The 72,089-nt window shown below is 32.9% G+C and overlaps 6 protein-coding genes across 13 annotated transcripts in view; 2 read left to right on the forward strand and 4 right to left on the reverse strand.

The window, feature by feature from the left end:
• The window catches only part of LOC109810450 (uncharacterized), a 4,014-nt gene extending 3,669 nt beyond the window's left edge, over positions 1–345 (forward strand). Inside the window, exon 3 of the mRNA XM_020373912.3 lies at positions 1–345. This exon is cut by the window's left edge and continues 498 nt beyond it. Within this exon, the coding sequence (XP_020229501.1) occupies positions 1–153 (153 nt within the window). The 3' untranslated portion in view covers positions 154–345.
• Positions 346–8,522: 8,177 nt separating this feature from the next.
• Positions 8,523–14,218, reverse strand: LOC109810452 (protein VERNALIZATION 3). Of its 3 annotated transcripts, none has more exons than XR_014433459.1 (4): positions 13,875–14,218; positions 13,735–13,796; positions 10,491–10,801; positions 8,523–8,964 (listed from the first exon to the last, which is right to left on the reverse strand). XR_014433459.1 is itself a non-coding variant. In XM_020373914.3 (4 exons), exons 1-4 carry the CDS (start codon positions 14,070–14,072, stop codon positions 10,731–10,733), a joined length of 372 nt encoding a protein of 123 aa, XP_020229503.2. In that variant the 5' UTR covers positions 14,073–14,218; the 3' UTR covers positions 10,300–10,730. The 3 variants fall into 3 exon arrangements, 2 of the variants coding, with proteins under 2 accessions (XP_020229503.2, XP_029129644.1); XM_020373914.3 differs by lacking the exon at positions 8,523–8,964 and adding an exon at positions 13,473–13,513 and having other exon boundaries at positions 10,300–10,801; XM_029273811.2 differs by lacking the exon at positions 8,523–8,964 and having other exon boundaries at positions 10,300–10,801.
• Positions 14,219–26,439: 12,221 nt separating this feature from the next.
• Positions 26,440–36,827, reverse strand: LOC145956701 (uncharacterized). Of its 5 annotated transcripts, XM_083072231.1 has the most exons (11): positions 36,676–36,827; positions 34,083–34,334; positions 33,879–33,954; positions 33,494–33,602; positions 31,205–32,232; positions 30,842–31,083; positions 30,388–30,757; positions 30,200–30,301; positions 29,907–30,119; positions 29,172–29,314; positions 26,440–29,088 (listed from the first exon to the last, which is right to left on the reverse strand). In XM_083072231.1, exons 7-11 carry the CDS (start codon positions 30,415–30,417, stop codon positions 28,986–28,988), a joined length of 591 nt encoding a protein of 196 aa, XP_082928357.1. In that variant the 5' UTR covers positions 30,418–30,757; positions 30,842–31,083; positions 31,205–32,232; positions 33,494–33,602; positions 33,879–33,954; positions 34,083–34,334; positions 36,676–36,827; the 3' UTR covers positions 26,440–28,985. The 5 variants fall into 5 exon arrangements, with proteins under 5 accessions (XP_082928357.1, XP_082928358.1, XP_082928356.1 ...); XM_083072232.1 differs by having other exon boundaries at positions 33,879–34,334; XM_083072230.1 differs by having other exon boundaries at positions 30,388–31,083; positions 33,494–34,334.
• A 6,954-nt stretch (positions 36,828–43,781) lies between these two features.
• Positions 43,782–44,216, forward strand: LOC145957157 (uncharacterized). Its single transcript, XM_083073373.1, has one exon. The coding sequence runs from the start codon at positions 43,782–43,784 to the stop codon at positions 44,214–44,216; it is 435 nt and encodes a 144-aa protein (XP_082929499.1).
• A 7,959-nt stretch (positions 44,217–52,175) lies between these two features.
• On the reverse strand, positions 52,176–55,776 carry LOC145956702 (uncharacterized). 2 transcript variants are annotated; one of them, XM_083072234.1, is made up of 3 exons: positions 55,467–55,776; positions 53,714–55,273; positions 52,176–53,014 (listed from the first exon to the last, which is right to left on the reverse strand). In XM_083072234.1, exons 2-3 carry the CDS (start codon positions 55,266–55,268, stop codon positions 52,824–52,826), a joined length of 1,746 nt encoding a protein of 581 aa, XP_082928360.1. In that variant the 5' UTR covers positions 55,269–55,273; positions 55,467–55,776; the 3' UTR covers positions 52,176–52,823. The 2 variants fall into 2 exon arrangements, with proteins under 2 accessions (XP_082928360.1, XP_082928359.1); XM_083072233.1 differs by having other exon boundaries at positions 52,176–55,273.
• A 9-nt stretch (positions 55,777–55,785) lies between these two features.
• LOC109794913 (protein VERNALIZATION 3) lies at positions 55,786–59,523 on the reverse strand. The gene is made up of 4 exons (XM_083072235.1): positions 59,271–59,523; positions 59,130–59,191; positions 58,878–58,918; positions 55,786–56,144 (listed from the first exon to the last, which is right to left on the reverse strand). The coding sequence occupies exons 1-4, from the start codon at positions 59,469–59,471 to the stop codon at positions 55,840–55,842; spliced, it is 609 nt and encodes a 202-aa protein (XP_082928361.1). The 5' UTR covers positions 59,472–59,523; the 3' UTR covers positions 55,786–55,839.
• Positions 59,524–72,089: the final 12,566 nt, after the last annotated feature.

The raw sequence follows: 72,089 nt of genomic DNA on the forward strand, positions 1-72,089 counted from the left end.
CAGGGTAATGACCCCACTGATTGTTCCATGGCATTCCTATACTTCTTGTGTTCCATTAGCATCAGAACAAATTTGCAGAAGTTCTTGGGCTTTGCACCGCCAAGAGGTGCAAGTGCTGGCCTCTTTCCCATGCCTGATCCAAAGACCAGTTGATTGGGGTTAACAATATCTGAACTTTTTATTTCAGTTGTTTGTAGGTTGAAGAGAATATGGAAGTGCATAACTTCAGTCATTTATATTTGATTTGGTTCTCTTAGGGAGTCCAACATGATTTTAATTGGTATAACTGTTACTTGTTAAACAGTAAACTTCAGTTTTGCAATGGTAATTTTCTTGTTAAGTGTTGATTAAAGTGCAATAAAGACTCCCAATCTATGGTACTATATATATATATACATATATATAGTGTAACACCAAGGCCAAAGAAAAAGATATCTACTAAAAATAACTGTCGACAAATCGACTAAAAGATGAGACACAAGAAATTCAAGGGAGTATCAAAGAACTTAACACTTGTCTCTATCGACATTGACATACCCCATTTACACAATGTATCAGTAGCCGCATCTGTCTCTCTAAAATCATGATGAAGGCTATACTTTTGAAAGGAAGACATATGAGCAAGGGTGTTCATAACAATAGCATTGCACAAGTGGTGTTTGAGGGCCTTTTTGCAACATCTTGATTGCAAACTAGGAGTCCAATTCCACCTCCACAGCCTGGAATCCTCTAGTACTGGCGAGGTGGAGAGCATGACCAATATAGTCAACAATTTTGCCTTGATAACAAAACATCTTCCAAGATTGCAAGCCATGGCAACTATGAAGTTTCCAATTTTGTTTTTGACAAGACCATTTTTTGCAACATAACATAATTGGGGAGAGAAAGTCCCATCACAATTAGGTTTAACACCCTGACATTGGGGAGGATCCCAACTAAAGGACTTGAACAATTTAGGGAACAAATGAGCATGATTTTGTTTTTGTTCCATATTGAGCATCAATAGACCTTTCACCACGTGGTTTGCTTTAACAAACAATTCCAAGTCCTGTTGGAATTTATCATTGAAAATGCTCCATCCTATCTTTGTATTGTTATTGTGAGAGATATTTGTCATAAGCCGCTACAGAAGATTATGGTTCCAAAAGGAATGATTATCATGGTGATGTTTAGATACACCAAGAGACCACAAAGAAGAGGATGAAGGGCAGTCCCTCATGGAATGCATAATATACTCTTTATGGCAATGACACATGGGGCATTTGTTGTCTTTAACCACCACTTTCTGAAAATGCAGCTGATTATTAGGTAGAGTATTATGGACAATTTTCCACAAGAAGCTTTGTGTACGTTCGGGTCCCCGACCAAGCCCAGATGCATCTATAGATAGGAGTATTATGGGCCGGGATTGTGATCATAGCATTGGCGTAAGTAGAGGCAAGATTAAAATTTTCACCAGGAGCATGTTTTCAAGTAATAGTGTCAGTTCTTTTGAGAGAAGAAGGAGTTGACATAGTTAGAATGTTTTGGTAGACATGTTGGGTAATATTTCATGAAGATAACGCCTATCCCATTCTCCAGTCCGGGAAAGAACCTAAACCACTATTTTCATCAATTTGACTGATGAAGGGGCTTTATAGCAAAGTCCTGAAGCCTCCCTATATTTTCAACTCAAACGTCAATCTCGAAAAAGATAAGAGTTCTATCCCCCTCCCCCTATTTGATCAAATTCATGTAAATATAGAATCCAATCTTTTAAAATTAATTATAGGGATGATTTGATCACCATATCGATATTTGTCACGGACAACCTTGACTCAAAGCTTATCCCTTTCACAACAAAGTTCCTAGGCCAACTTCATCAAATAGGCATCGTTAACGTGCCACATACTTCTAATACCCAAACCATCCATACCCTTGGGTAGGCAAATAAAGTGTTAGTTAACTGTATTAATTTTCCTTGCTCCCAATAGATCACCTCAAAGAAAACCACAATTGGTCTTATCTAAATTGTCACAGACTAACCTAGGCAATCTCTTAGATTGTATAACATGAGAAGGGATAATAGAGAAAACAAATTTGATCAAACTTGTACAACCAAGGAAAAAGACCATTTGAGTTTTCCTAGCTAACATTTTAGAAGCCATTTTATCAAGAATATGCTTGAAGGTGTTTTTGTTATCTCTTTTATGATGTATTCTAACCCTAAGATATTTTCCTAAGACACTTGTTCTACCAAAACCAAGTTTGGAGCTCACCTCATTACTCACTCACAAATTGACAATTTTGGAGAAGAAAATATTTGTTTTCTCACTACTAATATTTTGACTAGAAGCTTGACAGAAGTGGGTAAGACAATCTTGGAAAATAGTTTCTTATATAACATCCAAAAATTTACTAATTAGAATATGGTAAATAATAGTTATTTAAATAGAAACAACCCTTAACGAGTCTAAACACAAAGACATTGAATAATAAGAACCTAGACTAAAATAAATAGGATTTTCAATCCTTGATTAAGTTAATATAAATTAATTGAACTAGTATACATTAATGAAGAGTCTAAGAAGCTACGTAGAAGTTGTTTATGACTTAACACTTAGTAACGACCAAAATCAAGGTATATAATTGATAAATTAATTAATCATGAAGTGTTAAAATTAATGAATTAGTAATCTAGCTAATTGAATCAAGTCAAGCTCTAGATTAATACAAAGAGATTAACTAGTAACGCTTAGTAAAAACCAATTAGTATAAATAAGGGTTAAATTAATTATAAAAAGAAACTTGAACTAATCTTTAATTTAATTTATTTAGTAGTCTAGAAGCAAGGTCAAAATTATATTAGGAAGTCAACAAGTGTCAAAGGAAGAGATTTAGTTAACTCATTAATGACATACAAGTAAATTTTAAAAACTATGTTAAGTAAGCTTAAAATTAGATTAAGAGTACTTGGAACATGATTAATATTTATGAGACTTAATTAATACTTAAATTAAGTTAATTAAATATATGATTTAACTAATCTTTGTTCTACTATGTGTTTCTTTGCCTCACATTGAGAAGGAAATTCTTGTGTAGATAGGCTAGCTAGTTGTGAGATTCATCATAAGTTAGTGTATAGGTGGTGGGATTCTTTCCTTAGATTTTATAGTGATGATTTTTTCATAATCATTGTGGTTTTGCATTTTTTAGGTTTTGCTAATTCTTGTTTATGGGTTTTTGGCCTAGTCTCCCTATATTATTTTTCGTTTGTTTTTTTTTCCTTTATATATATATATATTTTGATATGATACAAATAATTGTTAGATTTTGGAGTGTCAATATTGTTGAGATGTCATTATTATTTAGTAATGCAAACTATACCTTAATTTTTATTTAAAAATTATAGATTTAACTCATTAAAGATTAATTTTAAAGTGAAGTTACTCTAGAATTAATGCTTAAAGTGCTTAAAACTAGACTAAACCTAAAATTAATTAAGAAACCTAATTAAGTGTGCGAGTTGCCCTAGCTATAAATATACTAGTAAAGAAAAGAGGCACTTTGTGCTTCTTAATTTTGAAAAATTATAAAAAATAAAAAAATAAATTAAATGAGTGGTTAATGGTAGTTACTTCAAAATATCAGTGATTAATTCATTTATTTATTTTTTAATAAATAAGGGATAAAATAATCTACTAAAAGTGGAAGTCAAAAATGGTTATTCACCCCATATCTCATTTATAATAGGTATAGATAATAAAGTCCTTCCACTTTCATTTCTAGTGCAGCCATCAACCGTAAGAGAGAGGACCTCTCATTTTCTCTAATCTCTCCCCAAATCCTCAAACTTCTCTCTAAAACCTAGATCACTTAGAGACCTTTTTTCTTGCTATAGTTGAAGTATGTTGATTAGGAGCTTGTAAGCTTCAAGAAGACATCACTTATGTAGCATTTGGAAAACTTTGATCCTTGCTCTAAAAGGTATAAATGAGTTCTCTTTTATCACTTTCACGTCTTAAGTGGTTGAGAAGTTATTCTCATTATATTATTACTGTAATTTAATTTTGTTGGAATTTTTGTGGCTTCTTCCTTGTGAAATGAGACCATATGCATGTGTAATCACACCTTTGGAATCATTGAAAAAAGTTTCAAAAATTTTTGACCACATTTACTACTTTTAATGTGTATTTATTATTTTTTTCTTGAATTTTCCTTGGTGATATTTTTATTCAATTAAACTACTTAAATATGATATTAGAGTGAAAATTGGTGAAATAGAAACCTTCTACATGTCATTGATGATGTATATGAATTTTCTTACAAATTTACAAGCCTTAGAAGTATTTAATTTTATTTTTTTATTGGAATTTTAGAAATTTGTCTCGTTAAGTTTTTATTGGATGAAAAATAACTTATGTATAAAAAAATGCTGGGAAATATGTATGATGTGTGAAAATATGTATGATGCATGCATACATATTAGGAATACCCTGAAAGTTTCTTATAATATTCTAAATTTATTTGATATTAATTTTTTTGAATTTATTGTGTAAGCTCTATTTTCTATCAATGGTGATAAATAATTGTAAAAATGGTATTTGTGGTTTACTATAAATCATAAGAAAATTACATGTGTACATAATGATGTTGGGTATGACATCTATGAAATATCTCGATATTTAAAGTTTAATTATTTAAAAAAAATATCAATCTTTGTTTATCAAAGATAGTCCAACAAAGATATTTAATTCAAATATAATACTTAAGAGTTGAATTTAGGGTATTTATATGGTGTGATATATGTTGTTTTAAGTATCCTTGAAAATTTTTATGTGTTTTAAAGTTGATTTTGTATGTCTAATATTTTTTATGCATGTAATTCGATATATGTATAATTATGAAATTTGATTGAATTGGAGATTGGGAGAATGTGATCCTCGGACAATTTGTGTCCTTGGAACTCGATAATGTATGAATGAGTAGTGAAAATAATTTGGGTTTAAGAGATCATAAGATACTTATATGTTAGTGTAACTAAGAGAACTATGATATAAAACTTATGAATTAAGAGAAATTTAACAAAAGAAATTGTAAGTGAAAGTTAAAGTTGAGAGTGTGAAGACTTCATCAAAAGTAATAAAATATTGTAAGTTAAATGGTTGGAAGGGTGCTTCATGATGGAGACCCTCAATGACTTGTTGATGTGCATTAGTGAAAATATGTGATTTATTGTCATGAATTGTTATGCAACACCATGGATGCGATGACATTGAGAGAAAAGAATGGAAAATATCATTCACCTTTATTCGAAAAGTATGATGGATAGTGTAATTTGTTCGTGTTGCACTTAATGTGCTATTTTGGAAAAGAAATAAACGACATTTCAAGCGTATGCAGACCCATGTGCGAGACAAGAATTATGGGTGGGGTTGAGAGACATGTATGTTATAGTCGTAGATTGAAATTATGTACTTTGATTTATTGATTTTGGGAGATGAAGTTGCGAATTTATGCTCATGTTTGCATGACCTCTAGTTGACCCCGTGTACCTTTGGATAATGCAACATTGTGTGAGTCTTGAAAGAATATCATGTGTGACGATGTCCTCGAAAGGAGGATATGGATGACCATAAAAGGTACCTGAGGTATGATTGCTGGCTTTGGGTCCTTGGGGATAATAAGACTCTAAGTTGTGGAGACTTAGTGTGGTTGGAGAATTCAAGTATGCTGACTTGACAAATCTCGACAAATGTGAGGCATATCCATGATTGGTGAGATCGTTTATGTTAGACAAGTAGCTTCATATAACTTAAGAGGGGGGGGGGAGGTGAATTAAGTTTTTCCAAGTTTTCCTCTTTTAAAAGTTTTTTGAATTACTTTCTTATAAATTCAATTTCTTAAATAAATTTATATGTAAAGAATGAAGATGCACACTACTTAAACACAATCAAAGGAATAAATAAAAGAGTAAGGTGAAAGATTTGCAAACTTGATTTTATACTGATTCGGCCAATCCTGCCTACGTCCAGTCCTCAAGTCTCACATGCACTTAAGATTTTACTATCCTTGTAATCCTTACAAGACTTGAATCCTCCAAATTTCCTTGCCTTTTGTTGAGATCCACAAAGACCCAAGAGAAAACACTTTCTCCTTTACAGATTGAATGATAGAATAATTTTGACAAATGTCTCTCTTGAAGAGTAGATATTACAAGATGAAGATCCTTAAAGAATTCTTAAAGAATTTGCAAGTGATTATGGCCAAGAAGTTTTTGTAATAGTTTTTCACATTTGAGTTCCTAACCTTTTAAAAGAAAAATCACCCATATTTATAGATAAAAATTCCATGGTTGTATTCTTTCATGAAAAAGGTGTAACTTTTTGTGTTCTTTTGAAAAGATACACTAGTAATCAATTACAAGGGTTTAGTAATCGATTACAACGGTTATAAATTTCAAAATAATTGAAACGCTGTATCTTATTATTCAAATTTTGAAGGTCTCTCTTCTTGTAATCGATTACCAAAACATATTGTTGCATTATTTCAAAAACTTTTATGTAAAAAATTTCATATCAATAATTTCTTTCACAAATCTCTTTTAAGAAATGATCTTAACTATTTTTTTTAAAGCTTTTGTTAAGTTGTTTTGAAAATATTTTTACTTACTTTCAAAATATTCAAAAGTTTGAGTGGTAACAAACTCTTGAATACCTTAAAAAGTTAGTCGACTACAATCCATTGCCCTTTGAAAAATAAATTTATGGAGTGAGCTTTTTCTATCCTTAACAATGTCACACATAAAACAAACTTGAAAGTTCCATAACAATCTCATATACCACCACATTGTGGTTTTCTAGCCTTGTTAATTAAGAGAACTAATGTTCATTCTAATGTGTGTAGTAGAGACCTCACCAATTAGGCTCTCCATGCCACTAAAACCTAGTGGTCCTATAAGTTTCTTTATGGATGACGATTGGGAGCACACGTTCTACCCTCGTACTTGGTGTAAACACTCTCACCAGTCATGACTATGCCTCACATTTTTCAAGATTTTCCAAGTTGACAAACGTGAATTCTCTAACTGCACAAAGTCTCCATAATCTGGTGTCTTAATTACTATCCTCGAGGACCTGAAGCCAATGAGCATATCTTAATTAGGTACCTTTTGTGGTCATCACATCATCCTTTCTAAGACATCATCACACATGATATTCTTTTAAGATTCATGAAGCTATATTCTCCAAATGTACATGGGGAAATTATAGGTAACGAAACACGAGCATAAGCCCACAATTTCATCTCCCAAAATCAATAAATCAAAGTACATAACTTCAATATGCAACTATAACATACATGTCACTCAAACCCACCAATAATTCTTGTCTCCTCCATGGGGTTTGCATATGAATATGCTTATGCAATCACTTTTTTTTTTTTCCACAAAAGCATGTCAAATGCAACATGAATAAACTACACTGTCCATCGTACTTTTCGAATAAAGGTTAATGATATTTTCCATTTTTTTCTCAACATCATCGCATTCACAATGTTGCATAACAATTCATGACAATCAATCACATATTTGTACTGATACACATTAACAATTCATCACGGGTCATCATGGAGCACCCATCCAACCATTTGACTTACAATGTCTTACTATTTTTTTTATAAAGTCCTCACTCTCTTAACTTTCACTAACAATTTCTTTGATTAAATTTCTCTAAATTCATAAGTTTTATACCATAGTTCCCTTAGTTACCTAACTCATAAATATCTTATGAAATCCTAAACCCAAATTATTTTCGCACTCTTCACACACTTTTAAGTTTCCAACACACAAATTGCTTAAGGATCACATTCCTCCCAATCTCCAATTCATTCTACAACAAATTAAGGTTCAAACTTGCTAATCAAATGAAATTAAATCATGAAAATTGAAAATTTTATTATAATATCCATAGGTCTCCCTCTAGGGTATAATAAATCAATCATGTGCTCCAAATAATCAAATAATGCTCTAAAGAATTAATCCAATCAAATTTCATAATTTTACATATACTAATTTACATGCATAAAAATTATTAGACATACTAATTAATCAACTTTAAAACATATAACAATTTTCAAGGATACTTCGAACAACATATATTGTATCATATAAATTCAAATACCCAAAATTCAACCCTTAAATATTATTTTTGAATTAAATATATTTGTTGAACTATCTTTGTAAAACAATGATTGATATTTTTTAAAATAGTAAAACTTCTTTAAATTTTGAGATATTTCATAGAAGTCATATCCAACATCATTGTGTAAACATATAATTTTCTCACGATTTATGATAAACCACAAATACAATGTTTTTAATTATTTATCACCATATCAACTTATAATATTATAAGAACATTCTAGGGTATTTCTAATATGTCTTCACACATCATATATATTTCTCATAATTTATCTCACAAAAATTATTTTTCATTCAATAAAAACTTGATAAGATAGATTTATAAAATTCTAATCAAAAATCAAAATTAAATACTTCTAGGACTTGTAAATTCATAAGAAAATTCAAAAACATGTAGAAGGCTTATATGGCACTAGTTTTCACTAATACCATATTCAAGAAGTTTAATTGAATAAAAATAACATCAAGGCAGATTTAAGAAAATAGATAAATACACCTATTAAAAATAGTGAACATGTTAAAAAAATTTTGAATTTCTTTTCAATGATTCCAAAGGGATGATTACACATCATCATGGTCTCACTTCACCAAGAAGAAGCCATGTGAATTGCAACAAAAATTAAATTACAATAATAATACAATGAGAATACCTTTTTAATCACTAAAGACATGCAAGAGATAACAGAGAACTTCTCCATACCTTTTAGAGCAAGGATCAAAGTTCTCCATATGCTACAAAAATTATGTCTTCTTGAAACCCATAAGTTCCTTGCAACATACTTGAACTATATATAACAAAAAAGAAGGCCTCTAAGTGGTCTAAGTTTTAGAGAAAAAGGAGAGAGAAAGAGGAAAAACTAAAAAAAACAACCCAAGTCCCTTATCTCCCTATGTTAGACGTTTGCACAAAATGAGAAGGGAGGGGGTTTCATTATCTATTTATACTTAGGGCAACACATACAACACACTTAATCAGGTCTCTTAATTAAGGTTAGGCTTAGTCTAATTTTAGACACTAGTTATAGTGTAACATTAGATTTTCAATTAATCTTTAATGAGTTAAATCTATAACTAGTTTAATCTTATATTTAATTAAATTAATTTATGTTAATTAAGTCCTATAAATATCAATCATGTCCTAAGTACTCTTAATCTACTTTTAAGCTTACTTAACAAAACTCTTAAAATTTACCAATATGTCATTAATGAGTTGACTAAATCTCTTCCTTTGAATCTTATTGACTTCTAATATAATTTTGATCTTGTTTCTCGATTATTAAATAAATCAATTAGAGATTAGTTAAGTTTCTTTTCATATAAAGTTAATCCTTATTTATACTAATTGATTTTTACTAGCCTTACTAGTTAACCTCTTTATATTTATCTAGTGCTTGATTTAATTCAATTAGCTAGATTACTCATTAATTAGTTCTAAGACTTTATTACTAATTAATTTTCCACTTTTGTCCCTCAATTTAGATATCTACTAAGTGCTAAGTTTTAAACAACTTCTACTTAAGGCTCTTCGTTAATGTACATTGTTTCAATTAATCTATATTAACTTAATCAAGGAATGAAAATCCTATTTACTTTAGTATAGAATGTTATATTATTCAATTCTTTTGTGTTTAGACGTAAAGAGTTGATTTCTATTTAAATAACTTACTTAATATATTTTAATCCGTAAATTTTGGAATGTTACGATGAAGGCTAAAAATGTCAAGAATAAATTATTATATAGACTTAATATTATCAACTACATTTTTAATTCTTGTAAATGTGGTAAAAAAAAATCTGATATAGAGAAATGGAGACAATATTTAAGTTAGGTAATCCCAAAATTATTAAAAATCATTCTAAACAATTCTTCAAATACTAAAAAACCATTCAAATTGATCTCTAGACTTTATCTTAATAAAGTCAAATTAAAGATTAAAGTGGTAGGTTTTTTATACTTCAGGAATTATTTAAATAGTTTTATCACTTTAGGGACTATTTAAAAGAAAAAGTAATATTTCAATAACGGTTTATTCTTTTCTAAATCTATTCAATTGAGATTAATTGGACAAAACTCTTTTCTTGGAAATTTCATCTAATATAATAGAAATTGTTGACAGCAAAATCACTTTAAAGCTTATGCATAATGTGTAAACAAGAATTAACTTACATCAACACCCTCTTAACCAATTGTAGAGAATCTCCAGCAAACAAGGGCAAAGAGCATACATACTGAGAGAACATGTCAAGAAGAAAACAACTACTCCAAACCAAATAAATGCAACATAGATATAGAATCAATAAAGAAACATACGTTATGAATGTCTTCACAGTAGAACCACCCGATTCAAACTTCAAAGCCTTCAATATATCAACATCCATGTCAACCTTCAATACAAACAAACAAAAGTTACAAAAATCAGTAAAATCAAAGCTAAAGCATGCACACCATTACAACCATCAACAACTCGCTTGAAAGCTTGAACTAATTATGTGGCAGTTACGTTAAGAATTAAGGAAAAGGGTTGTGGGAAGACTTTTGACTTTCCTTTCTTTAATTGATGTTGACTTTTGCCGCATTGGATGCTTTGGACACGTGGAGCCTTCGTCTCAAGTTCTTTGAACCTACAAAGTATAATTGTATATGATAATGAGTCTGTTAGACATATTGATTATAATTGTATGGAAAAAAATGTTATTAGAAGAGACGGAATTAATTCATTTTGATACTTTCTAAATTTTGGATGGATTAATTTGTAACTAATTGAAGAATACTATTGATTAATTCAACGAAGAAAAAAAAAAATAATCACCCACCCACACAGTGAGCACAATGTTTCTAGGCATTAGTTTTTGATTGAGAATGTTCTAATCGACTAATATGATGACTTATATAAAAGTAAAAGACAACCTTCTTTCTACATGAACTAACTTTTAGGAATTATCCCTAAATTTAAACTTTAAAAATGATATTAAAATTTTTCTCAATTATAATTATGATTGGGTCTATATATCATGCTACTTATTAAATCACTGATAGAAGTTCAGTTCTACCAACACTACTTGAAATATTAAGCCTTCAACATATAATAAAAAGGCATGTTAAAAATTCACTACAAAAAATGTTACATATAATAACATACAAAAAATGTCATTATAAGTATTATATATGTAGGTATATGTCTATTTGACATATAGTTATACATAATTTTAGTGTTAATTTTGAATGAGATTTAACAATATATTTTGTGTGTCACTATAGTTTATATTCACACTTTTTAATAATATACCAACATATATTATAATTATTGTATCAATAATTTTTAATAACATGTATAATGTCACTATAGGGTGTGTGTCACTATATAATTTTGTTATAGTGATGACACATTAATTTTTTTGATACATACAATTTAAATAGTATATATAAGTATTATATAATCTTCACGATAATTTTTGGAGTTGAATTAAACCTAAACATAAATGAAAATTAGAAAAGAAAAACTCTGTATGTGTTAAGCTGGACCCTTAGTAATATAGTAATGAAAGAAATGTATAAATATTTAAAAAACTGGTAGGTTTCAAATATATTTGTTAAACAATATGCAAACTAAATAATGGTCATGACTTTAACCATTTTCACATTTTTAAACATTTCAGCTAAATCATAGATTCAATATACAAATATGGCATTGGCACTTTGGCAAGTTATAGAGAGAACATTTCTAATTTGTTTAAAAATCATATGTAGCAATTACTTTCTTTTTGTTAATTATTATGGTGTCAGCTATTATATAACATAGAAGGAAAATTCATAATGGTACGAATAAATAGCGCATCAATCTGACCAAATCAGTATACGATAACTTACCCACATGATTTCTGTCAAATTTACTTTTATTTTATATTTGTATTTAAACTCATCCAATAAAATATCGACACATCTATTCGTCCGTAGCTCGTCCTTATTATCTTCGTACTAGTTAGCAGTACTCAAGTCTATATGGAAATGTACTATAGCATGACAATGGTTTATCTGGCCTACGAAAAAATAAAAAAATAAAAAAAATCCACATACAGTTGCAAAATAATTATAGTACACTTACAAGAAATATAATACTTTTATTGGCAGAAAATCGCATATTTAAGTCCCTCACTACTGATATCCTTATCCTTATTTTAATCTACCAAAACATACGGATTCATCCAATCTACTTCCATTAATTAGTTAGCTCTTCAGTAATTAAAATTTGCCTCAAATTCATCTCACGAGGATTAATTAAAGATATATTTGAATAAATAACTTAATCATGTATTTATATAATATAAATTTAAACATCAAACTTAAAATTATATAAGTTATAATCAATTTTTATCAACTTAAATGAATTTCCTTTTAAATTATTCCAAATAATATATTCTAAAATATATCTCCATATATAGACTTAGATCAACGAGGAATTAAATTATAAAGTTTAGGTATGGGATTGAATTTGAAAAGATAACATAATAAGGGTTTTGTTATAGAGTTTAAGAATAAAGTGAGTCTCACATCAATTAACGTTGAATATGTTGAATAATATATAAATGAGAAAAATTTACTTAATACTTTAAGGGTTTATAGTTATATTATTGTATCAAATTCACTTATGTGATTTACTTACTATTCAATAGTTTAATTAAGTAACAAATGATCGGCTCAAATAAGTATTAATCAATAGAACTAATCTTGGATGGATACTTGATGGTTCAATCAAGTAACCAATGACCGTTTCAAACAAATATTTTGGATGGATACCCAATGGTTCAATCAATTGACCAATGACTAATTCAAACAAGTATTTTGGATGAACATCCAATGGTTCAATCAAGTAACCAATGACTAGTTCAAACAAGTATTTTGGATATGGATGTCCAATGGTTCAATCAAGTGATCAATGACTAGTTCAAACAAGTATTAACCAATAGAATTAATCTTAGATGGATACCCGATGGTTCGATCAAGTGACCATTGACTAATCAATTGAATTGACCTTGGATGGATACTCGATGGTTCGATTAAGTGACCAATAACTGATTCAAACAAGTGTTAATTTGGTATGGATCCAAGAGTAGAATCCAGAATAATAGAATTGGAATGAGCTCTATGAGTGTCATCATAAGTTTAGTAAATATTACCCTTACTCATCATTTAATCCACACACACAACAGTTAAATTAATTTCAAATTGATAGCTACATCAGTATACGTGCAACACAACTTAATATACAGTCATGGACATGGAATTCTTACTTACCAAAGCCAGCATTTGTGGCAGTTGGAATATCAATTACCATCCTACCATTTGTCAAAGAGAGAAAATTAATAACAAACGAATTTATATTTATTTATTTTATTTTTTTAATAAAATTTGAGCATGCACATATATTTCAACGTAAATTTGTGTACATGTATGCAATTAATTTTAGGCGTTATTGTATAGTATAAACCTAAGATATAATCATTCCTAATGAATTTTGGAATTTCATCTATGCTTGTACTAAAGACAGATAACTCACCAGTGCAGATATTCCCTCAAGGTAGGGTTAATAGGGCTAGGTGCATCTGCATCCACAATAACCTGAAACTCAAACAAATTTTTTTATGTAGAACGAAAAAACAAGCAAATGTCAGGTGTTAACAACTTAGTCATACTTACCAGTGTGTAGAAGGTCCTTAGGTCCTCACCACCAACAATAACCCTTGGTTGGTTAACAACATGAGAGGGCCTCAGTTCCAAACCATTGCTAATGGCTTTGTTATTGAAGAAAATAGTGAGAGAAATCGAGCTTGTGAAAGGATTCAAAACATCCTCAATCACACCCCCAACCACATGAGGGTCCCCATCTCGTGCCATGATTAAGAGAGTTTAACTGCACTTGTTTGGTTTTTGCTCAATAATGCATACATGACACATCCCTATATATGTTTTCCTCCTTAGCATCTGCTTTTGTCCCATCAATATATTTTTCATTTTTTTCCCTATTGTCTTCGGTGTGGTTGCTTTATCTCGTACGATGAATATTGTTTTCTCCATATACTCAATGGGTAGTCTACTCTTTTCTTTCCCTTTCAACAAGCCAAGTTATATATTCTGATATGGTCGGAAATTTAAGAGAGGAAATGGAAAACATTTACAAATATATTACAAACATATACGAATATTATTTTTTCCCTTTCTTACGTATTTTTTAAATATATATTTTTAGGCTAAATTAATTTGCAAGTTCCTAATATAGTTTTATTAAATTTTTAATTAAGTACTAATAATAAAAAAAATATTTTTAAAAAGTGCTTATAATTTTAAAATTTTGTAATTAATTAAATTTCGAATTACTAACATCGTTAGATACTTTCGTTAGCCTATGCTGATTGTATACCAAGACATTACAATGATTTTTTTTATTTATTATGCTTGATATGTAAATTTAATATAATAATTAACCTTTTATTTTCATTTTTTAGTGTTTTTAGGGGTTTTTAATTCCTAATAACTCAAAAGTTGAGGGAACATACTTTTTGATCCAAAAAATAATTTCAATTTTCTGTCATATTGCAATGACACTTGTGTGAGGTTTATTCTGAGGAAGCTATTTTTCAAGTATCATGAACATAACTTTTTGAAAAGAACTTTTTAAAGCTCCACTGTAATATTCCAAATTTTCTAAAATTTATAAAAGAGTTTTAAGTTAAGTGGATTTTGAAAATAATTAAAGACTTTTACGTAATTAGAAGTGTTTTTAATTAATTAAAGATTGAGAATTTTTTTGCATAATGATTATTAAAGAAGTGTTTTATGTTATAGATCATGTAAGTTATTATTTTGTTTAAATGTGAGAGAAGGATTTTGTAACTAGAGTTAAAAGAGTTAACCATAAGAGTTATAGTGAGGTCAACGGTTATCCTTTTAAAAAGAATCTGAAGTTACAATTGGGATTTATGCTTATGCTTCTTATCCTTCTCACCCTTTGAAATTGAAGAACGCAAAGATGTGTGAACAAATTTTCATCCTTAAACAAGTGTTCACATAGGTAAGAGGGAGTGAGGATTTTTGGGAGTCAATTAATTTGTTGAATTGGAGATTTAAGGCTCTTTTTTTGCCTATGAAAACCCTTATTTATAGTGTTAATAAAGCAATATAAAGATGAGTGATAACAAAGGATTTTGAGAAATTGAGGTGTAAATTGAGTATGTAATGACATGACAAGTGATAAGGGACCTTAAATTAATGACTTTGTCGATTAATATGAGAATTAAGGAACTTGTAATGGTGGTGCGAAATTCACAAGTTCTATAGTCGTCATGAACTGATGTGATGCTGTGCACGAATAAGGGCACTAGACGTGAGTGCGATTGAGAGCACAAATTGCTCTTTGTGGCTAGGACGTTGGGGATGGAAGCTCCAGGGAAGTCTTTGTGGTTAATTTGTTGGGTGTGAACTGGGTGACATCGAATGTAGTCCTTCTAGAGAGAAATGTGTGTTCTCTATGAGGATGGCGTTGGGTGTAGTACAAGCACTGTCAGGCATGACACTAAGGACAATGAAGTGTAATATGAGATGTTTCCATGCAATGTGAGTGATACGAAATTTTTATGCATAACATGACAAATTTATACGTGATATATATGATTATACATGATATGATATGAGATGGTTATGTGTAATGTAATGGGATGTTAATGTTGACTTGAGAAATTTGTTGTAACATTTGAAACATTGGTGAATGATCAGATGTGAGATGATTTTAATGCGTGATATAAGAATGAAATGATGTTAATGTGTATGTATAAGATTTACATGATGATAATGTGTATGCACGAGATTTATCAAATGATAATGTGTATGCATGAGATTGGTATTAAGGTGATGTGTTAAGCGAATGGGATGAGCATATGAGTTGAGTCCTTGAGATAAAGTGTTGCACAAAGTCTATTACATGAAGGATGCATGATGATAGTTTTTGCACTATAATTGTTAATTAGTGCGGTGTGTATAATAAAGTGTGATGAAGAATGTGAATGGATTGATATTACGACATGTATAATGGGATGACATAATTGATTAGGAATTTATATGGTATGAAATGTGAGTAACAATTGAGTATGATATAGGTATTATGAGTATGAAGTATGTATCGTAAGTATAGTACACATGTAATGATTAAGTATGATATAGGTCTTATGAGTATGATACTACTATAGGATAGATATTCCATGATGTGTGTTTCAAATATTCTATGTTGACTCAGGATGCGACATAAATTATGATGATATAAAATGTCGGGTTAACATTCCATGATGGGTGTTTCAGATGTGAGTATGATACTACAATAGGATAGACATTCCATGATGGGTGTTTCGGATATTCTATGACAGGTTAACATGCGACATAAAAAGTTCACATTCTATGTCGGGTGGTCACCCACATTCAGGGTGTGATGTTACTCGTCATAGAATGTGCATATTCTATGAAGGGTGTGGAGTTACCTATCACAGAATGCACACATTCTATGAAGGGTGTGGTCACAACTGTCAAAAAATATGTACATTCTATGATGGATAACGACAAACCTACCATAGAATATGAATTTTTTTAATATACTACTCAATTTTTGATTTCTAAACTTGCATAACATATATATATATATCCAAGTAGTTTAATTTAGCATATTGTTGTCTAGTTCAATACTAATCTATACAATATATATAATATATCATTTAAATTAAAATAATGTATAAATTAACTTTCATAGCTATTAATCATAAATTTAATAATAATTGTCATTAATTAATAACAATGTATAAAATAAAACTAAAACAATGTACACAAATATATATGTACCAAAAGGATAAAATGAATCAATCCTGAGTAACCTAAAAAAAAAAAGATGTCCATTTGGTACAGATATCTTCTATGTCATCATAAAAAAAATGAATGTGAATTTTTGAATACTTACACAATTAATTCAAAATAAAGATAAATTAAACATTAGTCGATCATTACATTGTTATATAATCATTTAAAGCAATAAGTTGGAATTAAAAATGTATTACTTCTCTCTCCAAGTCCTTAATGTTGCTGGTAATGATGGTGAGCATATGCTTCATCACATAAAAATCATAGTCATGATTACTAGCGTGATGTAGGTACTATAATATAAAACATAAATAAATCATACTTAAAATATATTTTAATTGAACTCTAACTACTATTTAGTTAATAATTGACTTACTTTGGGGACAATATACTAAAACTTGTTAATTGGTTTTGAGTCTGAATATTCTCCCACAATCTTTCATCATGGTTATCATATGTAGCATGTACAATGTCATTGTCGTTGTCCATATTCAACTTAGGCATATGTGTGGAGAAAGAAAGAGTCTCACAAATGTCAAGTATTGAATCTTCATAGTCATCAATACCATGCATCTTTTTCTTTGTAGAACAATTGACCAAATTTTGTTAGCAAGATCAGTAACATAAAACACTTGTTTTGCTTAGTTTGCCATGATGAATGACTCGTCTTTTAAACCTTCCTTCTCTAGGTTAACTAAGGTAAAACCTAGATCATCGATTTTAAATCTAGTGTTATTCTCAACTCATTTACACTTAATAACTAGCGCGCTAAAACTTGTGTAATCGACCAACCATATGTCTTAAATGACTCCAAAGTAACATAAAGAGGTTGTAATAGGGTTAAGGTCTTTAGAAGTTGAGAAATATTATGACTCAACAACCACCTTAACCCCCTTGTTTTGCATGGTACTTTTTAGATCTTATTTTAGGGTAAAGAACATGTATTTAATGATATCGTACCCAACCCCAACATACAAATTGCATTAAATAAGAAACACAATCTAGTGATGGCATGTCTAACATTCTTAGGTAATATGCGTTTTCTAATTGCTTCATTTTCTAACTCATCAAGTTTTTAGGATCAACCACTTTACTACAAATTGCATTAAAGAAGAAACATAATCTAGTAATGGCATGTCTAAAATTCTTCGGTAATATGTCCTGAATGGCCACATGGAGCAACTGTTGTATCAATACGTGACAATCGTGAGACTTTAAACCTAATAATTTAAGATCTTTGATGAGACACGCCTCTTAACATTGAAAGTATAACCACTTGCAACCTTCACACCCTATAAACACTCATAAAAACTTTTCTTTTCTTTTTAAGAAAACATATGACATGTTGGGGGTGTCACAACCTGAAAATTTCCGATCTCGCGACCTATGGTTTAGACATCCTTTTAAAGATCTCATCAATTAGGGAATGCCCGGACACCAGACTAATCCCTAATTAATGGTTTTGAAAATAGGTTCATGGAGTCGCCACCAATGTTTTACTCAAAACATTGAAAAAAAAAAGGTTTTTTTAAAAGTCCAATAATGGCCTTGATAACCAGAATTGGGTTCAGGGGTTGGTTACGTGTAGGGAAGGTATTAAGAACCCCTACAACGCCCTTAATCGGTACCCTATGATGAAGTTAGCATTATAAACAATAATAATATAAATATTAAATCCCCTTTTATTAATGATTATTTACATGCTTGAAATTTAAATTATACAATTGACCCTAAAATGTCTACATGATTGCTTTTATTATAACAATGTTTATCAAATATAAGAAATAAAAGGGAGAGAAGAAGATTGACTGAAATACCTCTTGAACGAGCTCTATTGAATCTTCAAATATGGAGATTTTAGGTGCTTTGTGGCAACCTTTCACACTACAATAAGCCTCACAAAACTCAAGAAATACAATAGGAGAGAGAGAGAGAGAAATTTCGAGCTCTAAGAAGTTTTGGATGAAATTTGGGAGCCCTAGGAACTGTGCCCGAGATTTCTATTTATAGGCATCATATGTGGGTCGGAACGGCCCATTCTGGATTCGGAACGGCTCGTTCTAGATCCGAACGTTATGTGTTAATTTTGCACCCTAGAACGACTCGTTTTAAAATCAGAAGGTCCATTCAGGAAACCAGAAGGACTCATTTTGAAATGAGAACGGCCTGTTCCGGGGTACAAATTAACACTAAATTCCCTTCCCAGAATGGCCCATTCCAAACTAGGTTTGTTAGGTCTTTTAACCTTTTGGAACGACCCATTTTGGTTTAGGAATGGCCCATTCCAGACCAAGTTTTTTAGGCCCTTTGATTGGTTTGGAACGTCCCGTTCTGGTCTGGAATGGCCCGTTCCAACCTACAATTGTTAGGCCTTTTAGGAGTCTCGAAACGGCCCGTTCCAATTCAAGAACAACCCGTTTTGATTTTGGAACGGCCCGTTCTGGGCCACTAAAAATAGTTGATTTGGGCTTTTGGGCCCTCTGATATCCTATCTTGTTGTTTGTATGCTCCCGGACAAAATTGGGTGTCCACAGCTGCCCCTCTTTACTTGTCCTTTGGAATAGCTGTGTTGCTTTTCCAAAGGCAAGTAAAGACGTAGACATTTCGTCCGAGTCTTCTTTTTGTCTCTGTGTTGATGCTTCTACGTTGCTTCCCTTGGACATGTGTATTTGCTCGTATCCTTACCCTTTAGAGCAGTTGAGCATTGGTTGCGTACTCTATTGGGTAACAAGGTTGACAAACTATACACCTGATTTTCAGTCTTCGAGTAGAAGCTCCATTGTTTCTCTTGTAATAGTGAGGTGAAAACTCAGATCTTCACTCTTGTTTTGAAAATAGATACCTTCACGTTGTTTCCTTCGGGTAGACGGTATTCCCTATATCCTTGCCCCTTGGAGCAACTGAGTGTTGGGTTGTATGTTCTGTTGGGTGTCAAGGATGGTAAACCGAAACATCTAGGCTTCAAGATCCATGTGAATGCCCCATGTCGCTTGCTATGTCTGAATCTTTTCCTTTACTTCAATAGTGTAAATGCCCCCTACATCATTTCCTTCGAGTAGATGGTGCTTTCCTATATCCTTGCCCTTTGAAGCAACTGAGTGTTGGGTTATGCTTTGTTGGGTGTTCAAGGATGGTAAACTGAAACATCTAGGCTTCTGGTCTTGATGTAGATGCTTCCTACTACTTTTGCTTGTCTCATGGTAGTGTGTTTATTTATTTGTAGCTTGTTAAAGAGGGAATATATTCTGAGCTCAGCCTCTCCAGGCTGGACTGATATTTAGGGCTTCAGCCGACCCAATGCTAGTTTTAGGGTCTAGCAACCCTTACTGATCTTGTACTAATTTTGGGGATCTAGCAACCCTTACCGATCTTGTACTAGTTTTAGGGATCTAGCAACCCTTACCAATCTTGTACTAGTTTTGGGGATCTAGCAACCCTTACCGATCTTGTACTAGTTTTAGGGATCTAGCAACCCTTACTGATCTAAGATCTTGTACTAGTTTTGGGAATCTAGAAACCCTTATCGATCTTGCACTAGTTTTAGGGATCTAGCAATCCTTTCTAATCTTGCACTACTTTTAGGGATCTAACAACCCTTTCTGATCTTGTACTAGTTTTGAGGATCTAGCAACCCTTACCGATCTTGTACTAGTTTTAGGGATCTAGCAACCCTTACCGATCTTGTACTAGTTTTGGGGATCTAGCAAACCTTACCCCGATCTTGTACTAGTTTTGGGGATCTAGCTTGTACTAGTTATAGGGATCTAGCAACCCTTACCGATCTTGGACTAGTTTTGGGGGTCTAGCAACCCTTACCGATCTTGTACTAGTTTTGGAGATCTAGCAACCCTTACCGATCTTGTACTAGTTTTAGGGATCTAGCAACCCTTACCGATCTTGTACTAGTTTTGGGGGTCTAGCAACCCTTACCGATCTTGTACTTGATGTCTTCTCGTTGGTGTTGTTGGATGGAAAATTGCCCTAAGGAGGATGGGCAGGAGACGCTTGATGTGCCCTTGTATTGGTGGGAAAAAATAGATGGATGACAAGGATTTTGGTGTTATCCCTGCCATGTGAGTATTGTAATGCCTCTCCAGGCGCCTGCTTGTAATAGGATTTTTTTAAAATTTTGTTTTCTTAGCTTCAACTTTTTTAACATGTACAAAGCTTGCCTTTTTTTTTTCTGTTTTATTTTTCTAAAGGCTTCGACTTTTTCATCATGCACGAAGCTTGCCTTTTTTTCTGTTTTATTTTTCTAAATGCTTCGGCTTTTTCAACATGTACGAAGCTTGCCTTTTTTGATTTTATATTTTGTTTTCATCATTGGTGGAGGGATCACATCCCATGATGATGTTATTTGCTGAATCTTTATTGATGAGTATTATTTTGGAAGCCACTCCTGGCTTTGGTTAGGAAGTCATTCCTGATCTTGACATTTTCTTGGATCATCCTTCATTTAGTTGAGGAGTAGGGCACAATGGCCTCTTCATGCGTATGGTTTTGCTTATTCGGTCGATTTCATTCTATTCCACTATTGATATGTCTTTGCTTAGTGGGCACATAAAATCACTTGGGGTTGCCATTTGACACCGCTTTGACTCATGCTTGGCTATTGAGATTTTACGAGTGCTTTGTTCTGATGACTTCTTCTGACCCATAGCAAGTAGCATGCATGGATGCATGGATGCAATGAAAATGCAAGACAAGAATGATTCTTTTATTTATTCCATTTTTTTTGTATAACGCCCTTCCATATGCCCCTACCTCATATGTATGCGATGCAATTTATGCTCATGTGTTTAGTCCTAAACATGCAATTCAATTTTTTTTTATTTTAATGTCGGGAAATTAACCTGTGTGCGTTAAGGTTAATGTTGATGATTCCTTTTTATCCATGCCGTTTGTGATTATTGTTGGGATATGTTCTTTTGAACTCAAGGTTTCAGTGGCTCCTTGATTATCTAGTCGATGTATAGTCAAGCGTCTTCAAACTCCTTTTGGGGACATCTCTGTCTTCTCTTTGTGAGTGTCCACTGTGCATTTTTCGTGTATCCTTTTGGTACCATTTTAATGCCATAAGGGTCAAGAGAAAAGAAGGAAGGAATGTTATTATTATTATTTTGTTTTTTTTCAAAAGGGTTGTTAGAAGGGATTTTTCAAAAAGGGTTTTTTTAGAAGAAGGGCTGGCCAAGGTAGGCTTTGGTGTTTAGGGTTATTAAACAAAACATATTTGCTGCAAGGAAGCTATCATTGTGTTTTAGCCTTTTTGGAAAGTGGAGTGATGACTTGGGGTTGTGCTTTGTTTAGATGATCCCCTGAGCCGCCTTTCGATTTTCAACTCAGGTCGCTGCTTTGATTTCCTAACTTTTGCCTAGGTTACTTGAGATGTGTTCCTTAGCGGACATTTTCTTTTGATCCTTACTTTTGCCTAGGTTACCCTTTTTGATTGTGGGTTGCCTAGTAGATCTTGCCCTAACTTTTGCGCAGCTCCCTTGGTGGGTTTCTACCGGGCTTTCATTTTTGCAGCGTTTGTATGGGATGCCCTATTTTTATTAAACCCAGTCATGTTTGGATTCCTGATTGTTCCTTTGTTATCCTTTCCATGCTATTATTGAGTAACATCTTTGTCGCAAATACATCTTGTTTATTAAGGGTTAATGGATGAGGCTTAGAGTGAATATTTAAAGGGAGAAGAGAAATGAAAGAATGTTATGGCATTTAAAACAGTACTTCCAATTTACACGTGCCCCTTTAGCAAAGCTTGGAGGCCCGGGCATGCCCTGAGTTCATGATTCGTACACAGAGAGATTAACCGAGGTTGCCCCCTAGAGAGGATGGTTGACGATTGGTTGAACTATGTTAGGAATGCATTCCCACTTGCTTAAATGTGAGTGTTTCGACTTCGGTGTCAAACCTTTATAAATTCTTGCTTTCTAAAGGGAATACTCAAGCCGCCTTTACCCTAATTTTTTCCTAGGACCCCCCTTTACGGGTTTTCGTCCTAGCGAATTTTTGTCATGCAATGCCTTTATTTTTCAATTGGATTTTGTCTTGTAATTCCCTAGAAGCAAGGATTCGTCCATTCTTGATCATTCCTCCTATCCCGGAGGGCAATTGTCATTTTCGCATGGGAAAGTCTCGGTGTTTGAATCGTCGATTTGGGCGTGTTATGCACCCCAATCTTCTTGCGTAATTACTGGTTTCTTAAGTGCTTCCAATTGATGTATCGAGTTTGCACTTGATTACCAGTGATCTCATTATTTGATTAACACGCACATGTTAGGTTTCCCTTTTTATTCTTATTTATTATTTACAAGGAAGACATATTATCTATATGAAGTGCAAAATAGGATGCAAAGGTGATTGAGAAATTCAACAAATATCATTCTCATTGATTTGTTTGTTTAGAGAACACTCTTTGTACAAATCTTTCGGTGCACTTTGACGATGTTGTAACAGGCTACAAAAGCTAATGCTTGAATAAGTCCCTATAGACATGCTTGCTCGTTCGTTGATTTGCAATTAGTTCTTATTTCTTCTCAGATTCTCTTCTTTCTATTCCCATCAGAAGTAACCGTCAATAGGATCTTCGGGTTTACCACTATTTTGGTGATTGCCAAAATTTTCATCTTTATTGACGAGGTTGATGAGTCAGAGAAGAAAGAAGCAGTTTGTAGTGATTTGATAACGAATTGGAGGTGTAAGGGAGCTTATCATCAATTTTTTTTAAACTCCCTAGGTTCATGATTTCTCTTTCATCAGGGGAGTTTTCTTTAGCTTTCCAAACTATGTTCTTTTGAAGCAAATTCCTTTTTTTTTTGTTTCAATTTACTTTTTTGTGTGCCTCCTTTTCGAAATTTCAAATAATATCCTATTTGAATTGAGGAATGACATCTTTCTAGATTGGAAGAAGTCTGAGAAGATGTAGACTTTGCCTTCTGTTGAAAGGATGTCAAGAGTCCAAAGTCTAGTAGGCCTCCTTAGTATAAGAGCACACGATTCTTGTACTTTAGAATGTTCTCCTTTCTCAAAAATCTTTGCATACTATGTGCCTTCCATTTTCTAATGAATGCTAAACTAAAAGATGCATGATATTTGTTTTCTGCCTAAATTTTATCATTTTTTTACTAAGGTTATGATGCATGATTTTTGCTATATATATATTTATTTGTTTTTTTTTTTTGAAATAAACTATCCTATATGATGTTTTGAGGTTTAGGTATATAGAAGGGAGTTAAATTTTTTTTTCATATTTTTTTTATTAATATCTATTTGTTTGTAATTCTTATCCATTTGAAATAAATAAACATAAACAAATGCAACACACATATGCTCAAACAAATGTACACCCGCGAACAGTCACGTTTAAATCCTTGGTCTGTGGTCCCTACAAGAAAAGTGCATTGTATAGGACAGTTCTAATCTCACTGGTCTTAAGGCCCCCAAGGTGCCCCCATTATAGGGACCCAGTATCTCTGTCACCGTCACCTGGAAAACTCTAAGGTTTGTCGTAGTATTTTGGGCTAGAGTAACCGGTTATCACCTTGAGTGTGATTTTCGACAAGGCTCGCAGGCTCCAAGGCCAAACTTGGGCCAGTCGTACGTCAACCACTCCCTATGCTTATTACCCTCATGCCCCCGGGTGTAGGGGGAACTGTTGTGTGCAAAGGATTGTGTATAATTTTATTCAAACAGGTGCAGAATTTAAACAAGCAAACAAATATTAAAGCCAAACAAATAAAACAAATAAAATAAAGGGGAAAATATTTAAATTATTATTTTTATTTTATTAACTTCATCAATTAAATGGGCCTGACCCTCTTTAAACGTCCCTAGTGGAGTCGCCATCTGTCGCAATTCGAAAATTTTTGATCTCGCGACCTATGGTTTAGACATCCTTTTAAAGATCTCATCAATTAGGGAATGCCCGGACACCAGACTAATCCCTAATTAATGGTTTTGAAAATAGGTTCATGGAGTCTCCACCAATGTTTTACTCAAAATATTGGAAAAAGAAAAGGTTTTTTTAAAAGTTCAATAATGACCTTGATAACCAGAATTGGGTTCGGGGGTCGGTTACGTGTAGGGAAGATATTAAGCACCCCTACAACGCCCTTAATCGGTACCCTATGATGAAGTTAGCATTATAAACAATAATAATATAAATATTAAATTCCCTTTTATTAATGACTATTTACATGCTTGAAATTTAAATTATACAATTGACCCTAAAATGTCTACATGATTGCTTTTATTATAATAATGTTTATCAAATATAAGAAATAAAAGGGAGAGAAGAAGATTGACTGAAATACCTCTTGAATGAGCTCTATTGAATCTTCAAATATGGAGATTTTAGGTGCTTTGTGGCAACCTTTCACACTACAATAAGCCTCACAAAACTCAAGAAATACAATAAGAGAGAGAGAGAGAAATTTCGAGCTCTAAAGAGTTTTGGACGAAATTTGAGATCTTTGAGAACTGTACCCGAGATTTCTATCTATAGGCATCATATGTGGGCCGGAATGGCCCGTTCTGAATTCAGAACGGCCCGTTCTGGATCCGAACGTTATGTCTTAATTTTGCACCCTAGAATGACCCATTTTGAAATCAGAACGGTCCATTCAGGAAACCAGAACGGTCCGTTCTGAAATGAGAATGGCCCGTTCCGGGTACAAATTAACACTAAACTCCCTTCCTAGAATGGCCCGTTCCAAACTAGGTTTGTTAGGTCTTTTAACCTTTTGGAACGGCCCGTTCTAGTTTAGGAATGGCCCATTTCAGACCAAGTTTTTAGGCCCTTTGATTGGTTTGGAACATCCCGTTCTGGTCTGGAACGGCCCGTTCCAACCTACAATTGTTAGGCCTTTTAGGAGTCTCGGAAAGGCCCGTTTCAATTCAAGAACGGCCCATTCCGGACTTGGGAACGACCCGTTCTGATTTTGGAACGGCCCGTTCCAGGTCACTAAAAATAGTTGATTAGGACTTTTGGGCCCTCTGATGTCTTATCTTGTTGTTTGTATGCCCCCGAACGAAATTAGGTGTCTACAGGGGGCAAAAATGTCTGCTTACCATGAATTTGCTAAGCTAATTGTTCTCTTATACCTATGTCAACTATATCTAAATGAGCATTTACACCATCCTTTGTCTTCCCATGAATTTTTAGAAGTGCTTCAATAACATTATCACAAACATTTTCCCCCAGGTATGAAATATATACAATGTCTAACATCTATACAATGTTTGACATCAAGTATCTTCCAATATGGTAGATAAAAAAGTAACAACATTTTCTTCCATATGTATTTATCAATTGGTTGTTTTTCATTCTTCCCAATCACCACAATTAAATTCTTCACCCATTCATAAACTTGGTTACCAGTTGAGGGTGTTGGAGCTACTTCATTTTTCTAAAGACCATTAAATGCTTTCTTTAATCCGTGTCAATGATGATTACAACTAAGAAATCTTTGATGTCTTAGGTAAACTAGTTTTCTTTTATAATACAATTGATGGTGACATGTGCCATTTTCACATATAGGGCAAGCTTTGTGTACCTTAACATTGTAATCATTTAAGTTGTCATAAGTAGGAAAGTCATTGATTGTGCAAAACAACATGACACACAGCTTAAAAGTTTTGCCAAAAAAACCATCAAACACATCAACTGCTTCCTCCCACAACATCCTCAAATTCTCAACCAAGGGTCTTAGATAAACACGACTATCATTTTCTAGTTGTCTTGTACTCAAAATCATCATACATACCATCACATATTTACACTTCATGCACAACCATGAAGGTAAGTTGTAAATAACTACCAATATAGGCCATGAACCATGTTTACTGCTTAGGTTACCATATGAATTCATCCCATTTGTAGCAAGTCTAAGCCTAAGGTTTTTTGGATTTATCTCATCATTTCCTGGTTGTCTTGGACCTAAAATTATCATAAATAACATCATATATTTAATCTTCATGCACAACCATGGAGGTAAATTGTGAATCACTATCAATATAGGCCATGAACTATGTTTATTATTTAGGTTTCCATATGGATTTATCCCATTTGTAGCAAATTCAAGCCTAAGGTTTTTTGGATCATTGCCGAAATATGGAAACATCTAATCTGTTTTTTTTCATTGCAAAGAATTAATTAGATGCTTCAGTTGTCCATTTTTCTTTCATCCATTTGCATGTCACCTAATGTTTTTGGTATCATGGACATTAGCAAATAAATGCTTCAACCTTGGAAAAATAGGAAGATACCATAATATCTTCGTAGAAGGACCTTTGCTCACCCCACTTTTAGAGTCACTTTCCTTTAGTTTGTATCGTATCGTGATACCCCACACTGTAGACACTCATGTAAGCTATCAAACTATTTTTTGTACAAAGTGCAATTGTTGGGACATGAATGAATTTTTTTTTACACTCCATACCCATCAGACATTATCTTTTTTTGCATTATAAGTATGTGTTGGCAACGTGTTACCTTCGGGAAGCATGTTACTCAACAACTCAAGTAATTATGTGAAATTTTTATCAATCTATCCTTTTTTATTTTAAGATTGATCAATATTAACATGATAGACAATCGTGAAAAACTAGCACAATCTGGATACAATGGTTTCTTAGCATTAGTGCACAAACTATCATGCAAATGTGTGTGTTTGAAAGAATCAGGCCCAACATCACAAATCATGTTCTCTAATCGATCATCGATCTTTAAATAGACTTGTTCTTTTGTGTTTGATGAGCTTCTATGCATGGCATGTCTAATAATTCACCACACCATGTTTATACTATGTAGTTTTTTAGAAACCCATCATACAAAACATGTATAATGTCTATTGGTTGACTTTGCAAATTGAAACAATTTACACAAGGACAGTATAACCTTCCATTACTATCTATAATATTCCTTTGTGCAAACTAAAGAAACTTTTCCACTCCATTCTCATATTCAACACTTATGCGTAAACATTTCATCCAGAAAGATAATTATTTATACTTGATTAATACCTAAAGGTAAAGTCTTATAAATTAAATTTGACAAAGTTTTGATAGTATTTTGCATTGGTCTCTAAGTACACAAAATGAAATTGATGACATCAATTTCACCACAATTAAGCATGTACCCTGAGAACAACAAGAAATATAGTCAATTGAAATCTTATCAAATTTAAAATGAGACTTAACCTCTCTCTCTCTCTCTCTCTCTCTATCTCTCTCTCTCTCTCTTTCTATATATATATCACTACAAGAAAAAATAGAGTTAACGTGGGTTATTTTTGGCATTACCCGCGGTTAAAACCTCCGGAAAATGCATTTCCTGCAGTTGTGATTTTCGCCGGGAAAGCATCCGTGGCAAGCGATTTACCAGCGGTTTTTAACAACCCCCGGAAATGCATAGAATACCCGCGGTTTTGAAACCCTCGTTAACGACATAGTCTACCAGGGGTTGTAAACCCCCGTTAACACCATCATCAATTTTGACTGTTAATTTACTACGGGCTTTAAACCCCCGTTAATGTTGGCACATAACCTGCTGTTTATATAATTCCATAATTTATCAGGGGTTGTGAACCCTCGTTAATGCCACACTATATTTTTAATATCTTGTTTGTATTTGTAATTTTTAAATCCCTGTAGCTTATAAATGGTTTTTAACCATGTATAATATTTCAATCTATATATAAATTTTGAAATGCACAAGTTATATAAATATTAAAAAATAAAATGAACAAACAATCCACAAATTTAATATATTAATAAGCAAATGTACATAAACAAGTCATCCAAAAAAATTCCTAACAAGCAACATCCATAGTTTAGTAACATTCAAAATGACTTTTTAAGAAGTAATAAAAACATATCCAACAAAATATTGATTTTCCTAAAACAAAAAGGTCAACATCTTTCCCTAACAAATATATCCCTATTTTCTATCTTGAGAATTTGTTGGAGAATGATTAGGGACATTAATTGGTTGTGCACTTCCTTGGTCAGATACCTATAATTAAATATAAAACTTAGTTAGAAATATAAAGTATATTTTAAAATATTTATAAAATTAATTCAAATTTAAAATATTACCGGTGAAGATTGAAATACAGGCAAGTCAGGAAGCCTTTGCCTTGATAATTCTGTGCAAAAAAATTCATCATTGTCTCAAATCTTTTATTTTGTTCCTCTATTTTCTGATTTTGTTCAGCCATTTGTGATTTCAATTCAATAACCTGTTTCAAAAGAAAAATCAACACAAATAAAAACATAAGTAGAAATGAAAATCATACCAATATTAAACGTGACATTTTATTTGTTTTCTTCAAAACTTTAAACCACAATAATGTTTTAATTATACAGATAGTTGACAACATGAAAAAAAGTCTCATAAATTCCAACAAGATCACCAAAGTATACCTAAAATATTACAAACTTTGTTAAAATTGACTTCAAATTAGATCTACAATGAAAAATTCTTATTATACAAATATTACCTTTTTAGGAATCAAAAGAAGCTAAAGCACAACTTGGGAACAATAAATTAGGTGATTATCAAGGAGCACAACACAATCAATGATGTTTATCTAGATATTATTTCAAGAAGAAAGACAAATATGAAATTAGAAAGCAAGAATTATAGAATGGGACATAAAACTAATCTTTATTTTAATGAATAACATCTAATTAGTTAATGATAAATGATTTATGCAAGTAGGTACCATTCAATATTCTAATTTTTTGAGATCCAAAGAAGCTAAAACAACAATTTAAAGGAGTTAAAACCTAACATTGAAATTCTAAAGGAAATTGTAGCATACTACTAACCTCATTTTGTAACTCTCTACAAGAAGGAGAAAATGAGGATATCCCACTATATGAGCGTACAGTGTGTCCAAACACACGGGATGGGCAAGGTCCTAATCCTAATCCTCGAACACGTCCACAATGTTCTTGACTTCCTAAAGTTTGAGCTAAGGAATCTTGACTTGATATGTCTTTTGAAATGCTTCCACTCAATTCATATGATTCAATTTTTTCCTACATAAAACACAAAGAAACATGTTAAGTTAACCTCAAAAAATATTGAGCATTTTTAGCATTAATATAGTTGAACTTACTCCAATTTCTTTGGCTTCATCATTCACGAATTCCCCATTAGCATGTTTATGTGTTGCTATCCATATTTCTCCCCTACTAACTTTGCGGCCACACTCTAATTCCTACAAAATCCAAAAAAAAACAAGAATTATATTTAAAAAAGAGAAAGTATTATTTCATTATTAAAAATTAAGAAGCATATGCTTACCATCTTTTGCTTCTTGCGTGCAATGCTCATGGAACCACCTGTGTGGGGAATTGTTTGCTTTTTTCTATTCTCTTTATTTTTTTGGGCTTTTTCCTAATATTTGACATAAAAACAATTTGTAAATACAAGTAAAAATCAAACATAAATTAAAATTTAATTTTACCTTAGTTTTTGAATCTAAACGATAGTCTACAAAAGATGCCCATTGATCTTTATTTAATCCTTCTGGGACCATTGCAATCAATTGATCTCTATTATGAGTTCCATCATCCCTTTGTTGCCACAATTCTTAACGATGCTCTCTCTATTTTATGTTAAGTGATTTGAAGATATAAGCCACGTGAAGATCATGCTCAACTTCAAACTTAGCCTTCAAAGTATGCGACGATCAAAGTTAGAGACAATTTGTAGCACAATTGAATATATAATGTAAGTAAAATGCATAACCACTTACTTGAATGATGTCCTTAAGTACATTTTGCTTGTAGTCTTTAGGAATCTTCTTCCAACTAGTATAACTGATAGGGAATACATCAGAGTCTCTTGCAAGGTGACCTAAGAACCTATTTAACAATGCTCCACTATCTGCAATTGCTTGGTCTTCATCATTCCATTCTACAACAACCCTTTCATTAGAAGGCAACGACCAAACATCATTCACCGTAAGTGACTTTGTGTTCTTTGTGCCTTGGTCATCTAACAAATTATCAAATATGTTAAAAAAAATTAATTTAATGGTATATTTTTATTTATTGACCCAATTGATTGAATAAATGTTGCTAAACTAGGTCATACAATAATCTTGTAAAATGCTTACCAATCACATCAACTGTCTAGGCTCTCTTACGAGCTATAGGTTGCGATTTTTGAATTTCAATGTTTTCATTTGCTTCCACTTCACTATCAAAGTCAGACTCTGGTTCATTACTAAGTATAGGCTGAGAACCAAATGGTGATGCAAGTGAAGGTTGAGAATCAGGCTTAGAAGCATGTGTCGGTTGACTATGAGATTGAGGTGGATGTGTAGGATGAGAATCAAATTGAGATTCAGGTGGAGGTGGCAGATTTAGTTGAGGTGCAGAGTTAGTTTTGTTGGTGGAAAATAACCTCAACTTTAAGGTTCCTGTAAAGCCATGAGAATAATAAAAGTTAAGAATCATATCACATGCAATTAATGTAACTGAATATTGAAAACTAAATTAAAATGTGACGTGAGATATCTTACGAGGTTGACATGTCGGGGAAGGTAATGTTCTACATTGATGTACAAGTGGGGGTGGAGGTTCAATACTAGGTTGTGGATGATGTGCATGCAACAAAGGTGTTGAGTTATTTTTTTTTCAATGTGTTAGGCTTCTTTAAGGTTCCTAACAACCAATAAATATTATAAATAAAATATTAAGGTGTTGTATTTAAATGGAAGTTTTTAAAATATTAATAATTAGTAAGGAAACCTACTTGTGTGAAGTGTGGAGGAAGGGACTGATCATGTAACGGATAAATCCAAAGTTAACCAGCATGGTGATCCAGCTATGTTCCGTCAAAAGAAAAGGCAGCTGGCTGGTGAAGCAGCTACTGATTCAGCCACTAAACTGGCGCAGTTTGGTACAGTAGGAGGCTTGGATGATGTGCATGCACAGCATGTTGGTGCAGCAGGAGCTGGACTGTCTCCACTGAATGGAACAGCTCATACTGCACATGCACTGTTTAAAGGGACTTCTAATTCCAATGCTGGACAGCAAGGGCGTGAACTAGCTAGTTGGTGCTTCTCCAGCTCAATCATGCGATGATGCCACAAGTAACCAAGCTGCTGATGTAGCTGTTGTTGCAACCTCAAAGAACGTCCTGGTCAAGGCTAATCAATTAAACATATTATCTCTTTCAAATCAATTATCTTTCCATTCATTTTTCTTTCCGAGTTTACTACTTTTCTTTAACTTTTTTAATTGCTTTCTTTTTTTACCTATCCTTAAATTTTTTTTTTCAATTTCACCTACCAATCAAATGCTTTCTATGAGTAATTGGAGGACCCACGATTAGTTAAAAGGCATATTTCCCTTTTTGACAGTTGGATCACATGATCTAATGCTTAAAATTTAGAATTGTGTTGGAGAATTTAGACTAGTTTAGTAGCTAGGAGCCAAGAGAAAATATTCTGAGAGGACAATATGCAGCATCACCATGTTTTAGTGAAAACAGAATTGAAAATGACAAGCTTAACAATATTGGTAACAAACACTGTATCAAAAGTGTTTACAACAGCTCACACACTTTGCTCAACCAACCAAGCTAGACCCCTTAGATTTCAATTGCTCATTTAAGTTTTAATGAGAAAAATGGTGAACACAAAAAAAAAGTATATATTTCTTCAATTTATATTGACCTATCAATAATGGAGAGAATTGTTTAACACGTTTTATAAATGAATAATTTGCTAACTTCCAAGGCAAGATAAATGAATAATTAACTCATAATTTTAATAAAAGCTTAAAGTTGTGCCTTGAGATTGGGGACTCTACTGTATTTTTTTATCTCCCACTCTCTCTCTCACTACTGTTGAAAGGTTTTGGGGTTCTGAGTTTTTTTCGGTTCCTTCTCTTTCTCACGTTTGTGAATGCTGATAGGTTCACCAATTTCTGAGTTTCGAACAACAAGTGCAAAACCATCTCCTGAGAAACACAGGTTCAAAACTCACTGTCCAATTTCAGCAACCCGGTGCACAAAGGTACTACAAACTGATACTAGCGAATTGGCTTGCAGTTCCCTGATGAAATGTGTGAACTCTGTTTCTATGCACACAATACGTGTTTAACCGATCCAAATGGATCAACATCGTGTGATCCATGTGGCCTACCCCATCTAGTGTGATAAGGCCTTTTGTTGTTTGTATTGTCACTACCCACAATTATATATCAAACTCTTAAGAAAGCGAGTTTGAGCATAACTCAAAACCGGTTTCTAAATTGAGGATTACCCTTACAAACCAACGTATACATATAACTAACCAACAAATCGAGAACGCTGAAAAGAACAACATCTAAGCAACACATATATCATACTCAAAAAAGTAAAAACTAAAGCATAGGGTTTGCTGATGAAGTAATACCTGCTGCACTAATAATGCAAAACACTTTCACATTCCACTCTCACAAAGTTTGGCAATTAACAGTATTGTCACATCCCCCTGTTTCTTCCTTGTACATGAATGTGCTCCCCTGTTTGAATACCAAACAAGTATAACAGGGCTAAAATATAAATTAAAACTTGGAGACTTTGGTTTCTTTTTATAAAATTAGTAAAAAAAAAAAGATACATATATTATTGCCACCCAACTTCACACACTAAGTTTGAAACCATATTGGTAAAGAATCTCTTAGCTAAAAATATAGATTCTTTTTGTTTTCGCATTTTAATGACATTAAAATATTTGAGTATGTCTAAAAAAGAATGATGTACGTAAAAATGGAGCAACAAAGGGCACCAACTATTACCTTCTATGTTGCATCTCCAGCAAAGCAAACAAAGGTACTCTCGTTTGTTGTACCGTGAATTAGGATCGTTCACCAGCTAGGTCAAAATGGAGCAACAAAAGATTATGAAACTGAAAGTGAAAATAATCCGAAAAAACCCCAAATGAACAACGATCAGGGAATTTTTCCAATATTAAATCTCAAGAGTGTGAGTGGAAAACATACCTTGTTCGGTGCTATAGAAATCGCAGGCAGTCGGAGAACGTCGAAGAGCGTCGGAGAGGGAGGCTAGGTCATTTGCATTTTTCTGATGAAGGAGTGTTCTTAGTTACAAAGCCTTACGGTCTTCAAATGATAAAAGATGAGCGGAAAACATACCTTGTTCGGTGCTATAGAAATCACAGGCAGTTGGAGAGCGTCGAGGGAGGCTAGGTCATTTGCATTTTTCTGATGAAGGAGTGTTCTTAGTTACAAAGCCTTACGTTTTCGTGAGAGAGGGAAACCAAAAGATAAGTGAGAGGGAAATGAAAAAAAAAATTTATCATTACAAAAATAAAAAAATTAAAAAAACAATATATTATTAAAATATACCAACGGTTTTAAATTTTAACCCCTGTAACTTAATAATACTTAACAAGGGTTATTGAAACCCCAGTTAATTACTTATGTTCCCGAGGGTTAGCATAACCCTCATTAAAAAACCCAGTTAAATACATATTTTTTGGTAGTGTATATATATATATATATATTAATCAACTATAAAAATGTATATCTTTCCATACTGTCCAAACGAACAATTCAAAATTCAATACAATGATTATATATTAATTATATTCAATCTCAAAATTCAACACATTGTATCACAAGGCTTGAGTACCAAAGCACAAGAACAAACTTGAGAGCAAGACAATGGTTCAACATTTTTGCTCGTGTTGGCTATTGGACGCGAATAAGAGTGTTCGTCTTAGTCATGGTGGTCACTAGAACCATCAAAAGTGTCAATTGAAGGAAACGTTAGAACAATAAATAGTAAGAACGTGTACAAGTTCATCAGAGAGAAAGAAGAAGAGTAAATAGTGAGAATACGAATGGGTCCATGCCCTCTTGTGTCCTAATAACAAAACATTTTATGGTGGGTGACGATTTATCCGTCATAGAATGTCAACTTTCTATGATGGATAAGTCAACACTCGTCATAGAATGATTGGAATTGTGACACCAATTCTACCCAGACAAATAATGTAATTAAATGAGGACGAAATTCAATTAAAAACTTGCAGGTAAAATAGGTTCACATATAATCTGCCGCTAAACCTCCAATCAAATTAAAACAAAATTATGAAACATAAGATTTGCAATTGTATCTAAACAAGAAGGAAAAATTAAATGAAAATGAATTATAAATTCCTACACTAATCCCATTGCCCCGATGTCATATTATCAGAGCAAACCCATCACTTCAACTCTCAGACCCCATTACGTACACAATTACTTAAAACAAACATAAAGTACACGGGTGAGAAAAAGAAACATTCACATGTACGATACAAGGAAAGAACTCAACTCAAACATAGAACCAACCCTTATGAAATTCATAGTAGAAACCAATCACAATAATATTATCATTTCACATATCCATCAACTAGTATCATCATACAACTCATGCGTAATGCTCATGTTCATGTCAATGCATATGCAATGCAATCTTCTAAGAAGCATCAACTTAAAATGGCACACAATGGACAAACTTTGTCAATCGATCTCCTCAGGTACCGCCACACATGGCCACACTATTTACACCACTTATGATTGGTGTCACAAAGTTAATCACCAGTTATGGTTAGTGTATAAATATTGCATCCCACACTGTTTACATCACTTATGACTGGTGTTACACTGTTAATCACCACTTATGACTAGTGTATAAGGATACATCCCCTTTGAATCACTATACTTATGGCTAGGGTAAATGTGTATGCAACGTACACCAATGCTCATGCCATGTCACCTCATACTTTCATCCTTTCTATCAATGCCAATGCGCACAATTGATAATAATAAGCCACATTCAGCCACACTCGTACATCAATTCATCCAAACACACACCATCCATACTTAATCGTACCATAGCCATCTATGAACACCACACAACTCACAATCATCATCAAACACATCAATACACATAGCACATATATAAATTGTGTCGGGCTTCACCAAGTTGTGCCCGACTTTAAGCCAATATAGAGGGTACATATATAGTTTTACACCTGGAGAAATTATAATTTTGCCCGACGCTAAGAAGCCACAAAGAGAACTAGGTCTCTCTCCTACCCGGCACCAGGAATTCACACCCGGCACTAAGGAGCCACAAAAGCACCACCACATTATCATGCCCGACGTGATTCTATCTGGGCTTCGTATTCATCAATATGAATGTAAGCCTGACACTAACGCATTTTCCAGAAAATGCAGTACGAACAGAACATCCCCAAGAGATCATAATCAAACATGGATGCATCCTTTTTCAATCCAATTGGTTAGAAACATTTATTTTTACACAAAAACACATTATGTAACATCAATTCATGGATTCACATATTGATTAACAAGATCCTAATTATTTAAGAACCTAACCCATCGAGACATTCCAGTGAATTCAATTAACTGTCAAATCTTCAATTTTACCATTTCATATAATAAACATGTTCACAAGTTAATATAGAACCTAATTAAATTGTCAATTTCAACTTTAGGGATTTCTCCCACTGCCCATTCTCTCTTATAATCCCACATATGAAATACTCATTTTCCCTCGTACCTTATTATGTTGATCTAAAACAATTGATGCAGTTTTGGGATGATTTGAATACTTCTCCTTAGAGTTCCTTCCTTCTCCTCCTTCTCTCTCTCTTAATTCTTCCAGAATGCCAAAATGAGACAGATTTCTACTCTGCCTAATCCTTTCTCATAAATTCACTGAACCAGGTCAACCTGCCCCATTTTCCCTTCTCTCATTAAACTAAATAAATAAATATAATAAATAATTTTCCATGTATAAAAATAAGAATAATAATTCTCAACGTAGAAAATAACACTTTAATAATAATATTATTAAAAAATAGGACGTTATAGGAATAAAAGACTAATTAACACATTATTCTATGATGATTATTGACTTATCTACCATAAAAAGAAATTTTTATGAAAAGTAAATTAACACCTTTCATATAATATTTTAACATATGTACAAATATGTCATCACACTACTTTCTATGTCGTGTGGATAACACTTGACATTGAAAGTTTATCAAGAAATATATATTTTTCACTAGAGTGAGATATGTCACGAGTATGCGACATGTCACTATAAAAAATTCATAAAATAAAGACTGGTATAGGGTTTACATTTATTAGAACACTATAGTATCTAATTTTAAAACTCCTTTAGAGATTGAATATTTTTGTTCCTAATTTTGTCTGTATAGTCATTGAAAAATACGAATCTAATTAAAGGCTACATTATCGGTGGCTAATGAACTAAAAAAATATTTATTTATTTGGATACAAGTTTTTCAGTCTATGACTAAAATGCTATTAGAGGCATAGTTTTCGGTAACCATTTGCAAACTTAAGACACATATTTTAGTCTCAAGATGCAATAAAATTAGAGACAAAGTTTTTAGATTCTAACTTCTTGCAACAAGAGACTAATTTTTGAGCATTGTTAACTTGCTTTGTATAGCATGCTTTTAATGTCTAATTGCACACATTAGAGATCAGTTTATCAGTCTCAAATAGAAATATTAAAGACTAACTTTTAGTCACTATTAATTTATTAGGTACCAAAAAAATTGGTCTCTAATTGGAATAGTCTAGAGACAAAATTCTAGTATTAACGGAATTTAGAGATTAAAAATTGAAAATAATTTTAAAGAATAGTTCAATGATCTCTAATTAATATATAGTTGTAAATTATTAAAATAATATTATAAATACTTTATAAATAACTAGTATTTCTTTAAAATTATTATTCTATTAAATTATATAAAAAATAATATTAAAAATATTTTATAAATAACTAGTGTTTTTTTAAAGAATTATTATTCCTATTTTACGTCCACTAGTTTTTATCATTATTTTATCTTTATTTTATGAATCAACTCTATATATTAAATACAAATCTTTATGTTGTGTAAGAGATTTTTTTAATATTTTTCTTTGATAAGAAGAGTTTTTAGAGACTTTTTAACTTCTTATCTAATTTAGTATTTATTTATCATAATTATTTATAAATTAAATTTTAATATTTTAAAATAAATTATCAATAAATAAAATAATATTATACTATAATATAATTTATTTATCATAAATTTAAAATATAATTTATATTTAAAAACATCTATTTATATAAATTTTAAATATAATTTATATATTTAAATATAATGTTCATTCACATATATAATTTATTATAAATTTTAGTTATATATAATAAATATTTAATTTATATATTGCACATATTAAAATAGTAGTATACTTTATCACCAAAAGTTATTTATACTTCATTATTCATGTGGACCCGTGAGTTCAATCTGAAAGTTATATCTACTTTCAGTATTCTTCTAAATCCACCCATTATTATTATTATTATTATTATTATTATTATTTAATATATTAAATTAAAATTATAATAATTATCTTGAATCAGAACATATAAGGTGTCGTTCTTCAATAAAAATTTATTAAATTTTATAATTTATAATTTTTATTTAGTTTTTAAATTAAATTTATCCCAAAATATAAAATATAATTTATATGTTTAAAATATCTATTTGTATAAATTTTAAATATGTTAAAATATCACATATATTTATATACATAATTTATTATAAATTTTAATTATATATAATAAATATTTAGATTGTGTATTGAACATAATAAAAATACTAGTATTTAAAAAATAAGTTATTCAGAAATAATAATTATTTCTTTTACCATAATATAATTTGTATGCCTGATGATTACTTTTAGTATTTATAATATTAGTAGCATAACCTAGTAATATATAAAATTTAAAATACTAACATTAAAAACAATAAATAAAATTTAAATATATTAACGTCTTAGTTAACCCGCAAAATATGAGTAACACTTTGAGAGTCAAATACACTCTAGTTAAATATGACAACTAAATTCGAACCCGCAAGTATTTTTTCAACCTTAACTTGATTTTGATGGAAAAAATTCACTTTTATCATGTACGAATTTTCTTCGACTTTAAAAATCTAAATTCCAAGTCCTAAACACACATATATAATACAATATACAATACACACATAAAAATATAAGATATAAATTAATTATTTTAATAATTAAATAATTTGAAATTATTGTAATAATTAAGTAACAAACTTCAAATTATACATTTAATTAAATTTTATACTTCAGGAATTATTTAAATAGTTTTTTATCACTTTAGAGACTATTTAAAAGAAAAAGTAATATTTTCAATAACGGTTTATTCTTTTCTAAATCTATTCAATTGAGAAATTGGGCAAAATTCTTCTCTTGGAAATTCCATCTAATATAATAGAAATTGTTGATAGCAAAACACTTTAAAGCTTATGCATAATCTATAACAAATAGGTCAGACCAAGAATTAGCTTACGTCAACACCCTCTTAACCAATTACAGTAGAAACTCTTTAAATTAATAATGTCAGGACTGGAGAAATTTATTAATTTAGAGAGTTATTAATTTATTGATAAATTAATAATTATTAATTTAAAGAGGATGACAACGAAGATGATACAACGAAGATGATACAGTGTCTTTAGAGTCTGTTACGCGAAAGGAAGCACTTAAGGCGTCGAACACTTTTCACAACTTTATGATACAATACAAAAATACAACACCTGAGCTATTGGATGCAATAAGAAAAGTTAGAGATGAGCTCCAAATAACTTGAACTTTAAAGAAAAACAGATAACTATTGAATCATATTTCAATAGAGTGTAATATATTTTTTTTCAGTTTCTATGAATTATTAATTTATGATTTTCTTGGGACCGAAAATTATAAAAGGATCTCCCGAAAAATTATTATCTTATTATTTTATCGAGTTTTTCAATTTTTTACATTGGCCCAAGTCGAGACCGGACAAATTTATTATTTTAGAGAGTTTATTAATTTACCGAGTATTAATTTAAAGTGTGACACCCTTACTACCCCAACCCCAACACATATATTGTAATAATATAAACTAAGAAAATCAAATTTTCAAAATAGGTAAAAGGGTTCACATGAAACCTTTAGAAACATTCTTCAATATCCAAAATATTCTGAAAGTGAAACTTGGAAAATAAAACGTAAGAGGTTACAAAATATTTTCAAAATAATAGGTTCAACTCCGTATTCAAATACAATTCATGTACTAGAAATTCACTGCCCCGATGTCACAATATCAGAGCATACCCATAAATCAACTGTTGACATTCTAGATGCCACTCATAGCCAGATCTTCCTCACATAAAATATCCACAAATTGTACGGTGAGAAAAGAAAATATCTATATGTAAAACACATAAGGAAAACATAACATAATCTCATCATTATTCATTACTTAATGAAATATTCACAAGCATTTATGTATATCATAATTAACAATCCTTTATCATCTTCACATCTCAATCCACAATTTCATCAATCCATCACAATCCACACAATCTTACACTTCACACTATGTCAAGGTCACGCTACCCATTTAACAATCTCAGGCCATGCTCGCCCCTGATATAACACTGTGCCAAGGTCACGTTATCCCTATCCCAGGGCCGTGCTCACCCCTGACATGTTAACCAAGGTCACGATATCCACGTAACAATTCAGAGTCGTGCTCACCCCTGATATAACACTGTGCCAAGGTCACGTTACCCCTAACCTAGGGCCGTGCTCACCCCTGACATGTTAACCAAGGTCACGATACTCATGTAACAATCTCGGGCCGTGCTCACCCCTGATATAACACTGTGCCAAGGTCACGTTACCCCTAACTCAGGGCCGTGCTCACCCCTGACATGTTAACCAAGGTCACGATACCCATGTAACAATCCCGGGCCGTGCTCACCCCTGGTCATAGGTGTGAAGAACCACAATCACATTTCATTCACATTCCACACAACATCTCACAGTTCAATTCCATACCACATACATAACAGGCAAGTCCAACAAAATAAGGGTTTACACACCTTTCGAGCAATTTACATCTAGATCATCAATTCTTATCAAATAATATACCAATAACATTCATAAATTAATATTATAAATAATGGAATTATCAATTTAATATAACTTTAACATAAACAATAAAACCCTCAATTCTTTCAAAACTTACTCACAGGCACTTTTCTACAGTTTCGTTCTCCCTCTCAGATCATCATTCTTATAAATTAAATATATATTTCTAATCCTCAACACATACAAAATCTAATGGTATCATTAATTCCTCAAACAGAAATATTTCAATTTTTCCAAAGCCTAGCCTACAGGCACTTTTCTATAATTTCGTTCTCTCTCCTAGAGCATCATTTTTACAAATAAATCATATATTCATAATCCTAAATTCATACAGAATCAAATAAGACCAGTAATTCTCCAAATAGAAATAATTATAAAATTGCTCATAATCCTAATGGATTCTTCCTCTACCCAATTCTCTCATGTAACTCTACATATAAATAATTCCCTTTTTCTCCCGTACCTGGATAAGCAGCAGTTGAAACTACAACAGGGATCTCTTGGTCTCCTCCTCTAAGTGCCCCATGGTCTTCAGAGAAGAAGAGGGGAAGAAGAAAGAGCAGAAGAGAATAGGAAGAGAGAATGAGAGATGTGTGAAAATGAGAGGTGAGGGGCGCTATTTATAGGATTTTAGGCTCACCTACCGGAACGGCCCGTTCCAAAAGTGGAACAACCGTTCTGGACCCTTCAAATCTACGCAAATTTTTGAACTGGAACGGCCCGTTCCAAAACCAGAACGGCCCGTTCCCAATCCCAGCAGAACGGCCCGTTCTCCCTCCGGAACAACCCGTTCTCCAAACCAGAACGGCCCGTTCTCCCTCTGAAACGGCCTGTTCTCAAAATCGGAACGACCCGTTCTCCCTCCAGAACGGCCCGTTCTGCTTCTCAAATTTTGGGCCTTTAACTTATTCCAGAACGGCCCGTTTCACTTTTGAAACGGCCCATTCTGGGCAATGAATTGGGCCTACGGCCCATTGAAAATTGGGCTGTTACATAAAGAGTTTCTACTGTATAGAGAATCTCCAACAAACAAGGGCAAAAAGCATACATACTGAGCGAACATGTAAAAAAAAAACTGCTACAAACCAAATAAATGCAACATAGATATAGAATCAATAAAGAAACATACATTATGAATGTCTTCACAGTAGAACCACCCGATTCAAACTTCAAAGCCTTCAATATATTAACATCCATGTTAACAACTTTCAATACCAAACAAACAAAAGTTACAAAAATCAGCAAAATCAAAGCTAAAGTCTGCACAACATTACAACCATCATCAACTCGCTTGAAAGCTTGAACTAATTATGTGGCAGTTACATTAAGAGTTAAGGACAAGGGTTATGGGAAGACTTTTTTCTTTCCTTTCATTAATTGATGTTGACTTTTGCCGTATTGGATGCTTTGGACACGTGGACCCTTGGTCTCAAATTCTTTGAACTAGTTGATAAGAATATCATATCCTTAATTGATGAACGTGCCTATATGTTGGGGACATATATTCTTAAAGGCACTTAAGAGTATTTATATATACCAAGGTTATTTATTTGAAATAAAAAACCTAGAGCAACAAAATTTAGAAGTGTTTTCAAGGATACTACTACTAGTCTTAAAGTGTGTTTGACAAAGAGAAAAGAAGTATATGAGAAATAGAATGAAAAAATAAAGAAAATAAAAATAGATAAATAAAAATAAGTTAAAAATAAGGTAATTACTACTGTTGAGTAATTGGACATATGATTCACTTGAGCTATAGTGAATACCAAATATCTCTAGTAAAATTAATTTTATCGGTTAAATTATTTTTTAATAAAATATGTTAAATTATTCACCTCGAACACGGAGATCGAGCTCGATATCCAAACACTACATGATATCGGTTAACACGCATGCCCACGGTCCATTGGACCACAAGCAATCATAGGCCCAGATCAACCCTATTCTCGTTTAGGGAGAAAACCCTAATTCACACCAAGGTACGTGTATTATATAAGAGACCCACACATCTACAAAGACTAACTTTAGCATCGTAGTCTCTTTTGCAAGTACCACCCCCATCTCGGCATGACCGACGCACCCAGTAGGAGAGGCTCATCAATCTCATCGGAGTGGTCGCCCCTTGACCAATCTCAGGTGAGAACATCTGGCTCCCACCGTGGGGCAGATCAAGAATTCTCTTTTCGGCCAATCTTATAGTTTTCACTCGAAGCCATAACAGAAGAGTGACAGACGAGGAAGATCTGGACGTATCAAGAATGGAAGGAGAAGCGACGCTAGTTGTGACAATTAATCAAGCAGGTCGACCAACTGCAACAACAACACACCGCGGACCTGGAGAACATGCACACCCAACATGAAGCCAGGTGGCGCTACGGGAAGAGAACGAGCACATCCGCGCTCAGCTCCATAAATGACCTCCAAACCCACCTCCTCAGCCAAGCAACCACCATGAGGAGGAGCACCAGTCGGTTTCCCCACCACTGACAGCGCACATGACAACCACTCATCGGTCAACGACGCATCGGTCACGCGTGCTAACACAAAGATCAGACCACGAAGTCAGCAACACGCTGCCAGGCTCTAGCACATCAGACAAGCGTCCTTCGTCATCCCTTCGTTGATGGCATTATGGAAACACCCCTTCGGATGGAAGCCCCTGAATATCGCTTGTATGATGACACCACTAACCCAGACGAGCACGTCGATATCTACGTCACACAGCTGAACCTATACACTAATGACGATGCTATCCTGTGTCGGGTCTTTCCGACCTCATTGAAAGGCCCGACACTTGCTTGGTATACCCAGTTGCCAACAGGATCGATCAACAATTTCGATACCTTGGTAAGACGATTTACGGCACAGTACGCAACAAGCCAGCCTCACCACATTACATCCGCTGCCTTAGCCAACCTCAGACAGGGCGATGACAAGCTGCTACAGAAATTCATGGAACGATTCGACAATGTCTCCATTCAGATCCGTAACTTGAATCCCGAAGTCACCCTACACGCCATGCTCATGGCACTGAAGCCGGGCCCCTTTGTTGACAACCTCTGCTAGCGACCTCCTTCTGACATGGATGAGTTATGCGCTCGGGTCACTGGATACATCCAGATGGAAGAACATACTAAGTTTTACAACCAAGTCTGTGGAATGTCGTAGGGGAAACAAGACCAAGTTCACAAGGATAAGTTGAGAATCTCCAACGACAACCAATTTAAAAAAGTGCGACAAAACAAGGGCGAGAATTACGACTTCTACACTCCCCTAAACACACCTCGGGTGCATATACTGGAAGAAGCCAATAATGTCGACCTGATCAGCCTACCACCACCCGGGCATAGTCCCAATAGTGTTGACAAGATAAAGCATTGTCGCTACCACAGAAATTACGGCCACACCATCGAGGAGTCCTAAACACTCAGGGACCGCATCGAAGAACTTGTCCAAGGGGGACACCTCGGGCAGTACGTCCAGCGGTCCCAGTCTTAGAGAAGCAGCTACTAGGGGCAGGGTAGAGGACGAGGGCGAGACTCCAACTCCATAGTGGACCAACCTTCTAGATCCCGGAAAAACATCGGCAGGATAGTACAGGCTGAGGTAAGTCATGACACAGAAACCCCTCCCTTACGAGGAGTAATTAATACAATCATAGGTGGATTCGCTAAAGGAGGCCCAAGCAACTCGGCATGCAAATGACACCTACGGAGTATCAACATCGTTCACCTTGACACCTCAACTCTGTAGCGCAACACATTGCCTGTTACCTTCACAGATGATGATTACACCAACATTTGTGCAAACCAGGACAATCCCATGGTCATCGCGGTTGAAGTAGCCAACTAGGAGGTCCACAAGGCATTGATTGACCAAGGAAGCTCGGCTGACGTCTTATATTGGCCAACATTTCTGAGGTTAGACATCCCCCATACTCTTATCTAACCTCATACCGAACCCCTAGTCAGTTTTGTAGGCGAACGAGTCGACACTCGTGGCTACATAGAGTTGTTGACAACCTTTGGAGCACCCCCCAACTCCAAAAGAAGAATGGTCATATACCTCCTCGTCGACGCCAACACATCATACAACATCATCATAGGCAGGATGACGTTGAATCAACTCGAAGCTGTAGTGTCCACCCCACATTTGGCGATGAAGTTCCCGAGGACCAACAGACAGATAATCTCCATTAAGGCAAATCAAAGAACAGCTCAGCAGTGCTACGCCGAAAGTTTGAAAACGTCGCCACCAACTAAGGAGCGGCGCAAAGGTGACACCCCCATCGTGGTTCACATAGCTTAGGCTAAAGTCACCAACCTCGATCCAAGGTCAGAATCCAATGAGAACTGCTTAAATCCTATTGACGATTTAGTCGATTTTCTAATCGGCAAACTACTAGAGCAATGCACAAAGATAAGCCAACGGCTAAACCCAAAGCTGCAAAAACAACTTATGGCTGAGATCTCTAAAAATGCTGACCTCTTCGTATGGTCAAGCACCGACATGCCAAGCATAGATCCTAGTCTTATCTGTCACAGGTTGGCGATCCATAAAGAAGATAAGCTAGTGGGTCAGAGAAAAAGAAAAGTTGGAGGAGAAAGATGAGAGGCTATCACGACCGAGACATAGAAACTGATGAACGCAGGCTTCATTCGAGAAGTCAGATACACCATATGGCTAGCCATTGTAGTACTCGTCAAGAAGAGCTCAGGGAAGTGGCGTATGTGCGTCGACTACACCTACTTGAATAAAGCCTGCCCGAAAGACGCGTACCCCCTACCAAGCATTGATCGGTTGGTTGATGGAGCCTTCGACCATGCTCTTCTCAGTTTCTTGGACGTGTACTTGAGGTACAATCAGATCATGATGTATCCACCAGACAAGGAAAACACAGCTTTCATCACCGACCAGGCCAACTTCTGCTACCGCGTGATGCTATTTGGCCTCAAGAACGTAAGAGCCACTTACCAGAGGTTGATGGAAAAGGTCTTCGATCAACAAATTGGGAGGAACCTAGAAGTCTATGTAGATGACATGGTCGTAAAAACCACATCGGCCGAAGCTCACGTCGCCGACCTTGTCGATGTGTTCAACAAGAAACGGAAGCACAACCTGCGCTTAAACCTCGAGAGATGCATCTTCGGGGTCCAGGGAGGTAATTTTCTCGGGTTCATGATCACCAACAGGGAAATTGAAGCCAACCTAGAAAAATGCGAGGCCGTCATACAAATACGAAGCCCCCAAACTATCAAGGACGTTTAGAGATTGGCATGCAGGTTAGTCTCTCTCTCACGTTTCATACCCAAGTTGGCAGAAAAGGCAGGACCCATCTTCACCCTACTACGGAAGCCAAAGAACTTTGAGTGGACTGACCAGTGTGAAAAAGCTTTCAAAAGTTTCAAAAGCTTCCTCCCCACCCCACCGGTCCTACAAAGGCAGACCATCATTTCGACCTCCTACTCTACTTGGCTATAGTAGAGGATGCTATCAGTGCAGTGATAGTGCAAGAGCGCCACAGTGAACAAATCCCCATATACTTCATCAGTCGAGTTCTCCAGGACATAGAAAGACGGTACCAGACGATTGAGAAGCTAGCATTGGCACTAGTCACTTCCGCCCAGCGTCTTCGACCTTACTTCCAAAGCCACTAGGTCGTCGTAAAGACGGACTACCCAATTAAATAGATACTAAGAAAACCAGAACTCGTGGGATGCATGATCCATGGTAAGTCGAGCTATCTGAATTTGGCATCAGATACGAAGCCCGAGGATCCCTTAAAGCTCAATGCCTAGCAGATTTCGTGGCCGAGCTCACCCCGACCTCTACAGATGCAAACCTAATTTGGACCTTGCACGTCGATGGATCCTCCAACACTAAAGGTGTAGGCGCGGGAATTATCCTTGAAGGCCCTAACCAAGTCACCATCGAATAGTCTCTCAAATTTGGATTCAAAATCACCAACAACTAGGCAGAGTATGAAGCATTGTTGACAGGACTGAGGCTGGCATGAGACATCGGAGCGCAAAGGGTAAGCTGCAACAGCAATTCAAAACTCATGGTAGAACAGCTCAGCGGTGCCTACTAGACCAAAGACGCGCTACTACAAAGATACTACCACCAAGCATCCTAGTGGATATCATCCTTCGAGGAATTCACAATACACCACATGCCTCAGGAGTAGAATGTTAGGGCCGATCTCCTATCCAAGTTCGCCAGTACGAAGCACCTTGCACAACATCGGACCATCTAAAACTATCCACCTCGGACACGGAGATCGAGCTCGATATCCAAACACTACATGACATCAGCTAACATGCATGCCCATGGTCCATTGGGCCATAGCCAATCATAGGCCCAGATCAACCCTATTCTCGCTTAGGGAGAAACCCTAATTCACACCAAGGTACATGTATTATATAAGAGACCCACACATCTACAAAGACTAACTTTAGTATCAGAGTCTCTTTTGTAGGTACCACTCCCATCTCGGCACGACCGACGCACAAAGTAGGAGAGGCTCATCAATCTCATTGGAGTGGTCGCTCCTAGACCAATCTCAGGTGAGAACACATGTAATTTGGAAAATTTACCCCTATAATATTATTTAGTTTAAAGTAATCAAAAGTGCGTGTCTAGATGTAAGGGTTTTATCCCCTTTCGCGAGCACATGTCTGATTAGGTTGCAATTTGTGCTGCTTGTAGTCGATGAAGGAGCACGACGTTGATGAAGGAGCACAACCATGATAAAATTGCACGGTTTGAACCACTTAATATGTTGATAAAGTAAAATTTTGATTATTTAGTTTAATGATATATGAATTGTTCTTAGTCTCTTTCACCTTTGATGTAGTTGATCAAGTGACCATGAATTCCTTTTCTATTTGAAAACTCGTTGTTTTTCAAACCTTAATAACTATTTGAGAGGTATTAATCGAGGTCTATACAAAATGAGGCACTAGACTTCATTTAGACGAAAAAAATATATCATTGAATTTCTTTAATCTGTACATAAAACACGCTATTAAAAAAATGTTATTTTCTTGCAAAAAAAAAAAAAATATTCGCAATTTTTTTTTGCAAATTTTCCTGCAAAAAATTATTCACAGAAATTTTTTGCGAATTTTCTTGCAAAACAATATTCGCAATTTTTTTTTGCGAATTTATTTACAAAAAATAATTTACAGATATTTCTACAAATTTTCCTACAATTTTAATGATCATAGAAATTTTTTTCATGGTAAAAATTTGCAGAAAATATTGTAAAAATTTTATTTTATTTCTTGCAGATTTTCTTGCAAAAATAAATTCGCAAGTAATGTTTACTAAATGATAGAAAAATTTTGCAGGTAACTTTTCTTGCGAATTTTCCTGCAAATTTTAATTTGTAGGAAAAATAAAAAAATATATTTAAATTTATAAGTTTAATATTTTAAAAAAACTTCAAATCCCACATCGATTAAAAATAAAACAATTAAATAGTATATAAGTTGGGGCAACACAAGTTGATTAGTATGGTTGAGTGTTAGGCTTATAATCTACAATCTTAGAATTTAAAAGATTATGTATCACATGTTGGAGGCATGAAAACAAATGCTTCGGATGAATTTATTGTGAACATTTAAAATTTGAAGAATTATTAATAGAATTTATAGTAATTTCTTTAATTTTTTTCGTAAAAAATATTCATGCAGAATATCTTGGAAAAAAATTCACAGGAAACTTTCCTGCAAATTTTTTTTTGCAGGAAACTTTCCTGCAAATTTTTTTTGTAGGAAACTTTCCTGTGATTTTTTTTGCAAGAAATTTCGCAGGAAAATTTCCTGCGAATTTTAAAATTCACAAAAATATATTATCCACGAAAGTATTACCTACAGATAAAACGCAGAAAAAATTTGTAAGAACAACGTTTCCTGCGAATTTTTTTAAAAATTCGCAAAAAAAATCGCATGTAATAAGAGAAATTCTAGTAGTGACAATATTTTAATTAATATTAATTATCCCATTTTTTTTTATAGGGCTCCTTATTCACTTTGATTTTCTATAGTACACTCCAGGATACATAGGAGTAAGAGACCACTTGTGTAGTTAAAAATATTTCTGTAATTTTATGTTTAAAAAATATTATTCGTTTTAAATAATAAAGATTCTCTTGGGAGAAATAAAAAAATATTTAATTTTTTAATTAAGTAATAAATTTTTAAGGAATTTCAGTTTTTTCATTGAAAGGATATTAATAAAAAAAGCACTTGTGATCTTAGAAAAGTTTTATTGAACCTAAACATGATTTTTTTTAATTTCCATCGAACATGTTTAAACATTTCAATAAACATTTATAGCTAACTAATTAATTTTTAATCATTTCTTACAATAATATCCAAAACTCATGATTCTTACTATTCCGGCCAAGGGGTGCGCTAGGGTTTCGTCCTAGGTCGAACCTCAAAGCTATAACATTCAAAATTGTGATCTGCCTTCTCAACTCTAGGATTTTGGGTTTTATGGTATGTCGTTCATGGGCCTCTTGGGCCCCGAGAATGAAGGGATTTCCCTAACCGTTCTTATCTTGATGGCGCGGGGTTAAAGGGAACAAGTCTAGTCGGGTTCTGACCGACTGGGTCCATGCCGAGGACCTAGTCGGATTAATGCCGAGTAGTCTCCTTAGTCCTTATAGGTGAGAGGAATCGAGTTCGCAGGTCGAGTCGAGTCATGACCGACTAGGCCTGTGTGTGAGCCTTCAGTCGGGTTAATGCCGAGTAGAAGACCATGATTGCCCTACTGCCGAATGGAGGTGTAGGTCCGATACATTCGTCGGGGATTACCCGAGCGGAAGGTCAAGTCGGATTTTGACCTGGACGGTACACTTGCCTTCCAGCCTTGAGCCTATAAGGCGAGAAAGCTTGTGGCCTGGTAACCTAGTCGGGTATTATCCGAGCAGATCTTCAAGTCGAATTTTGACCTGGACGGTACACTTACCTATAAATTTTTTTTCTCCCATCAAACATTCTCTTAAAGATATTTTTTTTGTTGATTTATAAAAAAAAAAAACTAGTATTGAATTTCTGAAGCTTGTCGAAATGAAGACATGTTTTAAAGTTCGTATATATATATATATATATATATAATATTTTTAATTTCTTTTATCAATGAAATTCTCACATCCATATTAAGGTCTAAACTTATATTTTTACATGATAACTTTTTAATCCTTACAAATTATACTTTCAATGACTTTTAAAGCATCATTTTATTTATGAGGCAACACCCAAAAAACAAACCCTTGTAGAAATGGAGTTATTTTTCTTTTTATAAACGGATCTTTTTCTTTCTATTCTAATAATATTGAGTTTTTATTTATATTTTTAATAATTTCCTTCTCAAATAAAAGACCATGATTTTATCATCCCTTTCAATGAAAGCCATCATTTTTTAGTCTATATATTGAGAAAAACTCAAGTCCCACATCAACTAGAGATTAGGCTATTAAATAGTATATAAGTGGAAAGTAACCCTCACCTTACAAGCCGATTTTGTAGAGTTGAGTTAGGCTCAAATCCACCATTCTAAGATGATATCAAAGCTATTATAGATCCTTAAAAAGGGCTGCCTATCCTAGATCATTCAAAAGGGTCACCCACATGTTATCCATACCAAGCCTAATAGTACTGGACGTGAGAGGGTGTATTGGAAAAAATCAAAGTCCCACATCGACTAGAGATTAAGCTAAAAATAGTATATAAGTGGAAAATAATCTCCACCTTACAAGCTGGTTTTATAGAGTTAAGTTAGACTCAAATAAGGGTCGAGTTAGACTCAAATTCACTATTCTAAGAATATATAAGTATTCAATAATGACCTTAATTAAGTTTAGTCATATTCTAGATATTTGCCGCTCCATTGTTAGCTTAGGATAATGGTACACTTTGCTTGACTTTCATATATATATATATATATATATATATATATATATATATATATATATATGTTATCAAAAAGGCTTTTAAATTTTATGTATATAAACTCATTGTTATGAAGTCTTTTAATACAAGTGCTTTTATGTCTAGATCACCAATTTCATTCCCAATGCTTGTAAAATAGCCCCGTTGAGACCTGTATCGTTTATAGAACTAATTCCTAAAATTAAATTATTCTTTTTTTTAAAATTATGTTGACCAAGAGATGATGAAGCTGCATAGATTATTTGAATTGAACCTAATAGCATTAACCAGGGACAAAATATAGAATAAGCGCGAGATAATAATTCCATATTAATTCGAATCAACCCATATGCTCGCATTTTTAATAATATTCCGGCTAAAAGCATACAAGTGCTGTAATGTGCCTCTCCATGGGTATCTGGTAACCATGTATGTAAGGGTATAATTGGTAACTTAACAGCAAAAACAATAAGAAATCCTATATACAATATTATTTCCAGCAACAACAAGTGTTGTTTGGACTATTAGTTGAATCATTTGTTCTAATACCACTTGTTATATGTAGGATTTACACACATATTTTCATATTAATATAATATTATTTATTTTAAGTTTAAACATGTTTTTGAATCCCTATTCCCAATAAAACACGTATATTTGATTCCGTATAATAGAAGTAGGTTAAAGAAAAATGTTATTAAATTTTTAAACAAATTATACATATAACATTAAAATTAAATTTTAACATATTTATTTATAGATAATTTTACCTTACAACTACTCATAACCCGACGCAGGGTGCGCAACTGTTAAAATAGAAAAAACTTTTAAAATACAAACAGCAGCAAAATCAAATATCCAAACGTGAAGATATTTGTTAGAAACACCTTTTCATCGATTTATCTAAAAATTTTATTTTTATATATATGTAACCTGAAAATTGTAAGTAGTTCATTACAAAATAAAGCGATTTTTTTTATTTATTAAAAACACATTAAAATTTTTGCATATAAAAAAGGAAAGCTAGGGAAAAAAAAAAGATATCATAAAATTGAAGGGAAGATTGTAATAATAATGCATGTAATTTATCTGAAGCCAAATGATATTCAAAACGAATGACGTTTCGTACAATATAATAATACTGGATGGGATCTGTCGTATGACCCATATACTTTTCTCGTCCTTCTTCCTCGTTGCAACCATTGTTGAAGTTTCCGAATGGCATGCTCTAGCATTGAAAGGTGGTAACCTTCTCACATTATTAAAAAAAAAAAGGAGAGATTTTATTTATTTATTTCCAACTCTTAATTAGCTATAACTTATGTTTTTGCTCCATCACTCTTCTAGCTTAATGCGTAGCACTATATATGCTATCAACTCTTACCTTATTAATACATAATACCTAAGATATATTTGATGATATTTGCTTATTATTATATCTCTTGTCGCATTTGATCTCTCTAATGAACAAGAATGGAGGAGTACTAGAATGATCTTAGGAGTATCTCCTTCCACCGCAACCACGCTCAGGGACGGAGCCAGGATTTCAATACTGGGGGGCCGAGAATAAATAATATATAATTTATAATAAATGAAAATTAAAGTATCAAAAGCATATTATCTGACAAAACTAGATAATAATTAACATAATTTAATAAAAATTATTTCTCATATTTACATTTGATAAATATATCGAACATATTGCAAGATCAAGTTATTCAAGTATGTACCTTTATTTCTTAAGTTGTGCCCGTCGTTGTTTCATGAAGTAAAAATCATCAATTATCATATCAGTTGTAAATCTTCGTGCAATCTCCTTCTCAATATAAACAATCATGTAGTCAGTAAGAAAACCATCTTCCATCTTGTTGCGCAAACTTGTTTTTATAATCTTCATAGCTGAAAAAGCACGTTCTGTAGTTGCTGTTGACACGGGCAGAGTAAGAACAAGTCGTATCAATCGATCAATTAAAGGATAAACATTTGATTTGCCAACCTCTACTAGTTTTTGACATAATTCACCAAGAGTTGACAAATTATGAAATTTGGGATCCTTTGGCACATCAAACTCATAATGTTGCAATTCATATTCCATATGAATCATTTCTTGGTCAGAAAAATCTGAAGAGTAAAATTTCTTAGCTAGACTACAAATATCACAAGCATTAAATGATTTGAATGCATCTTTAGGATCCAAAGCTACACTCAACATAAGAAGTTCAGTTGATTGCTCGCTGAATCTACTATTCAATTCTTTCAATTGATAATCTATCGCTGCAGTAAATATATCTACACGATAATGATGCTCAACTGTCACAGAATCCTTTTTAAGCCGAGTTCGAATTATGTCAGAGTAAGTAGCACTCATATCAAGAATTGGTACACCTCGGCTATTGCAAAAAGAGTTAACATTTTCTAAAAGAGAATCCCAACCAAAATCCCTTAACTTTTGAATTAGTGACTTTGTGCTAGAAACCAAACACATAGCATTCACAATGTCTTGATTCTTTTGCTGCAAAGCTTGACAAAGTTTGTCTGTGATTCCCATAATTTCTTTCATAACATGTAAAATGAAAACAAATTCAAAAGACATCAATACTCTGAAAGCATAAGTAGCATCACCTCGTTGAGAGCCAGTTCCATTAACCACCAAATCTTCAAGAACTGAAGTAGTTGCATTAAACATGCGTAGAAGGCTACATATTGAATTGAAATGAGAACTCCATCTAGTATCTCCAGGTCTTTGTAGTGTGCCAATTTGATTAGCTCCCCTCCCAGTTTCAATCTCATCATTTGCAACCAAACGTGCAATTTCAGTCTCATAAGCATCATGTAACTCATCATTGCGTTTGCAAGAAGAACACACAACATTAACAATCCTACTCAAGTTTTGAAAAAAAGCATGAACATCACTTGAATCTTTAGATGCAGCAACAAGAGCTAATTGTAACTGATGAGCCAAACAATGTACATAATATGCATAAGGACATTCTTGAAGAATAAGAGCTTGCAAACCATTCCACTCTCCACGCATATTACTAGCTCCATCATATCCTTGGCCTCTAATATTTTCAATGTTGAGATTATGATTAGACAATACTAAACAGATTTCTTGCTTAAGAGTGGATGATGTAGTATCTTTCACATGTACTAAATCCAAGAAGCGCTCTTTAACAAATCCATTCTTATCAACAAATCTAATAACAATAGCCATTTGTTCTCTCTTAGATTCATCTCGAGCTTCATCAATAATCAAACAAAATTTTGCATCACCAATCTCTTCTCGAATTTCATTTTGCACCCTTCTAGCAAAAACATTTAAAATTTCTTTTTGAATAGTAGGTGAAGTGTATTTTGCATTTTGAGGAGCATTCTCCAAGACAACTTGATCTACTTCGTTATTATAAGAAGCTAAGAGTTTAATCATTTCAAGAAAGTTACCTCGATTTGTTGACCACAAACTCTCATCACGTCCTCTAAAAGCACAAGCTTGAAATGTCAACCATTTAACCACATCGATGGATACTTTAAGACGCAACCGATTGCTTAGAATTTGCTGTGAAGTTTGCTTGTTCAACACTTTATCAATGTGGCATGATTGATTCTTGAAATCTTCTAAACATCTAAGAGCAGCATTGTGAACAGAATTAATATTTTTCCCCATGTGAGATAAAAATGCACAATCTTTTCCATTATTCACTTTCTTCCAATTTCTAAATCCTGCCGAAGTGAATGGACTTGGTTTTTTAGAAAATAAAAAACATGGAAAACAATAGGCAGCATCTTTTTCCGGTGAATATTCTAACCAAGAAAACATTCTAAACCAATGAGCTTGAAATCGGCGAGGATGATCTTCAAGACCTGAAAGTGGATACAAATCCATTAAAAATTGATATGGTCCAAACTTCACATACGCCCTACGAATATCATCTTGTTGATTAATAGGATAGTTCCAAATTTGTAAACGTTTTCCAGGATCGCGAATCAAGGTACCACTCTCAATTGTTTCTTGTTCAGTCCTCAAAGCTTTGGGAGGAGGTGGCTGTTGCTCATCAACTTCAGCAACATCATCAACATTTGTATCTAAATTTGAAATTGGTGTATTAGACAGTGTTTCTTCATCATCTCTCTCTTTTCTTTTGAAAAATGATTCAATAGTTGTCTTCCTCATCTTCATTGAACCTAAAAGAATTTAAAACTATAAAAATCATACGAAATAGGCAACAACACTAACACAGTAGTAACACTCTTAACAAATTCTAATTAAATTGAGGGGAAAAGGGTTTTCAGCATAATAGCAAAGGGGAAAATATTAAAACAATTAAAAGAAAACATTCATTAAAATATTAGTAACAAAAAAGAAGTGTTAATTTACCTTTTGAAGAACTAAAATAAAAAGAGAGATTGAAGACGCAAGGAGCCAAGGAGAGATTGAAGAACCAATGATGCGGTGCAGGTGTTGTTATGAAATAAGAATCAATGACGAATTGATGATTATTGATTGACGTGGTGCAAGCTGTGAATTGTGATGCTAACTAGTCAATAGTCACTACCCAATCCTATTCCTATTGCCAGTGTTACTTGAGAATTGAGAAGGCAAGAATTGGAATGATCAAATGAGGCGCTACATTTTTTTAAAAAAAAAAAAATTCCAAAGTGATACCACATAGCAGGCCGTACCAGAAGTCCAAAAGTTGAATAAAAAAATAAATTTGGGTTATTCATTTAATTATACATATGAGTTTATATTAAAAATAGGGGGTGTCATATAGTAATATATATGTATATAAAAAAAAATTAAAATTGTTGGGGGGGCCGTGGCACCCGTAGGTCCCCCCTTGGCTCCGTCCTTGACCACGCTCTCTTTGGCAGTTGACATAAGCTGCTGAGACAGGTGCAAGGTTATTATTTCCAGCAAAGTTTCTGCAATTGAAATTATGACGCCATTCTGGGGTTATCACAGTGTCTCTTCCCAATTGCTGGAATAACACAAACACAAGTCGATGAATCCCTACTGAAGGTTGAGGGCTTTCATAAACCACAACCTCTCTCCCTGCATAAATTTATATCTAATGTCACCAAGTTCACTGAGATATACCTAAACATTTAAGATCATGTTCCGATACAAATTATAAATAATTTTGAGAACTTCTTTGTTAGAAATAAAGAGCATTTTTTAGTATAGAAGTTCTAAAACAACATTTTTAAACTTGTATTCAAATACATTCTAAATTTGTATCTAAACAAATTAAACTCTAAACTTGCATCTAATAAACATATTCTAAATATAATTGATTTTTTAGCTAAAAATTCAAGAATAAGCAACATAATTAAAAGAAAGAAACGATACATTTGTAAGAAATTAAAGAAAATATATTTTGTTAAACTGGTCTATAAAATATTATAATTATCATGTACATCTTTTGTGAAAATAGAATGATTTATGAAATATTAATTTGAGTGGTTGATATATATTCTAGGTTTTGCATATCGTGATTGTTGTAGATGAGAAAATAATAAGTTAATGTAAAATTTTATATATACACACAACCTACAAAGTCCAACGCAACTTACAAAGTTTAATATAATTGTATATGATAATGGTCTGCTAGACATATTGATTATACTTGTATGGAAAAAAATGTTATTAGAAGAGACGGAATTCATTTTGATACTTTCTAATTTTGGATGGATTAATTTGTAACTAATTGAAGAATACCATTGATTATCTAGGACATTTTCTTCATTTCTTGATCATTGATGTCAAGTTTTAAGAATAATTTTTAATTTACATTCTTATAATGGTATAATAATCCTGGTCTTTACATCTGTCCTAAGATACGAAGAAGGAAGTTTGTATGGTGATGATAAATAAATTTACGTGTTCAACTTATATTTTCTATGTTTTTTCCTATTGTAAATGAGTTTATGGAATTCCTTGTACTTGATTAATAAATTTCTTTTGCTGATAAAAAAAAAAAAAGAATACCATTCATTAATTCAACGAAGAAAAAAAATAATAATTCCCCACCCACACACTGAGCACAATGTTACTAGGTATTTGTTTTTAACTAAGAATGTTAGAAATTAATTGACTAATATGATGACGTATATAAAAGTAAAAGACACCCTCTTCTTTCTGCATGAACTAACTTTTAGAAATTATCCCTAAATTTAAACTTTAAATCAAAATTTTTCTCAATTATTATGATTGGATCTATATATCATGCTACTTATTAAATCACTGATAGAAGTTCACTTCTACTAACACTACTTGAAATATTAAGCCTTCAACATATAATAAAAAGGCATGCTGAAAATCACACATTATTTCTTTTGATACATATAATTTAAATAGTATATATAAGTATTATATAATCTTCACGTTAATTTTTGGAGTTGAATAAAACCTAAACATAAATGAAAATTAGAAAAGAAAAACTCTGCATGTGTTAAGCTGGACCCTTAGTAATATATAGTAATGAAAGAAATGTATAAATATTACAAAAACTAGTAGGTTTCAAATATATTTGTTAAACAGTATGCAAATTAAATAATGGTCATGACTTTAACCATTTTCTCATTTTTAAACATTTCAGCTAAATGATAGATTCAAATCTACAAATATGGCATTGGCACTTTGGCAAGTTATAGAGAGAACATTTCTAATTTGTTTAAAAATCACATGCAGCAATTACTTTCTTTTTGTTAATTATTATGGTGTCAGCTATCATAAAACATAGAAGGAAAATTCATAATGGTACGAATAAATACCGCATCAATCTGACCAAATCAGTATACGATAACTTACCCACATGATTTCTGCCAAATTTACTTTTATTTTGTATTTGTATTTAAACTCATCCAATAAAATATCGACACATATATTCGTCCGTAGTTCGTCCTTATTATCTTCGTACTAGTTAGTAGTACTCAAGTCTACATGGAAATGTACTATAGCATGCCAATGGTTTATCTGGCTTACGAAAAAAAAAAAAATCCACATACAGTTGCAAAATACTTATAGAAAACTTACAAGAAAGACTTACTTAATACTTTAAGATTTTGTGTTATATTATTATATCAAGTTCACTTGTGTGATTTACTTATTATTCAATAGTTTAATCAAGTGATTAATGACCGGCTCAAATAAGTATTAATTAATAGAATTAATTTTGGATGGATACCTAATAGTTCAATCAAGTAGCAAATGATTCTTTCAAACAAATATTTTGGATAGATACCTTATGGGATGGATACCCAATGGTTCAATCAATTGATCAATAACGGGTTCAAACAAGTATTTTGAATGAATATCTGATGGTTCAATCAAATAACCAATGAATGGTTCAAACAAGTATTTTGGATGGATGTCTGATGGTTCAATCAAGTGACCAATGACCGGTTCAAACAAGTATTAATCAATATAATTGATTTTGGATGGATACCCGATAGTTCGATCAAGTGACCATTAACTAATCAATAGAATTGACCATGAATGGATACTCGATAGTTCGATCAAATGACTAATAACTAATTCAAACAAGTATTAATTTGGATATGGATCCAAGAGTGGAATCCAAAATAATAAAGTTGGAAGGAGCTCTAAGAGTGTGATCATAAGTTTAGTAAGTAGTTTCTCTTTTGTTTTCCCTCATAATAACACTAACCCTTACTCATCATTTAATCCACGCACGCAACAGGTAAATTAATTTCAAATTGATAGCTACATCAGTATACGTGCAGAACAACTTAATATAGTCATGGACATGGAATTCGTACTTACCAAAACTAGCATTTGTGGTAGCTGGAATATCAGTTACCATCCTGCCATTTGTCAAAGAGAGAAGATTAATAACCATTAAATTTTTATTTTTTTTAATAAAATTTGAGCATGCACATATATTTCAACGTAAATTTGTGTACATGTATGCAATTAATTTTAGGCTTTACTGTATAGAGTATAGACCTAATATATAATCATTCCTCATGAATTTTGGAATTTCATCTATGCTTGTACTAAAGACAGATAACTAACCAGTGCAGATATTCCCTCAAGACAGGATTACTAGGGCTAGGTGCATCTGCGTCCACCATAACCTGAAACTCAAATAATTTTTTTTTATGTAGAACAAAAAAACATGCAGTTGTCAAGTGTTAACAACCTAGTCATACTTACCAGTGTGTAGAAGGTCCTTAGGTCCTCACCACCAACAGTAACCCTTGGTCGGTTAACAACATGAGAGGGCCTCAATTCCAAACCATTGCTAATGGCTCTATTATTGAAGACAATAGTGAGAGAAACTGAGCCTGTGAAAGGGTTTAGAACATCCCCAATCACACTCCCAGCAATCACAAGAGGGTCCCCATCTCGTGCCATGATTTAGAGAGTTTAACTGCACTTGTTTGGTTTCTACTTAATAATGCATGCATGACACATCCCTATATATGTTTTCCTCCTTAGCATCTGCTTTTGCTTCTATCCCATCAATAGATTCTTCATTTTTTTCCCTTTTGTCTTTGGTGTGGTTTCTTTACCTCGTACGATGAATATTGTTTTCTTTGGTGTGGTTTCTTTATCTCGTACGATGAATATTGTTTTCTCCATATACTCAATGGGTGGTCTACACTTTTCTTTCCCTTTCAACAAGCCAAGTTATATATTCTGATACGGTCGGAAATTTAAGATAGAAAATGGAAAACATTTACAAATATATTACAAACATTTACGAATATTGTTTTTTCCCTTTCTTACATATTTTTTAAATATATATTTTTAGGCTAAATTGATTTGCAAGTTCCTAGTTACAGTTTTATTAAATTTTTAATTAAGTACTAATAGGAAAAAATATTTTTAAAAAGTGCTTATAATTTTAAAATTTTGTAATGAATTAAATTTCCAACTAGTAACATCGTATATATCGTTAGTCTATGCTGATTGTATACCAAGACATTACAATAATTTTTTTTTTCTCTTTTATGTTTGATATGTAAATTTAATATAATAATTAACTTTTAAATTCCTAATCACTTAGACTAACTAAATTCTTTTTACTGAGTATTTACAAAACTACATTCAGTTTTCTACTAATTAGTTTAAATGGTTCGTTGGTTCTTATTACACCGTCCCTCACAAACAATCGCTGGGTGCAGAGACAATGATTTTTCTAGAAGGAAAATACTGTGAAATACTTTATTAGTAAAGATTAGAAAAATGTTTTAAAAGTAGCACCAATGTGTAGTGTGGCAAGAATCTAAAGAATAAAGATGAGCCTCTTGTCAATAGAAGAATCTCAGGAAGATGAATATAGCTTTGTATTTTACCAGGTGGGAGTTTTTGGTCATAAAGTAAACCCTTAAATAAAAGTTGAAAAGGTTTTTAACTTTATAAAGAAATGCTTCTTACTTGGTTGTAATTTGTATTGGTCCTAATTAATTTACGTTTCTATTGGTTTACAGGGAACAAGAACGGACTTCTATAGCTTAGCACTTCTGTTGAAAAAAAATTTGGTTGAAAAGACTTTTTTAAAGCTTATGATCTATTTGCACGTGTTGGACTGATATATCAGGTGGTTGAGGCCTGTTATATTGATTGAAAGAGGGTTGATATGCTCGATAATGAGGTGTTTTAAATTACCTTAGCTTTGTGTACCATGTTTTTAGAAACATGTGATGAATTTAGTGATAATTATCAATCTTGGTAGGTTTTGTTTTGTGTTAAAAATCAGAAAGTGATTACATTTATCTTATCGTTACACCTTGATACTTATCAAACTTTCCTTGTTGTCTCAACTAGAAAAGGGGAATATCTGCAAGTTTGTATAGGCTAAAGTCAATGGTTGCAAGTCGCATACTAAGTGCGCCAATTTATCCTTGTCTTGTCTCAAATAACTATGTCTCGGTGCTGCCTATATAGCTTAACTCACGTGTTGACCCTTATGCATTATTTTTATTTTCTTATTATTGTGCCCTAATGTCAAATCCCATGGATTTGAGGTCCCGTGACTCCTTGCGATGTTATTTATTTATTTTATTATTTTTGTAGTCTCACATAATGGAAAATTAATTATCTTGTTAATAAATTGAATCGTTAAGTTGTATTTGAGATCTTATGCTAGTATCAGATAATTTAAAATTAATCACCTTGCAACATTTGCCTTATCTATAAGATAATTTTGTCTCATATGGAACACATGTAATGATATAAAGGAACTAATAATAATTAAAATTTTAAATATAAATATATTTAATGGAATAGTTTTGAGAATAATTATTATGTGATGAAAATAATGATCTTTAAGTGATTATAAATATCTACTAATGTGAAACAATGTCTACATCCTTAATAGAAAATATTTTCTTAAATCCTAGTTACTATGGAAGATAGAGAGAGTAGAAAAAAGAGTCAAAGAGAGCGAAATCTCGATTCTTTTCTTTTTTCAAGAAGATCAAAGTATTCTAAGAATCAAATAAGATTTGTATTATGGAGAAATGTACACATTATTCCTTATATGTGAGAATCATGAATTTCAAATTCTTTTTAATTTTTTTTATAATTGATAATATTAAAAAATTATAACTCTTACATGTAGTATATGTATTGTAAAATCGTATGATTCTTTACTAATGATATTTTCCTAATTATATATAAACTCTAATTATGAATTTAGGGATTCATTTTTTTTCCGCTGCATGTATCGATTACATTTTAATGGAATGTTTTCATGGTTATCAATTAAGGAATTAAAGTTTTGATCTCACTGATTTTTAGAATCGATATTAAAGGTTGACGTCGTTGAAGTCATGCATGCTTCATGTAAATCTAAATTCTTTATTATTTTTCCTTCTTTTATGTTTTGTGATCATGATTACTATGGCTTTTATATTATAATTGTATACCCTAATTTGCATTGCATATGGAGACAGCCTCTGTACGTGATCCATATATCAAAGGAAGTTTTAAAACTTTATATATGAATTCTTACGAAAGAAACTAAAATGATTTTATTGCTTTTTCCATCAAAGAACGCACAAAGTTTGTTATATCTTGTATGATATAGGAACTAATATTAAAGTTTTATGTCAATTGCAATATATGTACTATTATTCATGATGTACGAATTTTAGAATTAAGTGTGAAAAATTTGTTAGTCATTAAAGTGTCCAAATTTTTATATTTATTTAATTTCAAATTAATGATGGTTTGATTCAATTATCCATAGAATAATGGATGTTAAATAATATGATTGTTTATTTATGAGTATATTGAAATTCATTATTATAAGACATTTATGTATTGTCCAAAGATTGATTAGTTGTTCTTATAATTAATGAATATAATTGTGTGTGACTTATGTGTGCTATTATATTATTTATATACCCAAAGTTATTAGATGATCTTAATTGGTGTATGTTGCAAAATAAAGATTAAATTTATTAGCATCATTATATTTGTGTGTTGTGTGTTGATGTATCACCCAAAGGAGAACATTTATATACTATTAATTAATGTTTGAATATATTATATGTGTAGCATGTACTTTATGTCTCAATTTACTTATGTAAAATTTTATTATGTAGTATCTGTTCCCAATTCACTGAATTCTCTTGTAGTGTCTATTCCAATTTTTAATGGGTTTAACTTCTCTGATTGGAATGAGCAAGTCCAATTTCACCTCGGTGTATTGGATCTAGACCTTGCTATATTGGAAGAGAAACTTGCTGCTATTATTAATTCTAGTAGCGATGAAGAAAAAGTCTATTATAAAGCTTGGGAAAAGTCTAACAGACTTTGCCTAATGTTCATGAGAATGACTATTACTTACAGTATTAAGACAACTCTCCACAAATTGAAAGTGTTAAAGAATTTATGGGTTTTGTGGGAGAACGCTCTCAAACAGCTGATAAGTTTCTTGTTAGGACACTAATGAGTACATTGACCATCATGAAGTTTGATGGTTCACGTACTATGCATGAGCATGTCATTGAGATGACAAATATTGCAGCAAGACTTAAGTCCTTAGGAATGACTTTGAATAAGAACTTCCTTGTACAATTTATTCTTAACTCATTATCGACTGAGTATGGCTCGTTTCAAATCAGCTATAATACCATAAAAGACAAATGGAATGCGCATGAATAACATATATATATTATGCTAGTTCAAGAGGAAACGAGGCTTAAGAATCAACGAAGTTACTCAATTCATTATGTAAGCCACTAAGCACTAGTACAAAATCTGTTATTTACGTCACTGTTTTGTAGTCGAAAAATGAAAAATTCGACGTAAAAAAATGCGGTGACATTTTTGAAATTTAAACCAACTTTTTTAGTCGGACACCACTAGGTCTGACGTAAAATGTAAAATCTACGTCGACCCTCTATATAGTTCGATGTAGATTTAAAAATTTACGTCGGACCTCGTGGTGTCCGACGTAAAAAACTTGTTATATCCCCTTCCCCTCATTCATTTCTTCGCGCGCGCTCTAGGGTTTTATTTGCAGAACGTTTAGGCGACCTCCGACGACGAGTTTCTATGCATCCTGGGTGTTTTCAGTGACGTTGAATGGCGGCGGCGGTGGTGGCGACGTCCATTCATCATTGCAGATCATTTTATCCGATTGCATTGAAGTTTTGGTGCGCGTCTTGCTTAAGTTAGCGTTTAAGGGTACTCGATGGTGTTGGGATTCAAGGTTAGTGCAAATAGATTAGATTGGAGGATATTTTTGAACTTAAACATTGTTTGTGTGTGTTGTTTTGGAGGATTTACAGTTATTCCGTAGGTATATTTTTTAAAAGAAAACATACGTATGTCATGTGTTAATTTTACATTTGGAACGACTTGTTTTCCAACCAGAACGGCCCGTTCTGATTGCACTCGTTGTGTGTTAATTTTGTATCTGGAATGTCCCATTCTTAAACACTCCTCCTAAACCCATCCTTGCATAAGCACTCCTCCTAAACCCATCTTGGAAACTTCATAATACACTACAAAGGTCTCACTAGGGTTGGGTAATATCAGGATCATGGCACTAGTTAAGCTTTTATAATTAAGTTCTTGGAAGCTCTCGTTACGTCTAGAGTCCCACATAAAAGGTTATTTTTCCTAGTTAACTTAGTCAAAGACAAAGCTAACCTAGAGAAGTTCTCTATGAACCACCTATAATAACTAGCTAACCCTAAAAAGCTCTTAATCTCAAACACTGAGTTAGGTGCTTTCCACTCAAGTACAACTTATATCTTAGTAGGATCTATATATATCTATACCTCCCTCAAAAATCAGATGTCCTAATAAGTTAACCTTATTCAACCAAAAATTACACTTGGACAACTTAGCATGACGTTATTTATCCTTAAGGGTTTGTAACACTACTCTAAGATGTTCTGCATGTTGCTCCCTAGACTTAGAGTATATAAGGATGTCATCTATATAAACTACCACAAACCTATCAAGGTATGGTTGGAAAATCCTATTCTTGTATTCCATGAAAACTCCAAGTATATTGGTAACACCAAAATGCATAACTAGATACTTGTAGTGCCCACAACGAGTCCTAAAAACAGTCTTCAAAATATTCTCAGAATTCACCTGAATTTGGTGGTATATTAAGTCTATCTTACTAAACACACATGTCTCAACCATTTGATCCATAAGACCATCTATTCTAGGCTTGGGATATTTATTCTTAATAGTAACCTTATTAAGTTGACAATATCTACACATAATCTCATGCTTCTATCCTTCTTCTTAACTAGCAACATAAGTGCTTTCTAGGGTGATACACTAGGCCTAATAATAAATTATTTCTCTTGAAGCCCCTCTATCTGTTTCTCAAGCTCAACTAATTCCTTAGGGGACATCCTTTAAGGTACTATAGATATGGGGGTTGTACTAGGTATTAATTAAGTCTATAATAAACTCAATTTCCCTCTTTGGTGGTACACTAGCTACATCTTCAGGAAAAACCTCTAGGAAATCTCTCATTAAAAGAACCTCACTCAACTCACTTTTCTTCTCAAGTTTCAAGAATACAAGTTTCATGTTTGCCTTATCATTTTCTTTTAAATAGAAATTAAATTGATTGATAGAAATAATATCTACTTTCTTACACTCACCAAAATAAATTAATTTTTCAAAGCAGTTTAATAGGACGTAATTGGAAGATAGCCAATCCATCTCAAGAATTATCTCTAGTTGATTAAGAGGCAAACAAATTAAATCAACTAGAAACTACCTTTAAGAGATCATAATAGGACACTATAAACAAACACTTAACATAGATATGAGACAATCAATAGGAATGTCCACAACCAAATCATACTTTAAACAAGACAAAGGCTAATTTAACTTTTGGACACACGTATAAGAAATAAAGAAATGGGTTACACCATAATCAAATAGCACAACAAAGGGTTTCTTAGCTATGAATCATATACCTTGTATTAGATTTTTTAGATTGAACTACTTCAGCACCATTAAGAGCGAAGACCCCCCAATAGCCTTTAGTTGCCCAGCTTGGGAACTCGCCCCAAGAATCTTTTCCTTCCTTGGATATGGTCATTGCATATTGATATGACTTTGCCCTTGATAGTTGAAGCAAGTAATCTCTTTGTCCGAACACTTAATGATGTCATGCCCCAGACATCCACACTTCTTACAACTATGTTGAGGTGTAAAATAGACCTTCCAACACTAGCAACTCCACTCATAGCAAACAGTCCAAAAAATTGAATTACTTCCACTCCTTCTAGCTTTATTACCTTGTAAGTTTATCGGTGTAAAGTATGGCTTGCTCCTACTTTAAGCACCAAGTTGACTTCTTGTCTCTCATAGAACCCACACTCTTGTAGTATGCAACATGTGCTCGGTTGTCACGGTTATAGATTCTACATTTGTTCACAAGTGTAAGGTAGTGGTAGATCTCCTAATAGTTAACCATTGTCTTCACCTTAGAAAGGGAACTATTCACGAACTTCATGTACTTTCACTAGTGGAGAATTAGCATATTACGTCACCCCTTTTACGTCAGAAATACGAAAATCCGACGTAAAAAAATGCAGTGGCATTTTTGTAATTTTTGCAAACTTTTTTACGTTGGACCTGGTAGGGTCCGACGTAAAAAAGGACGCAAATTTGAATAAGAGAGCGCGAGGCACACCGCGCGCATTCACTCTTCATCACTTTTCATTTTTTTCTCTCTAAACCCTCTCCCTCTCCTTTGTTACTGAATCGTTTTTTTGTCTTTTGCAGAGGGATGAACTCTTTGTTACTCATTTGCACATTATTGTTGCTCCTCAGGTATGAATCAAGGTTTCGTTAGCACTTTTCTACTTCGCATTGCTACTCTGGCTATCTGTTTTATTTGATTTTTTGGTTGTTCTATTTGTATAGGTAGTAGGCGTTTTCTTTTGGGTTGTTATACGAAGCTGAATGGCTTGTTCTGCCAGCAGAACGGCTTGTTCTACAAGCAGGACGGCCCGTTCTGCAAGCAGGACGGCCTGTTTTGCTTGGAGAACGGGCCGTTCTACAAGCAAAACGGGCCGTTCTGTTGGCATTTTTATGTTTTTTTTAATTTTTTTCCTACTTTTTTACGTCGGATGTCGTAATATCCGACGTAAATTTACGTCGGTTTTGCAGATCCGACGTAAAATTTATGTCTCCCGCTTCTACGTTGGTATGTTTTCTGACGTAAAAAGCTGAAAATGTCCGACGTAGTACACCTCTTTTGTACTAGTGTTTGCCTTTTCACCATTCTCACCATGATAATGAGAGCAATACTACACCCAGCTTGTTGAACTTGGTAGCATACTCTACCATAATGCTATCTCCCTACCTCAACACCATTAACTCCACCTCCTTTTAACCCTTCACATTATTGGGGAATACTTCTCCAAGAAAACCCCTTTGAAGTTATCCTAGTTAAGAAGTGTACCAAAAACCATCATTTGTTACAAGGCACCTTCCCATAAGTAGTTTGCATCACTAAACAACATAAAAGTAGCGAGATTAACCTTCTGATCATCAGAACCATATCTCCCCTTAAACATAGGTGGACTATGGTGCTATAACCTTTCTAACCAACTAAGTGTAGTACTAACTCTATTAGCTCTTATTGCTTGTGCTAACACTTGAAGAGAATCAACAACAACACGGTCATTTTTACTAGCCATATGACTTATACACAAGAACATATGAATTAAATAACAATTCAAAATAAAATAACATAATACAATACAACATGCTATCAGAATAAACACTGAACATATAGTCATGACACATAAGAACCAAGCTTTGATATCACTAAATATGACATCCTCTACTCCATATATAAACATATGCATATAAAATAAAGAAGACAAAAAATGTTAGAAAATAAAATTTATTGAATAAATGCGACTCACAAACTCTCCTCGGATAGAAGTATCAAATAATGATGCGTAACTAAATAAAATGACCATTTTTCCCCTTTCTTCCAAAATCATTTCTCTTTAGTGACCACTTTTCTTCTCTTCTTCTAGAAATGTTCCTTTTTGTTTTTGGATCACGTTTAGTGAATCTCTCTTTCTTTGACATTAGACCTTTTAAAAGACCCTTTGTTATTAGTTTTTTAGGAGGTAGATGAATTGAAGTTGTTTTATGAAATATTAATTCATGAAATTTATCGTAAAAAGTAATTTTTCCAACATGATCAAATTATTCAAATCTCTTTAGCAAAGCATCTACCAAAGGTTGCAATAATAACCCAAACTCTTTTTTTTTCTTCCTTTGCCTCTAAATCTTAACCTCTCCAATAAACATGAATTTTATGCAAGGGAATTGGGTGACACATTGTACTCTACCTAGTAAAGTTTACATGCACAAGATAGAGCTATTGTAGTTCTAATTGTCCAGCCACATATACAACTATTAATACCAATGGTCTTAACTTGATCATACTTATTAGCTAGTAGGTAGTATTAGGATTTAAAGAATAATGAATATGGAGTAAAGACAAATCTTAAACAATGGATTGGAGCCTAACTCAACCCTACAAAACTGACTTGTAAGATGATGATTGCTCCCCACTTATATACACTACTATGGCATTATCTCTAGTTGTTGTGGGATCTCAAACACACCCCCTTATGTCGAGGATTGAACATCTTGAACGTGAACTTTGCAGGATTAGGCATCTATGGGTGGTTTGATAATGACCTAATAACGGCTGACCTGATAAACCCAATAACACTTGCTAGAATAGCTTTGCTATCATCTTAGGAAAGTGATTTGGAACTTAACTCAACCTTACAAAATTAGCTTATAAGATGGGGATTGCTCCCACTTATATATATATATATATATTATGATCTTATTCCTAATTGATGTAGGATCTCCAAACACCCCTTCACGTTGAGGATTTAACATCTCGAATGTGAAGTTTGCAAGATTAGACATCTATGGGTGGTCCGATAATGGCCCAATAGTCAATGGCTTGATAAGTCTAATAACATATGCTAGAATAGACTCTAATACCATATTAAGAAAGCATTTTAGAGTCGAACTTAACCTTACAAAATCAAATTAAGATAAAGCCATAATAGTATATATAAGTAGAGAACAATTCTCACCTTACAAACCGATTTTGTAGGTTGTATTAGGCTATTAACCCACTTTCTTAAGATAACATTAGAGTCTATCATAATGAGTTTTGTTGTACTTATCAAATAATATTCGCTATCGGATCGTTATCAAATCATTGCAATTGTCCAATTTTTTAAACTTTACGTGCAAGATGTTCATTCCTTAACGTGAGAGGTGGTGTTGGAGATCTCACATCATTTCGAAATATGGTCAAACTAGTTTATATACGTGAGGAAAAATAATTTTGTAAGTTGAATTCATCTCTTAACACACTTTTTTTTTTAAGAATAACTATTCAAAACTAGGGTTTCAAGAATAAAAAACATGGAGTGTAAAGACATGATGTATGTATAATAAATATGAAGTGATAAAAAGAAATTTATTAGGGTATATTTGATAATAAAAATTAAAAAAGAAGAAAATTGATGTACTTACTATATAATGGTTGTAGGTATATTACAACATATATTACAAATATACCTGCATGGTATTTAAGGTGAACAAATGATGGTGCCTGGTATTTTATGTGACTTTTATGATTGATGGGCTGAATTGTTTGCAATTTATACATTAAAACAAACGTTCAACCCTCATCTTGAACCCATACAAGATGGCACCCCTCGATTAGTCTCTAATTTGAACTTAATCATAGGCAAATTATCTCTAACCAGATGAGTTGTTAGCATGAGATTACTAGTAGATCATTTGTATATGGGTTAAGGTAACTTGTACCTTTTTTAGGAGAAAAAAATATATAATGGGTGTAAAATAGCTCAAGCCGATTTGTAAACTCAAGAATACCTCGGTCAAAGCCGAGATTGAATGAGAAATCTTTATCTTATGTTGAAAAATAAGGTGTTTCATGGTAATGCAGGATATATTCCAGAACAACTTTCATAGGATTTTTCAAAAAAGTGCTGCTATTAACCATTTATTGTGGTCATTTTACAACGAGTCAAATATTTGATTATTTCCCTTTAATATATTTATACTCACTTAGTCACCTTTAAGCAATTCTTTTGCTCTTTATTATTTGTTTGTGTTATATAGGGATCTGACATTTTACAACACGGATGCGAAGTATTAAGAAATGATACAAATAATTGAAAATTTTAAAATATATAAAGAAAGAGAAGAGAGAAGGAGAAGAATGACGTAGCTATTAATTAATTCTCTGTATATCGCCTTAGGGCATTTCCAAAATATGGTTTTACTAGTAATTCTGTGTGGTCATTTTAGGATTTTTTTCTTTAAAATTTCTCAGGTTGAATATCCCATTCATAATAATAACGAAATTACAATATTTAATGGTTTCCTTGAAAACTCGTATTAAAAATGATTAAAATTAAACCAAATCACAGCAAAATGTTCCCCCGAAACACTTGATAACACCTGTAACAAAATATCCATATTCGGGAGAAAAGACAGAATTTCAAATCGAATATATGAACTTTTGCATGTCTCTTTCTTTCTTTAGAATGTCTTCCTATAGCAGTTTATGTGAACGCAAATCTCCATTTCATAGAATCTTATTCTCCTCTTTGTCCTTACGTAAGCATTTTTTTAATCCTTATGTAAGTTCTATCCCGTTGTATATACATTAAAATCCTTGAAAATGTGGCCCATACAATGAAATTGATATTGAACCTGAAATCAATGAACTTTAATATGTAAAGTGGAAGAGGTGGGACTTTCCTGAAAATGAATAATTGTAATATGCCCACTCATGTGTAATGCGCTAGCTTTATTTATACTAGAATATATCGTTTTTTTCGGTGTATGGTTATACTAGAATATATGTACAGATTTTTATGTCAAAGAAAGACTCATGAAGATTAAACGCTCAAGATGTGGACCAGTTTGTCGCTGCTCTCTTGTTATATGCCCTAACTGCAAACACGATGATGACGAACTAAATGAATTAGTGAAACAAAGTTTAACTTTAATATGTACGTTCTAGTTTTCTACGAATTATACAAACTTTGAAATTTATGATTTTTATATCACAAAAAAATAGAACGTACCTTTTATTTATATATATATATATAATAAGAATTCTCTTAAACTTTAGAGCAATTAGATCAATTTGATTTTCATTAGAGGAGGGAAATCGAGATTCCATTTTCTTTGATTTTTTCATCTACTCTCTATTTTTTGGGAGGACTAGAATTTGCGGGAATTTTTTTTTTATTAGGGCACACTTATTTGATGTTAGTGGATATTTATAATCTCTTAAAATTATTATTTTCCTGAAATAACAATTATCTCTGAAATAACAATTATCTCGAAAAGCTACTCCATATATCTCATTTACAATTTGATCTTTAATTATTTATTTATTAATTCTTGAATACTTTCACATAGATATATGTGCCAAATAAAAGTTTATTCATTCGGGAAAAAATATTTGAATAAACTCATCTAAAAAAGAACTTCGAAATCCATTTTGTTTTTTTGAAAATGAATTAAGCGTAAAGAATGTGTCAGTACCTTATCACGTCTTCTTTTAAAACTTGACACTCTTAACTAAATATGCAAAATACTGATACTTTTATGACATTCTTACCCTCGTAAAAAAAATTTGTGAAAAGAAATAAAAGTTACTTTTAAATTTTATTTATTTATATTAATATATTTATTATTATTAATTGAAAGAATGTGCACGTTTTATTATTTTCTTTATATAATTCTTCATCTTGTAAAAGTGAAATTTTTATTTCAAGGAGTTATATTTATAAAGTTAATTTTGAGGGGAGACATATGCTCTTATATATGTATACATATATAATGTATAATTCATATCCTAATAATATAAAATTCAAGACAAGTAACATTTTAAAATAATTCAATTCATAACTAATTTTTTAAAAGAACTATAGGCAACTTTAACCTTCGAAATATTGAAATAAGAAAGTGCCGTGCTCAAATTAACCCATTTCTATACAATAAAATAATTTTTGAAGTCAATATTTTCGGATTAACCAGGTCTCACTGCCAATACATCCACAAAACATGATTAAAGAGGTGTCATTCCTGAACTTATACACTCTTATAAAATAAATATATTTGAATTTTGAAATGAAAATTTTGGGGTTCACTAGTATAAAAAAAAAAAAAAAAGGTTTTTCACATCAATTGTTTCTTACCTTCTGGATTGGTTTCTGGATGTAGAATTAGCTGATTAAGAGCATATGTAATAGTTTCTAGGTATTGGATTCTGGAATTGCTATAGATTGTGACTTTATACGGTTGTAGCGAGAATCGATGTAAAAAAATCCAATTTCTCCATTAGTTGTGGATAGAACCGATATAAGAAAAATTATTTTTTAAAAACTATAATACAACTATATTTCATGTAACGCAAGTAGTATTCCAATT

The sequence above is a fragment of the Cajanus cajan genome, chromosome 4 (assembly GCF_000230855.2).
Source record: "Cajanus cajan strain Asha chromosome 4, NIPB_CcT2T_4, whole genome shotgun sequence".
NCBI classification, from domain to species: domain Eukaryota; kingdom Viridiplantae; phylum Streptophyta; class Magnoliopsida; order Fabales; family Fabaceae; genus Cajanus; species Cajanus cajan.

What these genes read in the sequence shown, in the direction of transcription:
- LOC145957157 (XM_083073373.1), top strand. Translation starts at nt 43,782, where the DNA reads ATGGAAACACCCCTTCGGATGGAAGCCCCTGAATATCGCTTGTATGAT.
- LOC109794913 (XM_083072235.1), bottom strand. Translation starts at nt 59,471, where the DNA reads ATGGCACGAGATGGGGACCCTCTTGTGATTGCTGGGAGTGTGATTGGG. An exon ending in TAAGGACCTTCTACACACTG is followed by an intron (nt 59,192 to 59,270) that starts GTAAGTATGACT and finishes TTTGAGTTTCAG; the next exon opens with GTTATGGTGGACGCAGATGC. An exon ending in TACCACAAATGCTAGTTTTG is followed by an intron (nt 56,145 to 58,877) that starts GTAAGTACGAAT and finishes AAATTTATGCAG; the next exon opens with GGAGAGAGGTTGTGGTTTAT.
- LOC109810452 (XM_029273811.2), bottom strand. Translation starts at nt 14,072, where the DNA reads ATGGCACGAGATGGGGACCCTCATGTGGTTGGGGGTGTGATTGAGGAT. An exon ending in TAAGGACCTTCTACACACTG is followed by an intron (nt 13,797 to 13,874) that starts GTAAGTATGACT and finishes TTTGAGTTTCAG; the next exon opens with GTTATTGTGGATGCAGATGC. An exon ending in TTGAGGGAATATCTGCACTG is followed by an intron (nt 10,802 to 13,734) that starts GTGAGTTATCTG and finishes TATACTTTGTAG; the next exon opens with GTTCAAAGAACTTGAGACGA.
- LOC145956701 (XM_083072231.1), bottom strand. Translation starts at nt 30,417, where the DNA reads ATGAGCATTGCACGCAAGAAGCAAAAGATG. An exon ending in CACGCAAGAAGCAAAAGATG is followed by an intron (nt 30,302 to 30,387) that starts GTAAGCATATGC and finishes TGGATTTTGTAG; the next exon opens with GAATTAGAGTGTGGCCGCAA. An exon ending in ATGAAGCCAAAGAAATTGGA is followed by an intron (nt 30,120 to 30,199) that starts GTAAGTTCAACT and finishes TGTTTTATGTAG; the next exon opens with GAAAAAATTGAATCATATGA.
- LOC145956702 (XM_083072233.1), bottom strand. Translation starts at nt 55,268, where the DNA reads ATGAAGATGAGGAAGACAACTATTGAATCATTTTTCAAAAGAAAAGAG.